At 45.9% G+C, this 60,948-nt stretch overlaps 1 protein-coding gene across 1 annotated transcript; it reads right to left on the reverse strand.

Annotated features, from left to right (window-relative positions):
* Window positions 1-45,888: 45,888 nt before the first annotated feature.
* CCDC71L (coiled-coil domain containing 71 like) lies at window positions 45,889-46,969 on the reverse strand. Its single transcript, XM_045002936.1, has one exon. The coding sequence runs from the start codon at window positions 46,715-46,717 to the stop codon at window positions 46,028-46,030; it is 690 nt and encodes a 229-aa protein (XP_044858871.1). The 5' UTR covers window positions 46,718-46,969; the 3' UTR covers window positions 45,889-46,027.
* Between the last annotated feature and the right edge of the window lie 13,979 nt (window positions 46,970-60,948).

Raw genomic sequence — 60,948 nt, forward strand, 5'->3', positions numbered from 1 at the left:
CAAATATCCAGATGAGTTGATGTACCTCCTGGAAGAGCTCTGTGTACTCGCAGGCGTATGGGTACCCCAGGTTGAGAACCAGTGCTTTAACCCATTACACTGCTGTAGAAAAGCACCTTGAGTCTATATTCAGAGTGGAAATGGACACTCCTTAATAGTGTTCAGGGCCAGCTCTAGACCCCAGCACGCCAAGCGCGCGCTTGGGGCGGCATGCCGCCAGGAGGGCGGCAGGCGGCTGCGGTGGACCTCCCGCAGGCATGCCTGCGGAGGGTCCTCTGGTCCCGCGGCTCGGGTGGACCTCCCGCAGGCGTGCCTGCGGATGCTCCGCCAAAGCCGCGGGACCAGCAGACCCTCCGCAGGCACGTCTGCGGGAGGTCCACCCGAGCCGCGGGACCGGCGACTGCCAGAGCGCCTCCCGCGGCATGCCCCCCTGCTTGGGGCGGCCCAATTCCTAGAGCCGCCCCTGATAGTGTTTGATTTTCTCAGTCGTGCTGACCACATCCCAGAGGGACAAAGTCACAAGCAGCACCAACACCAAAAATACTAGCTATTGCCACCAGTGATTGGAGGTTTCCATATGCACTTCCAAGAGTGCCAGTTTCTTCTATGTTGAGCATTTGTTTAGGCTGCAAGTATGGCTGGTGTCTCACAGATTAAGGGGAGACCATAAGTATGGGGAATGCTCAGACAGAAAGGGGGCTTTGTACCCGGAGCAAGAGCCAAGCCAGGGAGTGTCATACCCAGTCCCACGTCCAGACAATCAAATGAGCCAGCACATGGCCCTGTGATGGGCCTAGGGTAAGAACCAACTAGATTAGCATAGAAAGGCAGAGTCACCCACCCCACAGACTGGTGGCAGACTGGATTTACTCCCTGGTCAAGCCAGCAAGGGTGCATCCAACAGCTGCTGCTTCCACCAACTCAAGTCCCGCAGGACAGCGAGCAGCCCCTCATGGACCTGGCCCACTGCTTGAGGCAGCCAGGATTCCCCACCAAGCCATGGGGCTCAGCCCTGCCCATCCTAAGAATTCCTAACCCCAACCTCCCTACTGCCCCCACTCCCGCAGGGCCCACTTGGGAGGGGAGGCAACCTTTACGCTGGCCCAGGACCTGGCATGGGGCACCACGAAAGTAACTCACTCCACAGTGAAGCCAGCCGGGACCCGTCCTACTGGCTCGCGCAGCTCCTAGCCCACTTGCAGAAGCAGTAGGAGGCAGAGCCAGAGCCCAGGGAGGCTGCCCTGTTGTAACCCTATCCAGAAGGACAGAGGAGGGAGAGTGGGTTGACTGCTGGAAACCAGCAAACAGGAAATGGATCCAAGCAGGGGCGTGCACAGGAATAAAAATTTGGCCACTTTTGGAGGGACACTTTCTGTGCCCCCCATGGCTGGAGGAACTGGCTCCCCCTGGTTCTGGAGAATCTGGTTGTCCCCGCCATGGCCCCAGGGCTGGTGGAGCTGTCATCTCCTCTCCATGCCTGGGGTCAGAGGCACTCACACTCCCTGCCCCTGGAGGAATTCTGTGCCCCAACTGATTGGGGGGCCTGTGCCCCTGCTAGGATTGCCAACTTTATAATGGCACAAAACCGAACACCTCTGCCCTACCCTCTGCTCCACCGCTTCCCAGAGGCCCGTCCCTGCCCCACCCCTTCTCTGAGGCCCCACCCCCACTTGCTCCATCCCCCTCCCTCCATTGCTCATTCTCCCCCACCCTCATTCACTTTCCCCGGGCTCAGGCAGGGGGTTGGGGCGTGGGAGGGGGGCGAGGGTGCCAGCTGGCAGTGCGGGGCAGCCAGGAAAGCTCTGCCAATGGCAGCTGCAGAGCTGGCACTAGGGGCGGGGACAGCACGTGGAGACTCCCTGGCCGGCCATGGAGATAGGGCAGGCAGAGAACCTGCCTTAGCCCTGGGCCCCCAGCTACGCCGCCAACCAGACTTTTAGTGGCCCAGTCAGTGGTGCTGACCGGAGCCGCCGAGGTCCCTTTTTGATTGGGCATTCCGGTCGAAAACCGGATGCCTAGCAACCCTAGCCCCTGCTTGCCCCCCCTTGCACACACGCCTGGATCCAAGCACATGGCTCTTATAACAGCTCCAAATCTCGTGCCAGATCCCGTGAGATCTTATGGCTCCAAATCAAGTGCCAAATCCCACAAAACCTTAAGCCTACTCTGGAAGTCCCCATCCTGTGGGGGGTGGAAATCTCATAGGATCCACCCCCTCCGGTCCTTTTTGCCTTCTCCCATTGTGGAAGCCATCAAAACACACCCCTCACTAGGCTTGGGGACCTCTTTTTGAGGGCTATTTCAATAGCATAGCAAGCCAGAGAAGAGGAAGGAAAGGAAGTCAAGGCACTGGGAATAGACTGCTTGCTTAAGAAGCTTTGACATGAAGGGAGGAGAGAGATTTAGTAACAGGCAGAGAAGGAGGTAGGATTGAGTGAAGTCTTCTGAAAGACAGAAAAAGCAACAGCAGACTTGAAGGTGAAGGGAAAGAAGCCCAAGGAGAGATTATTTAATGATAGAATACCAGGAGGGGCTGAGGGAAGTAACTATAGGAAATGGGAGGTATAAAATAGCTTCTCATAGAATGACAACAATGTAGAAATGGAAGGGACCTTGAGAGGCCATCTAGTCTGGCCCCCTCTGCTGAAGCAGGACCAAGTATATCTAGACCATCCCTGACAGCTGTTCATGTAACCTGCTCTTAAAAACCTCCAATGACAAGGATTCCACAACTTCCCTTGGTAACCTGTTCCAGTACTTAACTATCCTTATAGTTAGAAAGTTTTTCCTAATATCAAACCTAAATCTCCCTTGCTGCAGATTAAGCCCATTACTTCTTATTGTACCTTCAGTGGACCTGGAGAACAATTGATCACCATCCTCTTAATAACAGCTCTCAACATATTTGAAGCTTCATCAAGTCCCCCCCCCAGTCTTTTCTCAAGACTAAGTATGCTCAGCTATGGCACTGTAGCTCTGCCAGTGTAACCTCCTAGTATAGATGCAGCCTACAGCAACAGAAAGGGTTTTTCCATCTCTGTAGGAACAACACCTCCTCAAGCAATGGTACCTATGTTGAAGGAAGCATTCATCTGTCAATCTAGCAGCAGCTACACCGGGGGTTAGGTTGATGTAGCTACAGTGCTCAGGGACGTCAATTTTTCACACTCCTGAGTGCCATAGTTATGTAGACTTAAGTTTTATGTGTAGACCAGGCCTGAATATTTTCCATCCCACACAAATGGGTCCTGGTCTACATTAAAAAGTTACATCAACCCAGCTACGTCGCTCAGGGATATGAAAAATTCACATCCATGAGCAGCATAGTTTAGCCGACCTAACTGCCAGTGTACACAGTGCTAAATTGATGGAAGAAGTCTTCTGTTGACCTAGCTACCACCTCTCAGGGAGGTGGATACCTATGATGATGGGAGAATCCCTTCTGTCAGGTTAGGTAGTGTCTACAGTGTCTACTACAGCATTTCAAGTGTAAACAAACCATAGGTCTGCATTTGGAAATAGAGTGGGAAAACCTCCTCAACAGTGGTTCCCAAACGTTTTGCCTGCATGACCCCATTTTGAGACTTGCTGTTTCCTGTGACCCCCAGACAGCAACAAAGCAATGTAATGACCAAGAAATCCATGGAATTTACACTTAAGTACACTATTTAAAGATCTCTAAAGTGACACATGGATTTGCATGTTGCGACACAGATTCTCAAGTCTGGTGGCATGATAGAAATTGCACATCTAATCTCTGATGTGACATCAACAGTAGATCAATACTAAGACTGGATGGACACAAAAGCCTTGTCATATTTGTGAGCACATTTCTTGCACTCTCGTTTTTCATTCATAACTGCATCACTAGACTCACTGCTGGAGGTTGAAGCAGATGCTCTGCATAAAAATGAGTCCATAGTGCCTCTGACCACAAATCAGGAAGAGGAATTCACTGTTAAGCAAATGAGGCCAGCAATCCTGTGTGGTTATAGAGCAGCACAGAGACAGTGACTTACAATGATTCTTTATCGAGTGCTAAAGAAGCTTTGGGCCCTGCCTTAAGGACACTTACAAGCCACAGCAGATTCCCATCTCAGAAAAGGCTAGCACAGGCATAGGTACCAACTTTCTCCGGCGCCAGTGGGTGCCCATGCCCACCCGCCCCTTTCTCCGCCCCTGGCCCTGCCCTGCCCCCACCCTTTCCCTGCCCCTGGCCACACCCCCATTCCAACCCCATCCCCAAAGTCCCTGCCCTAACTCCACCCCCTCCCTGCCCCATTGGATCCCTTCCCCAAATCCCCACCCTGGCCCCACCTCTTCCCCCAGCGCGCTGTGTTCCCCCCATCCCCCTGCCCTCCCTGCCCTACAAATCAGCTGTTTCGTGGCACAAGCACTGGGAGGGAGGGGGGAGAAGCAGGATGTGGCAGCGCACTTGCTGAGGAGGCGGAGGTGGAGGTAAACTGGAGCGGGGGGGCAGGGCGGGACAGGGAGCTGCCAGTGGGTGCTGAGCACCCACCAATTTTTTTCCATAGGTGCTCCAGCCCCATGGAGTCAGCGCCTATGAGCACAGGCTCCTACCAGCTCAAGCAGACAGGATGCTCTGTTGATAAGGCTGCTGCCTAGAGATAAGGATCTTTTAGATTCAAGTCTCTCAGCTGGTTGCTTGCACAGCCAGATGGTGCAAATGGCAAAATGACGTCCACAGAGCCACCTCAACACAGCCAACATGTCCAGACCTGCTCAACAAATGCTGCACCAGGAGGCCGCCATTTTACAAAACAGCAGCCTCCATGCCACATGAACTCACATGGACTGTACATGCAAGGTCATGCTATGTGAAGGCTGCCATTTTGGGGATGAAAATGGCAGCCTCCTGGTGTGGTGTCTGTGGAGCAGTCTGGACACATTTGGGGGCAGAGGGCATCATCTTGCAGGCCAAGTGTGGCCGGTTGGACCCGAAGCCATCTGCTGATGGAGTGACCCCAAATCACAGTTTGGGGACTGCTGCTTTGTGATTGTTCCTAATACAGGGCTTTCTTCCTCTTTGTTTGAACATGTCTGTTTCAATCATTTTGATTAAATGGTTGATCTTGTTATCCATATGGCCACCGGATGCTTATAATGTCAGTAACAATGCCTGAGTAACACAACCTTTAGTGGTAAATGCCTTTTATTGTCATGGATTTTCCTTGGGTTCTTTTTACCTCTCATTCAGAATGTTGACCTTCCTTATCAGTGAAGTGAGAACTCTTTCTAGCTAGAGATCACATTATTCAACAAGAAGTGCCTGAAGCAAACAAAAGAATTGTTGTAAATTAAGCTGTTTTATTCTTTAAAACAAATGATCTGGTTCTTGAGGTACCAATCAAATTAACAAGAGATCAAATTAATTAATGATTGAATTAAATGGTATGCACAGCAGCCTATTCAGAGCAAAAATATATTATTTTTCTAACGCAGCAGCAGCAGCAATGTCCATAGACATAAATGAAAGGCTTAAAATAATCTCATGTTGGTTTATTTATTTTTAAACATATAATTTGGTTGGGGTAAGAGATAGAACTTGGGAACGTTTTGCAGATGTTCAGGAAATCGTCATGTGCAAACTGTTCATTCATTTGCATTAAATACAACAGGAGGGAAAAAAACGAGCAAAAGAGAAGGTAAAATTAACGGGGGAAGAGGAACAAATACTCCTTTTGTGGCTAGATGTTGAATGTGTGGCTGTGTTAGCTCAGGCCTGGTCTACACCTAGCTACTACTTCTTGGGGAGCTAGATTAACTTTAGTGACAGAATCCCATCACTGAATTAGCAAGTGGCGAAGTGCTACAGAGGCACAGCTGTGCTGCTGTAGCAGTTTAAATGTAGACATAGCCTCAGAGGGGTGGATTTACAACAACAGAAGAACCTCTTCCATTACTGTAGCAAGTCTACACTACAGTGGCACAGCTACATTTCTAGTGTAGACATACCCTCGGGCAGGAGATTCAGTCCATTCTTCAGCTAAACAGAAACACGTGTTCTGGCTAAGGTCATGCAGAAAGACAGGAGTGAGCAACAAAATCAATTTCCTTCATGGAGTTTCCCCTTTCTCCCAGAGGCAGCCTACAGGAGGCACTTGTCAGGTGCACTGCTAGGCTCTAGGGACCAGACGCACAAAGGGATCCATACTGAGTAACAAAGGGTTTCTTTACCAGGGCTGCCAAAAATAAAAGATTCAAATGCTCTAGGTACAATTTCTTTAACAATCACAACAAAAGATCAAAACAACAGTTCCTAACCCAGATCTTCGGAGAGCACTCCAGTGCAGGGTGTCAGGGTAAGCACACCCTGTGGAACTGCTAAAGCTGCTACCTTTATCTTCCTGCTACTGATATGTCTGGTCCCCTGCCAGCAACAGGCTGCTTCCCAGCCTGAGTCTCAGCTTTCAGTCCGATCTCTTGGGATGCCTGCTGCCAAGACTCTCCACAGACAGAGCCCAGACAGCTGTCTCCAGCCTGCTGCTCTTGCTCACATCCTCTGGCTCCCACCCAAGCCAGGTCCTCTGTGACCCAATGGCACAAACTCTCACAGCGGTATTGTGCGGCTTACAATATTGGTTTTTTTCTGAGTTCCACCATTTCTGGAGTGAAGTGAATACATGGAATTTCAGCTTTCAGAGTGGTAACCGTGTTAGTCTGTATCAGCAAAAAGAATGAGTACTTGTGGCAACTTAGAGACTAACAAATTTATCTGAGCATAAGCGTTTGTGGGCTAAAACCCACTTCATCAGATACATGGAGTGGAAAATACAGTAGGAAGATATATATATACACAGAGAACATGAAACAATGGGTGTTGCCATACCAACTGTAACAAGAGTAATCAATTAAGGTGAGCTATCATCAGCAGGAGAAAAAAAACGTTTGTAGTGATAATCAGGATGGCCAATTTCCAACAGTTGACAAGAAGGTGTGAGTAACAGTGTGTGTGTGTGTGTGGGGGGGAATTAGCATGGGGAAATAACTTTTACTTTGTGTAATGACCCATCCACTTCCAGTCTTTGTTCAAGTCTAATTTTATGGTGTCCAGTTTGCAAATTAATTCCAATTCAGCAGTCTCTCGTTGGAGTCTGTTTCTGAAGTTTTTTTGTTGGAGTATTGCGATTTTGAGGTCTGTTACTGAGTGACCAGGGAGATTGGAGTGTTCTCCAACTGGTTTTTGAATGTTATAATTCTTGACGTCTGATTTGTGTCCATTTATTCTTTTGCATAGAGACTGTCCAGTTGGGAGGGGGATAGCTCAGTGGTTTGAGCATTGGCCTGCTAAACCCAGGGTTGTGAGTTCAATCCTTGAGGGGGCCACTTAGCGATCTGGGGCAAAAATTGGTCCTGCTAGTGAAGGCAGGGGGCTGGACTCAGTGACCTTTCAAGGTCCCTTCCAGTTCTAGGAGATTGGTATATCTCCAATTATTACTTATTACCTAGAGGGGCATTGCTGGCACATGATGGCATATATCACATTGGTAGATGTGCAGGTGAACAAGCCTCTGATAGTGTGGCTGATGTGATTAGGTCTTATGATGGTGTCACCTGAATAGATATGTGGATAGAGTTGGCAACAGGTTTTGTTGCAAGGTGTTTTTGTTGTGTGGTTCTGGTGAGTATTTGCTTCAGGTTGGAGGGCTGTCTGTAAGTGAGGACTGGTCTGTCTCCCAAGATCTGTGAGAATGAGGGATCTTCCTTCAGGATAGGTTGTAGATCCTTGATGATGCGCTGGATAGGTTTTAGTTGGGGGTTGAAGGTGACAGCTAGTGGCATTCTGTTATTTTCTTTGTTGGGCCTGTCTTGTAGTAGGTGACTTCTGGGTACTCTTCTGGCTCTGTCAATCTGTTTCTTCACTTCACCAGGTGGGTATTGTAGTTGTAAGAATTCTTAGAGATCTTGTAGGTGTTTGTCTCTGTCTGAGGGGTTGGAGCAAATGCAGTTGTATCTTAGAGCTTGGCTGTAGACAATGGATCGTGTGGTGTGTCCCGGATGGAAGCTGGAGGCATGTAGGTAAGTATAGCGGTCAGTAGGTTTCCGGTATAGGGTGCTGTTTATGTGGCCATCGCTTATTAGCATTATAATGTCCAGGAAGTGGATCTCTTGTGTGGACTGGTCCAGGCTGAGGTTGATGGTGGGATGGAAATTGTTGAAATCATGGGGGAATTCCTCAAGGGCTTCTTTTCCATGGATCCAGATGATGAAGATGTCATCAATGTAGCGCAAGTAGAATAGGGTCATTAGGGGATGAGAGCTGTGGAAGCGTTATTCACTTGATCATTGCCTGTTAGGTTCACTCCCTCTGGGGCACCTGGCATTGGCCACTGTCGGTAGACAGATACTGGGCTAGATGGACCTTTGGTCTGACCCGGTACGGCCGTTCTTATGTTCTAAGTCAGCCATAAAAATGTTGGGATACTGTGGGGCCATGCGGGTACCCATAGCAGTGCTGCTGACTTGAAGGTATATGTTGTCCCCAAATGTGAAATAGTTGTGGATGAGGACAAAGTCACAAAGTTCAGCCACCAGGTTTGCCATGACATTATCGAGGATACTGTTCCTGATGGCTTGTAGTCCATCTTTGTGTGGAATGTTGGTGTAGAGGGCTTCAACATCCATAGTGGCCAGGATGGTGTTTTCTGGAAGATCACCAATGGAATGCAGTTTCCTCAGGAAGTCAGTGGCATCTCGAAGATAGCTAGCAGTGCTGGTAGCGTAGGGCCTGAGGAGAGAGTCTATATAGCCAGACAATCCTGCTGTCAGGGTGCCAATGCCTGAGATGATGGGGCGTCCAGGATTTCCAGGTTTATGGATCTTGGGTTGCAGATAGAATGCCCCTGCTTGGAGTTCTAGGCATGTGTCTGTGCAGATTTGTTCTTGTGCTTTTTCAGGGAGTTTCTTGAGCAGATGATGTAGTTTCTTTTGGTAACCCTCAGGGGGATCAGAGGGTAAAGGCTTGTAGAATGTGGTGGTAGAGAGCTGCCTAGCAGCTTCTCATTCATATTCTGACATATTTCTGATGACGACAGCACCTCCTTTTTCAGCCTTTTTGATTATGATGTCAGGGTTGTTCCTGAGGCTGTGGATGGCATTGTGTTCTGCACAGCTGAGGTTATGGAGCAAGTGATGCTGCTTTTCCACATTTTAAAATATGAAGTATGTATGCATCTAGCATCCTGGTTGCAGAGAAACACCTGAAAACATGAAGCCTAAAGACAAAAAACAGAAGGCAAATAAAAGAATCCCAAAGTTATTCTTTCTTAAAAATCTCATGGTTTTTAAGTCATGCATGATTTTGTTATTTATTGGTGGCTGAAAGGTGAAGTGTCTGACGTGACTTCTGAACAACTGAAGTTGGCAGCACTGCTAATGTCAGGAAATTACTTCCTTTTCCTGTACTCTTGATATTATGAAGCCATCCTACAGGCTGGATGCTTTCCATCCAGCTGAGCAAGGTGGAGAGCTATCATTCTGCTTTGGTAACTTTTTTCCCAGGAGTAAATGCTATACAATGTGCAAGACAGTGAAGTACGAAAAGTTATTTACCTGTACAGCAATTGGAGCTTGAGATGTGTTGTCCATATGTATTCCATTCTTTGTACAAATCCAGATGAGACGATGAAGATATTACCACCTCTTCTGGAGATGAAGAGGAGATGCCCACTGGTGCCTGAACTTCCTCATCATGGAGTTGTTTTTCATAGTTAGAGATTTCCTCTGGATGCTGCTTGCCACAAAGAGATGCCTGAGACTGTCTTGTCTGCTGCCTCTGAGCAGCAATCTCTATGAAGTGGAGTATGAGAGACCCTATGAGTTTATATGGCTATGTAGGAACATTATAGGGAAAAGGAATAGGAGCCCAAAGGGAAGGGTACCATGGCATTTCGCTACCATCATAGCTCTTATGCTGTCTAGATCTATAGGAAACCCTGGACTCTCTCTCTAAACCAGTGGTTCTCAAACTTGTACTGGTGACCCCTTTCACATAGCAAGCCTCTGAGTGCAACCCCCCCCCCCCCGTTATAAATTAAAAACACTTTTTTATATATTTAACACCATTATAAATGCTGGAGGCAAAGCAGGGTTTGGACTGGAGGCTGACAGCTCGTGACCCCCCATGTAAGAACCTCATGACCCCCTGAGGGGTCCCAACTCCCAGTTTGAGAACCCCTGCTCTAAGTTTGAGAACCCCATAGAACTCAGAATAAGGGGCCCTCAGGAAATAGGTCAGGGATCCCTCAATACTTCTCCGCAAGTCAGGAGAATAAGAAAATTCTACCTCTCAGGCTGTGTCTACACTACACACTTTTCAGCGACAGCTGTGCTGCTACAGCTGTGCCTCTAAAAGGTGTGCAGTGTAGCTGCTGTTCTCCTGCCAACAAAAACTTCCACCCCCAACGAGCGGCAGCAGCTTTGTCAGCAGGGAAGCGCTCCTGCCAACAAAGCGCTGTTCACACCAGAGCTTTTTGTCAGTAAAACTTTTGTCATTCTGGGGGGTGGTTTCACACCAGAGCTTTTTGTCAGTAAAACTTTTGTCATTCTGGGGGGTGGTTTCACACCAGAGCTTTTTGTCAGTAAAACTTTTGTCATTCTGGGGGGTGGTTTTTTCACTCCCCTGAAAGACAAAAGTTTTGCCAGCAAAGTTCCAATGTAGACAAAGCTTCAGGGTGAAGCAGTGGGCATATGTACTCATTGAACATCAAATCCTACAGACAGCAAAGGGGCTTTAGTTCTTCCATAACCTGGAGGTCTTTCAGTACCATGTATGTGAGCACTGGTACCAAAGTGGATGGGACTAAAGTATAGCCACAGGGGTACCTAGAGTTAAAGCACTCAGAACCAATGTGTTTGGTAACAATACTGTTATTGGCAGGGGTGAAAGTGGGCCAGTATGGGCCGGTACGGTGTACCAGTAAAAAATGGCAGCCGGTACTGGCCTGTACGCAGCCGAAGTTAACGCGCTGCCGTGGCAGAGCTTTAAGCAGGGTCCTTTGCCGCAGCAGCGCTTTAACATTACTGCCCCTTTTGCCCCTCACCTCCCCTGTTGGCAGCCCTGCCGATAGGGACCCTACCAGCAGGGCCGCCAATGGGGGGGTGGCGCAGGGTGCAAAAGGGGCAGTGACGTTAAAGTGCTGCCACACCAGCACTTTAACATCGTTGCCCCTTTTGCCCACCCGGGCTGCCGCTGTGATTTAAAAGGGCTCGGGGCTCCCAGCTGCTGCCACTGCTACCACAGCAGCAGCCAGAGCCCCAGGCCCTTTAAATTGCCACCGGAGCCCCGGGCGGCATGGGCCAGGCAGCGCGGATATGCTGGCTGGGAGAGGCTGACCCCCAGCCCCGCCCCTTCTGCCTGAGGCCCCACTCCTTCGGCCAGAGGCTCTGCCCCTTCCAGGGTCCCGGAGCTGGGCCCTCATACGAGTAAGCGTTTAATGTTAATTTCACCCCTAGTTATCGGTGCTGAAGAAAAGGTAGAAGCTGGTGCCAATGCACATGGACCCACGGTCACCACAGTAGTTATAGTCTCAGTACCAGCCATGGAGACTGTACCCTCAGTGAACGGTACCACATTCCCTGGAAGTACCCACTCAGGGTGTGTCGCCTTAGACCAGGCATGAAGAGAGGATGTTGACTTCTTCTTTACAGAAGTCTTAAGAGGAGATCCTCTTCTAAAAGCACAGACAGAATGATGCTTCTATCACTCAGAACTTTTAACAGGAATTGTCTTGCCAGAATCCCTGGAAGTTAAAGGTTATTCAGTGGAGCCTTGGAGCTAACTGAAGCCAAGCTCACAGGCTGAGGTATGGGGGGGAAGAGAGTGTCAGAGAGACCCCAATCTGAGACAGCCTGCATGGAGCAGTCAAGAAGAAACATTTTAAAACTCATTCTCTGGCATTTAAAGTTTTCTTTGAAAAAGACTTACACACGATGCATTTACTGGGAATGTGGGACTCCCCTCAAACAAAAGACTCCTCACATGTCTATCAACTACAGGGATTGTTACCGCTCAAGAGGGGCAATATTTGAATCCAGGAGGCTTTGGCTGCAACACACTAAAGGCCTGGTACTGAGAAGGTCCCAACTGAGAATATATACAGGGGGGAAGTATTAAAAAAATTCCTCAAAACTAACTGAAACACCAACAAGGAAGGGCCAACTGGCAACTGACTATACTAATATATACACCAATTCTAAAATGTTTCTATTAAAGGGAGAGCATGGCATCTCAAAGCCATGGGTCAAGAGAAGAAGATGAGGCCTGGTCTACACTTAAAAATTTGATTCTGGCTTCTGCCTCTGTCCCAGTCAACAAACTACTCAGGGACCCTTGTGCTGGTCCAACACCTTGTGCAGTTTATTTACAAATGGGTTCCCACCTTCATAATATAAACAGCTCCTGTAAGAAGCAGGGGAGAGCAAGTGAGCAAATGCGTGGGTGGGTGCGCACGCACGCACACACACACATACATACACACACACACACACTCTCTATCTCTCTCTCTCTGCTTCCACCCTTTCCAGTTCCTTACTATGCCTATTTGTGGGCTCTGCCTAATGGCTTAATTAGCCTTTCTGCCCTGCACCATGCACAAATTAGGTACAGCTCTGCTTAATCAGCTCCATTCTGTCTTGCTTGATTGGAGCTGCTGTGAACAGAGTGCTGACTCAGCCTTTTTTGCCTAGCACTCTGTCACACTACATCATTCAGGGCTTTGAAAAAAATTTCACCCTGAGAGCACCATGGTTAGGTCGACCCAACTGCAGTGTAGAGTGCAGCTAAATAGATGGAAAATTTTTCTGCCAAATTATCTACCACCTCTCAGAGAGATGGATTAATTACATCAATGGAAAAACTCCTTCCATCAATGTAGGCAGCATCTACACCACAGTACTGTAGCTGTGATGATGTAGTGTAGACATGCAATAAGACTATGCGCACACTACCAAGCCTCTCCCAGCATAGCTATGTCAGCATAGTCCACCAGTGTAGACACAGAGGACACCATCTGGTGTTTTTGTGCTGGTGTAGAAACACCACCTCCCCAACTGAAGTTGGTTATGCTGACAGAGGGAGGAGGAGGGGTGTTTGCTAACATACCTATGTTGCTAAGGGGTGTGGTTTTTTTCATACCCCTGCCTTGTACAGCCAATGCCAGTATAAATTAAGTGTAGACTACACCCAAATGGCTGTTGGTCCTACACCACTCTTTCTGCCCCTGGAGAAGACTTCAGGGCACATGTGCAGATCCAACAAACATTGCTGGCCAAAAGGGTCCAATCTCAAGCACAAGGGACACACATACACCAAGCACATATGGACATGTACGCAAAGAACCAGGCCTTCAGCCTCCACATTAATCTAAGGCCATGTCTATACTACAGACTTATGTTTACTCAAGTTAGATTGGCATACAGCCACCGCAGTTAGTACTTCGCTTGTGCACATGCATACTTGGCTCCTTGTGTCAGCGGTGCACATACTCACCAGGAGTGCTTGTGTCGATGCAGAGTGCAGTGCACCATGGATAGGTATCTGTGACGTTCCCCTCTGGTGTTATCTGGACCAGTGATGTGCTAGGTCACTCCAATCCTTGACTCTGGGAGCCAAACTTACCCTGCTCTGCTATGAGAATCCCCACTCCTGGGCTGTTCACGCACAGCCTCTGTCTTGCAATGTCCAGTTATGCCCACGGGACACTGCAAGCTTATATGAATTTGTCAATTTAACAAAGAAATTGATATGTACCTTGGCTTATTATCCAAAGGGGAGTTTTTGACACGCTTCAAACCAAACGCACTGCTTCAGGTAGAATAAACAAACAGATTTATTAACTATAAAGATAGATTTTAAGTGATTATAAGTCAAAGCATAACAAGTCAGATTTGGTCAAATGAAATAAAAGCAAAACATTCTAAGCTGATCTTAGAATAAAAAACATTCTAAGCTGGTTTTAACACTTTCAGTGCCCTTACAAACTTAGACGCTTCTCACCACAGGCTGGTTGCTCTTTAGCCAGGCTCTCCCCTTTGATCAGCGCTTCAGTCACGTGGTGTGGTGTCTGTAGATGTAGGTGGAAGAGAGAGGAAGAGCATAGCAAATGTCTCTCCCTTTTATCATGTCCTTTCTTCCCTCTTGGCTTTGCTGCCCCCCCACCCATTCAGAGTCAGGTGAGCATTACCTCATTGCAGTTCCATACTGACCAAAGGAAGGGGGGTGACTCCCCTGAGAGTCTAATAGATTCTTTTGTTGCTGCCTAGGCCAGTGTCCTTTGTTCCTATGAGGCTGGGCTGGGTTTATCCAATACCTGCCCTGATGAGGTGTGAACTGCCTCTCTGCTCTTGGAGAGTTTTTGCCTGGGGTTATTTTAAGCCATGAAGACACATTTTCAGCCTCATAACTATACACATGAAATTATAACCTATGACATTACTGTAATATTACTATAACAACAATGCTCAGTGCATCATGAATCTTCTGAAGACACCCGACATGACAAACTTTGCATGGGATACCACACAATCATTTTACAAGGATGAACATGGGGGTGCTGGGTGTTCCCCCAAGGTACAGAGCATCACAGTATCCCACTGTGCAACTCAACACCATCTAACACACTGTCTTTTGGGAAGTTTTGGCAATTCATGAGAGGGCCTAAAGAAGTCACACGGGGTGACTGGGAGCATGAGGTCAACTTCCCAGTTTGCAACTGTCTTCATCCCATAATGTTATCTGTATCCCATAATTTTCACGCTTTTTTTTCCAAAGTCCCACAAAGTCCGCATGACCCTCCTCAGTGTCCACCGTCTCTGACGGAAGCATGCAGCCTGCACAGCTCTGTACTGTTGTCATGAGTGTTGCAAGCACAGGGCTCATGATCCTGCAGTATTTGCAAAGCAGCACAAAGAACTGAATGAGTGGGGAACATGATGATTTCCTGGAGGACAGATTGCTGTGGGACATAGCAAGAACCAAGTCAAGGTTGTTGGTGGTGTTCATGAAGCAGCTACAGATGGTTGAGCTGCACCGACAGCGGAGAAGCAAATGGCGATCACACTGTGGAAACTTGCAATGCCAGAGTGCTACTAGTCAATCGGGAATCAATTTGGAGTCAGGAAATCCACCGGCGGCTGCTGTTATGCAAGTGTGCAGAATTATTAAGCACCTTCTGCTATCCAGGACTGTGAATCTTGGCAATGTGCAGGACATAGTGGATGTATTTGTAGCAATGGAGTTCCCGAATTGCAGTGGGATGATAGATGGCACGCATGCAGGGCTGGCTCCAGGAGTTTTGCCGCCCTAAGCAGCCAAAAAAAACCCAAACAAACAAAAAAAACCCGTGATTGCAATTGCAATCGCGATCTGCGGCAATTCAGCGGGAGGTCCTTCGCTCCGAGCGGGAGTGAGGGACTCTCCACCGAATTGCCGCCGAATAGCTGAAAGTGCCGCCCGGCTCCGGAGTTGCCGTCCCAAGCACCTGCTTGATAAGCTAGTGCCTGGAGCCAGCCCTGCACGCATGTCCCTATTTTGACACCAGACCACTTTGCCAGAGAACAGATGTGACGTTATTGATATAAATGGGGACCATATAGAACATGGGTTGCAACCAAGGTCCTGTAGTGGCACCAAACCTTGGATAAAGGGGGTCATCTAAGGTGTCTAAGACCAGGTTCTGGGTTGCTGGTTATGATTATGCTGTCTGTATGTCTGCGTATCATTTTGTAGTTGAAGTTATAAGTATTGGCTCTGTAATGTCTGTATTCTGTATTATGCTCTGCCTCTGGGAAGTGTCCCAGACAAAGCTGATGTTAGCCCGGCATAGCTGGCTTGATGGCCCATTAAAGGGCCATCGGCTACACAATTGACCCATGGAGAGAAGGCAGACACGCCTTGTGACTCAGCAAAGTATGCAGGGACTGGCCCATGTGACTCCAGGCTCCATTTTGCTGTAAATTTCCACAGTGAAGACAAAGGGATTCTTACACCTGGAAAAGTCTATATAAGGCTAATGCCTCATCTCCATCTGGTCTTCAATCCTGCTTCTGACCTCTGGAAGGACTTTGCTACAAACTGAAGCTTTACACAAGGGACTGAACGACCCATCCCAGTGGGGGATGCATTCCAGAGACTCAATTTGAACCTGCAGTTTACTCCAGCACTGCTGCAAGCCTGAACTAAGAACTTTGCCATTACTGTATGTAATTGATTCCATTTAACCAATTCTACCTCTCATTTCCACCTTTTTCCCTTTGTAAATAAACCTTTAGATTTTAGATTCTAAAGGATTGGCAACAGCGTGATTTGTGGGTAAGATCTGATGTGTATATTGACCTGGGTCTGGGGCTTGGTCCTTTGGGATCGAGGGAACCGTTTTCTTTTATTGGGGTGTTGGTTTTCATAACCATTCATCCCCAGGACGAGTGCACTGGTGGTGATGCTGGGAGACTGGAGTGTCTAAGGAAATTGCTTGTGTGACTTGTGGTTAGCCAGTGGGGTGAGACCAAAGTCCTTTTTGTCTGGCTGGTTTGGTTGGCCTTAGAGGTGGAAAAACCCCAGCCTAGGGCTGTGACTGCCCTGTTTGAGCAATTGGTCCTGATTTGGCACTCTCAGTTGGGTCCCGCCAGAATCGCTCCGTCACAGTGGCGTAGTCGTGCTTGGATCCACAGAACCAGGTCAATTAAGCTTTGGGTCAGAACCCCACGCTATCCAAATTTTAACTTTGGGATTGAGAGTTTGGTTGGTTAAAGATCAGTGACCATGAGACAGAAAGCATCAGGAAAAGCAAGGAAACTGCAAGCCTTGAGAGACAGCCTGCAGTTTGATTATGAGCAAGAACTGGCAGAAATTCGAATGGAGAAAGAGGCTGAGGAGAGAAAGAAAGAAGTTGCTAAGAGAGAAGAAAAAGCTCGTAAGAGGCATCTGGAGCTGCTGGCTGCTGAGGAGAAAACTCGACAAATGCAACAGGAGACAGCTAGACTCCAAATCCAAGTCAAAAAAGCAATGGAAGAACAGCAGAGACTGTATCCTCTTGAAAGTCCAGTTTGTAACAATGTTGGTATGTTGTATAAATCTGAGCAGTTGTCTGGGGGTAACCAAATGTACCCCAACAATGCCACCTTTTATGTCAATGCTGTTACTGTGTGTTCAATAGGGGGTGGCCCCATAAATTGTACCAGTGCTATGGATGGGAATGGTAATGGAAAATTCATAGAGAGTGTAAAAGTCAATGGTAAAAGCTGTTTAGGGCAAATTATGGCTTCTAACATCACTCTTGTTAAAGCAGATCTGGTCAAAGAGGAAGATTATTTACCAAATCAGAGTGTGAATGTTGTGATCCTCTGTGAGTTTACTGTCCGTGTGCCTTTAGCCAGAATCCACCTTGAGTGGAATGGGGCTCAGCATGAAGTGATAGCTGGTGTCAGGAAGTTATTGCCTAAAGATCTTTTAATTGGGGAAAATGTGAAAGCTTTGTTCAGTCCAGGTAGCCAGTCACAGGAGAGGAATAATCTTAAACCTGTGTCTATTGTGAGCAATGATTTGCCTGAGGAGGGTTGCTCCAAAGGTTTGTCTGTGCAAAAAAGCAGTGTGTCTGGGAATGAAGTTTCTGAATGTCTGTCTGATGTCTCAGAAGGAAATCTGAAGTTAGATCAAGAGCAGAAAAATCTCATTGGGGAGGAAAATGTTTCTCAGGTTAAATCCCTAACTGAGGAAGGAGAGGGTAAATTTGTAATGGGTAATGGATTGGTGGCTAGTGCAGCTTGTAGAAGTAAACCTGAAATGGGTAACTGTGATTTGCTAAAAGTAGCTCAGTGTAGTGAAAAGAGCAGCAGCTTATCTGTTGGGAGAGGCAATGTGCCTGGTAGGGAAAGTTTGGAGGAGCCTAGGCAGCCTTGTGAGCTGATGGCTTTGTCTAATCAGCAGTTTGGGAAGGGAGGGATAGTGGAAAATGAGTGTCCATATCCCTTACCTGTGTCCTGTGTGGAGAAATGTGACAGTGGAGGGAATGTGCCTGTGTCTGTCAGGGGTATTGACTTGCCTATGAAGGAGCTACCCCAGTCTCCAAGCAGTTGTCTGTGAACAGCCCTGTGTGCTGGGACAAGGGAAGTGAAATCCCAAGCTGTGTGTCTGGTAAAGGAGAATGTGTCTCCGGCTCTTCTGTGTCTGTGGAGCAGACAGAAGGTGCCTGTCAGCCTGTGATGGTTGAGGGTGATTCAGTTGTCTCGGAGTTGGTTGTAAATACAGCTAAAGCCCAGGAAGGGAATAGTCCTGAGTTTGTGTCTGCTGGGGAGAATGGCACTGTGACTAGGTTGCATCCAGTTAGTGTCATAGCAAGGTCCCAAAGACCAGACAGTTCTGGTGCTTGTAGTTTGCCAGTTGCTAATGTGTGGTTGGAAAAGGGTGCAGCAACTCTGTCTGATCAGGGTGATACCCTAGCCAGGGCACAAGGAGAGCATGAAGGTGAGTTAAGTGTGTTACCTACTGACAGTTTGACAACTTGTAGCAAGAAGGAAAAGATTCCTGAACTTGTTCATGGCCAAGGGAAGGAGACTGCTTCTGACCTGTTATCTAGAAAGTCTGTAGGTGTGCCTAAAAGGGGATTGTGTAGAAATCCGCCTGTTGGGCCTGAAGTGAGTCTAAATGTAAGTGAGACCCAGAAAGCGTCTGTGGTTGCTCAGGGAAGTGTTCCTGTAGAGCAAGCCCTAGGTGGAGAGGGGAAGGGCAGAATTTCTGTGAGGGGTGAATTGCTGCTTAGAGAAGCTCCTAGGGAAAGGAATCCTCATGGTAGCCTGTGCAAGCAGTTTACTGCAACTGAAGGGTGTAAAAGTGATTTAATCAAGGAAGTTTCAGTTCCTAACAGCCAGAAATTTTCTGTTGTGAATGGATCCACTGACTTTCCTTTTGAGAGATCCAGTGTGGGCAGCTTTGAAAAGGTCTCAGGTGGAGTAGAAGCTGTTACGGAAGTTGAGCAGCCCTATAACCACCTGGCTGTGTGTAGCCAGCTTGTTGGGGAGACAATGCTGTTGGGACAGGAATGTCTCCATGCTAAATCGGTAAGTGAGCAGTCTGTGCTTCAGGATCTGAGGACGGATTCAGTTACTGGTGTTTCAAAGCAGAACAGTTTTATGGCTGAATGCTTAAGGAGGCAGGGGAGAGCAAGCCAGCTCTCACCCTCAGACTCTTTGGATTGGTGTGGTGTGGTAAGACAAAGTCCAGCCTTGGAATCCATAGCAGCTAAGAAGTTAAAAGCTAGTGTCTGTGTTGATGCGAATTACTTGGCTGGCAGGGAGAAGAAAGAATTGCTAATAGCTGTTAGCACAGAGGGCCCACCCCATCAGCCAGTGAATTCGGTTAAGCAAGAGAAATCAGGGTTTAATCCAGAAGGAAAGAGAAGACTGAATTTTGCAAAGGGAAGCCACAGGTTAACCCTAAAATGCCCAAACTCCAATGGTATTGAGCCAAGGGTGTGGCATGACAAATATGATTGTAAATGGACACTTGCAATGAATTTGTTGTTATTACTAATGCTAAATTTTGTAACTAATGTGTTGCTATTGCCAAGAACTGTAACAATGTACAATGTGCCCAATCTGTTGGAAAGTCCCTTGAACATGTTGAAAGAAATACATGAAAACACACTTTATGTTAGAGGGCCTTGCTATACTGATGTTTCACAGTTAATGCATGTAAACAGTGTTGGAACTTTTCACAGGGGAAAATACATTCCAGACCTGATGTGCTGCATGAAAGGGGAAACTGAGGCACACTACCATATTGCTTTCATGGCTAAATGCCAAGAGTCCTGTACTATGAACAACATCAATATCTACATTGGTTTAATGTTAATTGGGTTCAAAACATTGGCCAAAGCTGGTATGGATAAAGTAGCTGTTTTCTTTAGCTCTTGGCAAGATCACATGAAACATACAGGAACCATGCTGCAAAAGCTAACCAAGTTATACCTTAAGTTTGTAAAGAGATCCATTCATGTTATTGAACATGACTTTGATAAACCATTTCGGTTATACACTGGTACGGCCTCTAGCCCAACACTAGCTGTAGTGAGACAGACCCAAGGAAAGGGGGCTCTTGGGATGCAGTCAGCGATGTTTTGTCATCCCTTCCTGCATCAATTTTGCGTTGGGGGTGTGACGTTATTGATATAAATGGGGACCATATAGAACATGGGTTGCAACCAAGGTCCTGTAGTGGCACCAAACCTTGGGTAAAGGGGGTCATCTAAGGTGTCTAAGACCAGGTTCTGGGTTGCTGGTTATGATTATGCTGTCTGTATGTCTGCGTATCATTTTGTAGTTGAAGTTATAAGTATTGGCTCTGTAATGTCTGTATTCTGTATTATGCTCTGCCTCTGGGAAGTGTCCCAGACAAAGCTGATGTTAGCCCGGCATAGCTGGCTTGATGGCCCATTAAAGGGCCATCGGCTACACAATTGACCCATGGAGAGAAGGCAGACACGCCTTGTGACTCAGCAAAGTATGCAGGGACTGGCCCATGTGACTCCAGGCTCCATTTTGCTGTAAATTTCCACAGTGAAGACAAAGGGATTCTTACACCTGGAAAAGTCTATATAAGGCTAATGCCTCATCTCCATCTGGTCTTCAATCCTGCTTCTGACCTCTGGAAGGACTTTGCTACAAACTGAAGCTTTACACAAGGGACTGAACGACCCATCCCAGTGGGGGATGCATTCCAGAGACTCAATTTGAACCTGCAGTTTACTCCAGCACTGCTGCAAGCCTGAACTAAGAACTTTGCCATTACTGTATGTAATTGATTCCATTTAACCAATTCTACCTCTCATTTCCACCTTTTTCCCTTTGTAAATAAACCTTTAGATTTTAGATTCTAAAGGATTGGCAACAGCGTGATTTGTGGGTAAGATCTGATGTGTATATTGACCTGGGTCTGGGGCTTGGTCCTTTGGGATCGAGGGAACCATTTTCTTTTATTGGGGTGTTGGTTTTCATAACCATTCATCCCCAGGACGAGTGCACTGGTGGTGATGCTGGGAGACTGGAGTGTCTAAGGAAATTGCTTGTGTGACTTGTGGTTAGCCAGTGGGGTGAGACCAAAGTCCTTTTTGTCTGGCTGGTTTGGTTGGCCTTAGAGGTGGAAAAACCCCAGCCTAGGGCTGTGACTGCCCTGTTTGAGCAATTGGTCCTGATTTGGCACTCTCAGTTGGGTCCCGCCAGAATCGCTCCGTCACAACAGAAAGCGCTACTTTTTATGGTTATGCAAGTGCTGGTGGATCACCAGGGACGCACTTCACAGACATCAGCATGGGCTGGTCAGGAAAGGTGCATGACACGCACACCTTTTAAGAACATAGGACTTTTCAGAAAGCTGCAAACAGAGACTTTCTTTCCCAACTGGTGGATTACCATTGGCACTGTTGAAATGCCAATAGTGATCCTGGAGGAACCAGCCTATCCCTTGCTCCCCTGGCTCATGAAGCCGTGCACCAGCCTCCTCGACAGCACTAAGGAATGATTCAACTACCAGCTCAGCAAGTGCAGCATCACAGGCGCCATCTGCCTCCGGGCCCTGCAGGATCTCAACCCCCACTTTGCCCCAGCCCCACCCTCACTGCCACCCCACCCCTTCTCCCACGCCCCAACCCCACCTCTTCCCACCCCGCCTCTTCCCGTCTAGTTCCACCTCCTCCTCCAAGCACGCCCTGTCCCCGCTCCTCCTCCTCCCCCCACAGCGCCTCCTTCATGCTGCAGAACAGCTGATCGCGGTGGGCAGAAGGTGCTGGGAGGAAGGGGATGGAGTTGATCCACCGCCAGGTGGGAGGTGCTGGGGTGGAGGGGCTGCCGGTGGGTGCTAAGCATCCACTAATTTTTTTCTGTGGGTGCTCCAGGGCTGGAGCACTGAGTCAGTGCCTATGTGCAGCATGAGAGTTGAATGGGCCTTTGATCATTTGAAAGGACACTAGCATTGTTAACTCAGAAGATTGGACCTCAGTGAGAAAAATATCCCAATGGTTATAGCTGTCTGCTTGTGCTGCATTTAGGGTGACCATATTTCCCTGAGCCCTCCCACGAGACCCCCACTGTGCGGGGCTGGCCCAAGCCACTTGCTGGAGCCCTGACCCTCCCTCCCTGGGTGGGGCCCAAGCCACTGCGTCCCCCCGCATGTTTCTCCACACCCCACTGTTTTGACAAAAGTGGCCATTTGTCCCGCTTGCTCTTGCCAACTGATCAAATCAGAAAGAGCAAGTCAGCGTAACAGGGCACTTACATCAGTGGGAGACAAATTTAAGTACAGTCACCAAGGTTGACATTAGCTGCCTTGCGTCGACCTACGTTTATAATGTAGACCAGGCCTAACTCCAGGCAGGGGAGGTGTGGTTTGAGGGAGTGTTCACTGAAAGCCCTCTTAGAGGACATACAACAATGTTACACCACCACAATAGTCCCTGGGCTTGTCCCTGACATACTATGTTCTCATCCAGCCGCTGTCAATTTCACCAGCACAGTTGGCTAATGACTCTTTTAGACAGGTAGCCTACTGGAGTTTACAAAAGTCAGGACAACACTGGTTTTAGTTTGGGGACAAGCATTGAAAACAGGGAAATTCCAGTTTTTAGTGACACATCAGTACTGAATTTATAAGAACAGAAGCTGGTTCAAAATTGAAAACTGAAGTATGAGAAACTTCTAAGTGGTTTCCATTCCATAGGGTTCAAAACTGACTGACTTTTCAAAATATTTTCACCGTTTTTTAAAAAAACGAACTTATCAAAACATTTAGTATTCCAAAATAACGAATTTATTGGAAAACAAAAATGTGAACAGTTTTAAATGTAAATGTAAAAACAAAATAGTGCACACAAAAATAGCGGCTTTTTGCAAAATGCTTCATTTTTTTTAAAAAGTCCATTTTTAATAACTTCTTTAAAAAAAAATTAACCCTACCAAAAACTGAGAATGAGGTGTATTTACATTATCTGGGATGGGATTTGATCAGAGAGTAAAGAGTCAGTTTGGAAAAAAAAAAAGGTTACATAGGAAGGAATCAGTAATTTTCTTATTTTGCAGGAGCATTGAAGGTGAGGGGCAGGTAGTTAACATTTGTTTTTTGCTGCTAAGCTGATTCAGAGCATTAAAGTCATTAAAAGAAACATGGTGGGTGAGAGAGTATCTTTTATTAGACCAATTTCTGTTGGTGAAAGAGACAAGTTTTTGAGCTACATGGAGCTCTGGGAAGTCACTTAAGACACCTGGTTCTGTGGTATGTGGGATGAGATTGCACTAGTGGAGTCAGCTGCTGAGCGAGGAAGTAGATTTGTACATGCAGATAAAATTAATTAGCATATACTCATTACACAAAGGATCACTACTTATTGATAATACATGAGTGGCTAAAATGAAGTTGATCAGCATCAAAATGCCTATTGTGCTTAAAAGGAAAAATAGGGAAGGCATCTATTCTCTGCAGCAAAGCTCACCACACTGAAGAATTTTATCAAATTGAATACGGATATTTTATAATGAAAGGAAAGCTGGGAATTGAGACATTGAGTAAAAATGGCTGTAATGCATGGAAAAGTTTGGAAACGGGAAATTGCCCAAGGGTTTTTAACCTTCTCCTGCCAATTTTCTGGACACATGTAACAGAGAGCGTCTGTACAATCTGAGTCAAGGGACATAAAACCCAAGCTCCAAACGGGACCACAGCTGCAATTTACAGTTTCTAGAACATGAAAAAGCAGAACCCTCCTGGTCCTCAGATGGTTCCTGCTTCTTTTGTCACAGTAGCCTCACTTTGGCTCTGCCCCCAAGATGTCTGTGTTCCCACTCCCCTTCATGCTGACTACTTCTCCCTCAATTCGTACTTCCCCCCTCTCCTCTCTAGTTTTCTATTGGCCCTTCCCAGCCAGAAACGTTTAATGTTTCATACTAAGCATCTTTCTGTTGGACTATTTTATCTGTCAACTCAACTTAATTCCAACTAATTAATACTTTTTAGATTATCTGAAGGAGCAAGAGTGAATTGCAAGAAATATTCATACTGTATAAGAAAATACAGACAAGGGAACCAATTGTCCTTTATAGTAAAGACCTTTTACACCACTCAGGCAAGTTTCTGCTTTTGGAGTCCAGCCAATGCTTGGGCACAAACCCAGCTCCTTAATACACATAAGTCCCTCCATGAAAAAAAGAAAGACAAAGAAAAATAATCACAGCCAACCGAAATAGAAGCATCCCCCCAGCCATTACACAGTTGAATCCCCTCACCAATGCACCCCATACCCGTGGCATGCCAGTCTCTGTGATATGCTGTCACATGTTCCCCCTACCTAATACTGTAATCTTATTCCAGCTCTCACCATATCACAAGCTGAACACTCTCCAGCATCCTCTTACTCAGGGGTTCTCAGACGTTTGTACTGGTGACCCCTTTCACAAAGCAAGCCTCTGAGTGCGACCCCCCCTTATACATTAAAAACACTTTTTTTATATATTTAACACCATTATAAATGCTGGATGCAAAGCGGGGTTTGGGGTGGAGGCTGACAGCTCGTGACCCCCATGTAATAACCTCATGACCCCCCGAGGGGTCCTGACCCCCAGTTTGAGAACCCCTGCTCTTACTCCTTCATCCATTCCCTCTGAACCTGTTCCAAGAGGTCTCTGGGCCTCTAGACTGGGCTCTATCCCCACCCCCAAATAAGAGGGATTGGACACAAACCCAACCCATATTAAACTCATATGTGCCTCCATCATTGCCACTCCCTTTCTAGGCAGCGCAAGCCTTAGCCCTCCGTTCTTTCCAGCTTATCTGTACTAACTCTTCTGAGGAAGCCCAGGTCATGAAGCTCTTTCAGAACATCACCTCATATCTCACCTTCTAGAGAAATGAGCATAAAACCATGCTGATGAGAGAGAGAGTCTCTCCTCCCATTGCCAGATCTGAGAAAACCCTGTATCCCCCCCCACAAGCCCTCTCTTGTCCTAGGAGGACGGGCACATTCAATACCATCACATGACACTTTCTTGGGGTGTCCAGAACTGTGAGACACCTTATTACCCCTCTGCCTCAGTGAGAGTGAGATTTGCTGCTGCTAAATTGTGCGTCACCTCCATGACACTCCACTGTTAGTCAGCCCAACAACCCCTCGGGATGCTAGCAGTCCTTTCCTTGGCTCAAAGTATCTCTTGGTGCCTTCAAGCCCTTTGGAAGAGTGTTCCACTGCAATACCCAGTCCTTGTCACTGGACACTGACAGAAATTACCAAGCCTGCTCTCTCCAAAGAGACAATATACACACCAGCCTGTTGGCTCAGCTGGGGACTCACACCTCACTATAATATAACAGCACTGAGATGAATTTATAACAAAGCAAGAATAAGTTTATTAATAAAGAACAGAGATATAAGTGATACTAAGCAGAGATAGCAGGAACAGAAAATGGTTACAAATGAAACAAAACTGTAATCACACCTTCAAATCACTAAAACTTAACTCGACAGGTTACAACCCTTGTCTAAGGCAGTTTTCTTATTTTAAGCCACTTATCTGTGTCACCAGCCTCACATAGTTGGGGATCCACCATTCATGGATAGCAAAGACCGCTGACCTCTCTGTTTCCTTAATGATTGATAAGCAGATGCTCTTTTTCTTCTCCTAACATTCCCCACATTTCATTGTCTTTGACTTAAGAATCAGGACGAACCCTGGGATTCAGACTTTAGGGGGTCTTCTTGTGCTGATTTCACATCATGACATTAATTTGTTCCTCCTGTTTACCTCTGATGCAAATGAAGTGTCCATTGTGTTGGTTTCACAATACTTGATTCACAACAGATACCCAGACATGCAGGTAAATCTACATTCCTTTGTCTGAGGAAGACTTGTTTATCGATCCTGCTTGGCTGCATAGTTCTGAATATATTTTCAGTATACACATACAGCTTTTTAATTAACATACAATGCCTTTGATGACTAATGTGACATAGGTGTTCATTTTATATCTTACACAATATTCTTTATAGCAGTGGATCTCAACCTTTTTGGGCTCAGGAACCATTTGTAACTATTTGTCCTGTCATGACCCAGTAAACAGTCTGAGGATAGAAGCCCTGGGGTGGTTTCAGTTGGATCCTGTCCTTTGGGGGGGTTGGGTCCTGCCCGGCACTCATCCCACACTCGCGGCTCCTGTAGCTCCTGTGCTATAGGGCTGGTTGGGCTTGGCTCTCTGCTCCGGGCTTGCATCCTCCGGGCTTGCAGCATCACTCAGGTTTGGCCCTGCCCCCCGATTAGATTAAATGTGTGTAAGTGGAGTTGTGACCTGGTGGGACGTTATTGACGTGAACTAGGACCGTATAGATCATTATTGCAACCAAGGTCCTGTAGTGGCACCAAATCTTTTATAAAGCGGGTCAAATAAGGTGTGTAAGACAAGGTTATGGCTTGCTGGTTATGATTATGCTGTCCATATGTGTGTATCATTTTTGTAGTTGAAGCTATGAATATTGGCTTTATACTGTCTGTATTTCAAACTTATGCTATGCTTCTGGGTGACATCCCAGACAAGTTGGTGTCAGCTTTGCCTAGCCTGCTTGATGGCCCATTAAGGACCCTCAGCTATACAACTGACCCATTGAGAGAAGGCAGATACGCCTTGTGACTCAGAAAAGTATGCAGGGACTTGCCCATGTGACTCCAAACTCCATTTTGCTGTAATTTTCCACAGTAAGAACAAAGAGATGTTCTTACACCTGGAAAAGACTATAAAAGGCTGATGCCTCTCCTCATAGAATCATAGCCCTGCTTCATACCTCTGGAGGGACTTTGCTACAAACGGAAGCTCTACACAAAGGATTGATAACCCATCCCAGCTGTGGATGTACTCCAGAAACTTGATTTGAACCTGCAGTTTATTCCATCACTGCTACAAGCCTGAATCAGGAACTTTGCCATTACTGTATGTAATTGATTCCATTTAACCAATTCTAGCTCTCATCTATATCTTTTTCCTTTTATGAATAAACCTTTAGATTTTAGATTCTAAAGGATTGGCAACAGTGTGATTTGTGGGTAAGATTTGATTTGTATATTGAGCTGGGTCTGGGGCTTGGTCCTTTGGGATTGAGAGAAACTTTTTTTCTTTTACTGGGGTATGGGTTTTCATAACCATTCATCCCCATAACAAGTGGCACTGGTGGTGATACTGGGAAACTGGAGTGTCTAAGGGAACTGCTTGTGTGACTTGTGGTTAGCCAGTGGGGTGAGACCAAAGTCCTCCTTGTCTGGCTGGTTTGTTTTGCCTTAGAGGTGGAAAAACCCCAGCCTTGGGCTGTAACTGCCTTGTTTTAAGCAATGTGTCCTGAATTGGCACTCTCAGTTGGGTCCCACTAAGGGCAGCATCATTACACCTGGCTCACAGGGTTGCAGTGCCACTCACTCAAATTTGGTCTACCTAGATTCCCATCATCATAGCAGCTAGGCCAAACCTGAGTGGTGCTGGGACCCCAGAGGCTGCAGTGCTTGGAGCAGGGAGCCACAGGAGCTGCCACGTGACTCTGTGGAACATTCTGGCGACCCAGTTTTGGGTCCTGACCCACAGGTTGAGAAACCTGGCTTTATAGATAAATATCATCACAGCAGTACGTTAGGTGAAGTGAGTTTTTCAGGCCTGATGAGAGTTATATAGCAGTGGGCCTTTTCCCAATGGGCATGGAGGGGCTCTTAGGATGACACTACACCAGCTCTGCCTGCATCTATTGATCCCATGGACAGTCCATCAGCATCTCCACGTAGCTGAGATGCCCCTCTCCCCTGCCAACTCTATCAAACTGGGCAAATACATCAGTTTATTATCCTCTAACCCTCTCCTCAACTTGACCAGTAAAATGTGTTCCCCTGCCCCAGCCAACTACAGTGCTTCTCTCCTTTGGCTAGAATTACTGTTTTCCAACTGAACCACACCTCAATCAGTTCATAGGGAACTATATTGCTCCTGAACATAACTGTTACTTCTTTATGCCCTGGGCAGTTAGAGAGATGGCCATCACATACTGCCACTCCCCTTTACTACTAGCTACTAGCTGTCACTAGGGGCCACTGGACCCAGCAAAGCCCAGCTCACACATAGAACACTGCTGGGGGAAGGAGCTATAGAAGTGGTGTGCAACATGCGGCCCATCCCGGTAATCCGCTGGTGGGAAGCGAGACAGTTTGTCTACAGTGACCGTCCGCAGATCTCAGTGGCCACGGTTCGCCATTCCTGGCCAATGGGAGCTGCGGGAAGCAGCAGCCAGCACGTCCCTGTGGCCCGCGTCTCCTCCCGCAGCTCCCATTGGCTGGGAACAGTAGACCGCAGCCACTGAGAGCTGCAGCTGGCTGTGCCTGCGGCCAGTCAACGTAAACAAACTGTCTCGTAGCCTGCCAGCGGATTACCCTGACGGGCCACACATTGCCCATCACTGAGCTAGACAGTTCCTGGCACTTGCAGTTCCCAGCATGCCCTGAGGGAAGGAGAGGGCGGTGTGCAGGAAACTTTGTGTAAGCCTGTGGTCGAGCATCAGGCTGTTTCTCCCTCTGGATCCCTGGGCTCTGAGGGTGAAGGGGGGCAGGTGTCTGGGCTGGGGACCATGGCTGGGCTCTGGGGGGCAGGGGGAAGTAGGTATGGGTATTTGGGCAAGTGGGGGGTCCTGTGGCTGCATTCTGGAGGGGAATGGGTGTCGGTATCTGGGCAAGGGGGCCCCACAGCTGTGCTCTGGGGGAAAAGGGGATGCGGGTATCTGGCTTGGGGGGGAGGGCCCGTGGCTGGGCCAGGGTAGGAGGGAGAGAAACAGGAACTGGGTTGTCATAGGGGTTTCTTTAACTCTCTACTCCTAGGGGAATTTTTGTGTGTGTTTGTATTGTTACAGACATACTTGCTGACAGGTATTTTGAAATAAATTAGCAAAATAATTGAAACTGGCATGATTATGTAGTGTTATTTTGACAAATAAAATCTGTAGAATTTTAAAATATTCTTTGCAGAATTTTTAATTGTTTGGCACAGAATACCCCCAGGAGTAAAAAAGTCCCTTGACCCTGGCAGTTGAATCTCTATTACGAGGGCCGAAGGCGCAACCTCATGCCTTTCAACAGGAGAGTCTCAGTGAAGACCTGTCTCTTTGGCATTATTAGGGAAACAAACCATGTACCTTCTCATCTATCTCCAGTTATTTGTCTCTGTACTCCCACTTCCCACCCCATTTCTATCCCCTCTCCCTTCCAAAGTCAGCACCCTCCCCTCACTGCTGCCTTCCATCCCTTCCACTTCAAGAGTAAGCAACTGGATCAATTGGTGGTATAAAATGGTATTATGCTAAAACGAGTACCAAGTAAGGTCTTTTATGGAAGCTTCTGTTGTTCTGAACTTGATCATTATGAGATAGGTATATTTGTCTGTACTTATGAATCTATATATTTATGTATATAGAATAATATGTTCATGACATGTATTACAATTTCAAATACACTTCACAGCATGGAGACACTCCTCTCATGCTGGTTGTTTACACAAAGCTAAGTTCAAGTATCCAGCCATTGCCAGCTAGGAAAAAACAATGATGGGCTATTAGAGTAAATGGGGAAACATAAAAACAACTTGAAACTGAAAAGAAAATCTCACCTTGATCATCTAGCCTGACCTCTTGTGTAACACAGGCCACAGACAGAACTTCCCCAAAATAATTCCTAGAGCCTCTCTTTTAGAAAAATGTCCAATCTTGATTTTAAAATGGTCAGTAATGGAGAATCCACCACGACCCTTGGTAAATTTTTCCAGTGGTTAATTACTCTCACCATTAAAACTTTACACTTAATTTGCTTCATCTGAGGAAAACCTTAGGGGGAGGGCATTACATGTGTTAAGAATCCAGCATCATTGCTGACATTATGACTAATTTAAATGGGTATAAATCAAACATACCACATAGGTCCTCTATGCTATAATACACAGAGCGGAAGGCTGGGAACTAATACCAGACATCAAAAACAGTTTTCTTAATTCACTTAGAATCCTCCAAAGTAGGTAACCAACTTATGTTAATGCAAAGTTTAACCATCAAGCTCTCATGAGAAGGGCAAGAGAGACAGCAGGTGTCATCCTTTTTTCCACTGCCTTCCAAGACTGAAGCAGCTAAATGGGGAGTTTGCCCCAATTTCTGCACCAGCTGATTCAAAATAGGGTAGAAGGACACAGAAACTGTATTACACAATGTTTCCTGGCCCAGCTACTTCTCTGTTGTGGACTGTTGTCAATTCCTGGAGTGGCTTCAGCCATCTTAAACAATTTCTATAAGAACTGGAGAAGTGCAAGTTCCTCTTCTGAAGAATTCTGGTGATCCTCTGTAGTGGATAGGTGGGAGTCCTTTAGATACCAAAACACCTAACAAAGTAGTTGTGGGCTGGCCCTGCCAACAAATTTTGGCACCTGAGGTGGGGAGCTAAAATGATGCCCCCATGCCCCCTCGGTTTGGCCAAAACTTTGAAAGGTCTCAATTCTGCCTTCTTCCTGTTCTACTCCTCTCATGGTACTGCTCTGCTACCTACCTCAATAAAGGAGAACAACTTAAAATACCTTGTTCCAAAATTTTAAATAACACTTAATTTTCAAATACCTGAACAGCAAATGTAACTTTTCTTGTCTGCATAGTAAACACTGGCATTTTTATCTGTTTGAATAATCAAAGTGGTGCTTTCCGTGCCTTCTTGGTTGCAAAGATTTGAACTGCTTCCTGAAGGTATACTGTCTGGGCCAGCTTGTGCTCTACTGAGATGGTTGCAAGGCCGACCAGCCTCTCCTGTGTTTGTCATTGTGAAGCATAGATGTGTTTTTATTAACTTCTGCTTGGAGAAGCTGCATTCTCCACTGACAACTGTTACAGGAAGTGTTAGAAGTATGCACAGAGCAACAAAAGCATTTGGAAAGAGGGTGGTCATCTTAGACATCCAGAACAGCAAATGGAGTTGATCCTGCTGAAATGTATCTTGAAAGGGCTTTCAGTTCATCACCTAAATCACTCGCATCAATATCATGCATGTCATGTGTCAACACTGTCTCTAGTGCCCTGCATTGCTAGTGTAGGTCTTCAGGTACAGTGAAGAGTTTTGGAACATCATACAACATCCCAAATATACTGCTGTGTTCCTTGAGCTGCATGAAACCTTCTTCAACTGACTGTATTGCACAATCTAGCCCCTGGTTAAAGAATTCAACTTTGAATTGTTGTTTGGGGTCTCTTATGGGATTATCCCATGCATCTGAAGAAGTGAGGGTTTTTTACCCACAAAAGCTTATGCCCAAATAAATCTGTTAGTCTTTAAGGTGCCACTGGACTCCTTGTTGTTTTTGTGGATACAGACTAACATGACTACCCCCTGATACTTATCCCGTGCCTCGTAATCAAAATGTCTTCTTCTTCGGTGACTTCTGTATTCTTGAATGGGTGGGAAAATAGCTTCAGTGTGAAATTCCTCTGACAACTTCTGTGCACTCTTCAGAACGTTTTGAAATCCCTCATCTGACTGATATGACTTTGCTTTGTCCAGTTGTTCCATTGCTCCAGATATATCAAGGTCAACACCTTGGAGTCTCTTGCTTACAACATTTATTTCAAACAGTATGTCATGCCACAACACTAAGCCACACAGAAATGTGAAGTTATGTATGTTTCTGGTGATTCCATTTCCCTCTGCCACTGTTCTCCCACGAACAGTTCCTGTCATAGCATTATCCCGAATAATGGCAACTATGGCATCATCTATCTTCCCAATTTGGTGTTTGATAGGGCTTTATCGCCTCCACTTGACTTTCCCATCGTGTGGCACTCAGTGGTTACAATGTCAGAGAGGATGTTCCCAGACGTTGCTTCAAAATTTGCCATCAATGAGTTGATGCAGAGAAAAATACATAGATGCTTTGAATTACATTAAAAGATTCAGCAGCCTCACTAGAAGCTGCTGATGTTGCATCACTGACCATCAAGTTCAATGAATGAGAACTGCCTGGGACAAAAAAAGCTCAAGGGTTTAACTCTCGGATCCGTGTCTGCACTCCTCAGTTCTTTCCTCTCATGTTGGCACCATTATTGTAGCCCTGACCTCTCATGTCAGCTATCACAATTCCTGTATCTTACAGCTTTTTAAGAAGCACATTTGTCATACCAGCTCCTGTAGTATCATCAATGTCAATACATTCTAGAAAATGCTCTCTGACCGTCACCATTGCAGGGACATTTTCACTAGGTTTTGTTGTTACAAAACGCACCATTAAAGTCATTTGTTCTGAATGGCTGATGTCAGGTGTGCAGTCCAGAATAACAGAGTAATATCTTGCTCACTTCAGATCTGTCACAATCTTCTGTTTGACTTTTGGTGCCAGTAACTGTATGATATCATTTTGAATTATTTTTGCAAGGTAGTGGTGTGTGTACATTTTTTGGGTGGTGACTCTTCTTAGATGCTCCTGGAGTATAGTATCAAACTCAGCCATCAGCTCCACAATTTTAAGCAAGTTTCCATTGTTTGGCACATACAGCTGATCTGAAGTGCCATGCAGTGCTAGGTTTTGGATAGCAAGCATTCCTACAATGGCAATGAGCCTTTTCAGAACATTTTGCCAGTAAACAGACTCTGATGCAATTTTCTCTTGAAGCTGATCATCTATGGTGGCCTTTAACCTTAGTCTCATCCAGGGGCGGCTCCAGGCACCAGTGCAGCAAGTGCGTGCCTGGGGCGGCCTGCCGATCGCCGTGAGGGCAGCAGTCAGGCTGCCTTCAACGGCTTGCCTGTGGGAGGTCCAGCGGTTTCGGCGGCAATTCAGTGGCGGGTACGCCGAAGCCATGGGACCAGCAGATCACCCACAAAAACGCCACTGAATCCACATGCTTGGGGCGGCAAAAAACAGAGCCGCCCCTGGTCTCATCTCAAGCTCTCTCCACCTATGGAATGCTCTCTGGTGATTTGCTGCCTTCTCATGGCATGCCAGATTTCTAGCCAGATTTTTCCAATCCCGACAATGACCACTCTAGTCACAATTGTGAACTCCACTGCCCATGGGCCACAGAGATCCCACCCTTTAAATCCCTGTGTATTTTTGAAATGCCCTTTCCTGATTGGGCAGTTGCACACAACAAAGGAGAGCTCACCAACTGGGGCAATCAACCATGCAGGCTACACACTAAACAAGCTTCTACCTGGAGCAGACAGGAAGTATTGAATTTCCTGAGCCTGTGGGGAGAAGGGGCTGTGCAGGCCCAGCTATAGACCAGTCAGAGAAACACAGACATCTACAAAAAGAATGCACAGGGAATGTAGGCAAAGGGGCATGACAGGGATCAGCAGCAGTGTCGCATGAAAGCAAAGAAACTGCAGCAGACTTACCACGAGGGCAGGGAAGCCAACAGACAATCTGGTGCTGAGCCACAGACCTGCTACTTTTACAATGAGCTGCATGCCATATTTGGTGGAGGCTCCATCAGTGCCCCACACACCATCCTGGATACCTCCAAGGAGCACAACAGAGAGACCCCTGCCGTGAACAGTGAGAAGGAGGAGGAAGCTATTAAAAAAAGAGGAGAGTGTCCAGGTAAGCTACGAGCCAGGATCTTTTCGAGACTCCACTGCAGTCTAGCCAGTCCACCAGCTAAGCATGCATGAGCCTGATCCAGGGAAAAGAACCTTGGGGAAGTGTGGGTATCCATTCTCCCCTACAATATTTAAAAGTGAAGATGGAGCCTGGCCCAACTCCAAGTTAGCAGGACGCAGGTACCTACTTTTCATTGGTTTACTTGTATGAGAAGAGGTAGAGGTACAACCAACAGAGACAGAGTTACCTGCTTTTCATTCCCCTGTAGGGAGGGGGGGATTCATTCCCCTGTGGGTGGGGGGATAAGCAGTTTGTTTATATACACAGGGATGTCCCTTGTATCCTCCTGAGAGATCTCAATGAAACTTTCATGGAAGTACCCTGCAATCCTCTCCCAAATGTTTCCAGGGATAGCAGCCTTATTTCTTCCTCCATGACTTCTTTCTTTCCCACGACTTCAGCAGGCACCGTTGCGGTAAAGAGGCAAGCGGCATATGGGCCTGGATGGCTTCATGATGCCAGCAGCAGATATACTCTCTTTGGGCTTGTCTACACTGGCAATTAACAGTGCTGCAACTTTCTCACTCGGGGTGTGAAAAAACACCCCCCCGAGCGCAGCAAGTTGCAGCATTGTAAAGCGCCATTGTAAAAAGTGCCCCAGCACTGGAAGCCCCCGCAGGCCATACACACCAAGGCTGCAGCTGGAGACCAGTGCTGCACAGAGGTGCTCCAAAGCTGTCAATAAGCATGTCTTGTTTAAAAGTCTTGTGGGAAATAAGGGAAGGGAGTTCTGAAACTTAACTTTCCCTTTCCATTGTGACTGTCCATTTCATCTGTAGTTGCTGGCATTGTGACCTTGAGGAGCGCTCCCTCCACACTCATGGAATTCCTGGCCCTGAGGAGGAGGAGAAAGAAGCGGACTAGGGAGGACATGTTCACACCAAGATGCTGCAAGTCAGCGGTGCATTGAACCATGAACGGAGGGTCTGGAGGGTGAATATAGCAGATAGACTTAAAAAGAGAAAGCAGAGAAGAGAAATGCCTAGGAGTCTCAGCAGGAAAAGGAGAGGAAGATGCACCAGGACATAAAGGGGCCATCTCAGGCAGCAAACACAAATGATTAATTCTTGCTGACCTACAATTACAACAATCACAGGCTTCCCTCCCTCTGCAGTCAATGGAGAGAGCTCCATTTCAGCAGCACCCTACATCCCCCAAAATTCCGCATGGCATCATGGACCACATCCTTACCCCTACCGCTCCACACTGTGGGACAGTAAGGAAAACCATAGCTTCACATACACTGACCTGTGAAAGCCATGGCTGGTGTTTGTTTGGCAGCAATGGATTTAAATGGACAGTACTGTTCTACTTTTAAAGTTCTGTTAATTGATTTTATAAGTTTGCACTGTACTGTTTTTTAATTGCATATTAATGTTTTGCACTTTTTGGTATACTTTTTTTTTAAATAATCTTTATTACTTCATAACTTATACTGCAGAAAGCCCACCACTACTCAAAGCACACTGTGTAATAGAACAGGACTGGAGAATTCATAGGTAAGCACTGCATAATTCAGAGGTTCATTAAAAGACAGTGTGATATTCGCAAATGTACACCAAGCTTTACACAATTCCTAACAACCCCCAAAACTTCAGGGCCAGGCAGAGCGCCATCCAGTATAACACATTACAGTCACTGACTGTTAAAGTGCTCTTCCAAGGCCTCCCTAGCTGCATACGTCTGCACTGAGCTCTTCTAATGGCCTTTGTGTCTGGACGTTCATACTTAGCAAACAGCCGCTCCACTTCCGCCCTCCGCCTGACAGCAACTTTTCCCCTTTTACCTCACAGATATTGTGCAGGACACAACAGGCACTTATAATCATTGGAATATTTTTCTCTCTCAGATCTAATCTAGTGAATAAATACCACTAGCAACCCTTTAACCTGCCAAAAGTACATTAATCAGTCATTCTGCACCTGCTAAGCCAGTAGTTTAATCTTTCCTTGGAGCTGTCAAGATGGCGAGTGTATGACTTCATGAGCCAGGGGAGCAAGGCAGGGTCCCCAAAGATCACTACTGGCATTTCAACATCATCAGTGGTAATCTGCTGCTTGGGAAAAAATGTCCCTGTTTGCAGCTTCCTGAACAATCCTGTGTTCTTAAAGATGTGAGCATCATGCACTTTCCCTGACCAACTCACATTGATATAAGTGAAGCATCCCTCATGATCCACCACTGCTTATATAACCATAGAAAAATAGCTCATTTTGTTGATGTACTCTGTGATAAGGTGAGCTGAAGCTAAACTAGGGATGTGCACACTGTCTATCGCCCCACTGTAGTTTAGGAGCCCCATATCTGCAAATCCATCCACAATATCCTGCATATTACTGAGCAGCATAGTCCTGCATAGCAGTATTTGATTAATAGTCCTACACATTTTCATGAAACAGTGCCCATTGTGCATTTTCCAACTCCAAAATGATTTCCCACTGACCAGTAAAAATCTGGCATTGCAAGTTTCCACAGTGTGGTTGCCACTTGCTTCTCAACTGTCAGTGCAGCTGTAATTCTGGTGTCTACATACTGGAGAGCTGGGGTGAGCTTGGCACACAAATCCAGGAACGTGGCCTTCTGCAGCCAAGAGTTCTAGGCACTGCTCACCATTCCAAAACCTGCATGATGATGCAATCCCACCAATCAGTGCTCATTTCTTGGGGCCAGAAGCAGCACTCCACCAACTGCAACAGCTCTGTGAAGGCCATCAACAACCTTGAATTCTTTTTCACTATGACCCCTAGCAATCTGTCGTCAAAGAAATAATCATGTCCCCCATTATTTCAGTACTTCCTGTGGCTCTGCAAATACAGGAGGATCATTTGTGCTATGTATGCAACATTCACAACAATAAGTGCAGAGTTGTGCGAGCTCCATGCCTCTGTCAGAGATGGACAGCAAAAAGTGGTGCCCAGGTTTGTGGGATTTTTCAAAAAAGTGTGAAGATTATGGGCTAGAGATGGCATTATAGGATGGAGAAAGTTGCAGGATGGGAACCTGACACCTTGCTCCCAGACCCCCTGCAAAACTCATGCGAACCACACATCACATTGTGAAAATTCTCCAAAAGGCATTGCGCCAGAAGGTGCCATACAGCACACTGAGATATCTACCCATGGTGCATTGCACTTTGTGTTAACACAAGAACTCCTGGTGAGTACGCAAAGCAACAAGTATGCACACACACAAGTGATAAACTAACTGCAGCAGCTATGTCAGTGTAACGTGCATTGACCAAAGTTTTAAGTCTAGACATGGTCTATGATTCTACAGCAAGAATGGCATTAGTACATTAAGAAGTTTAAGTAAAATTATGTCAAATACCAAAACTGTATGTATGTGCCCAAAAATAGGCACTGGAGCTGCATAGCCAGCAGCCAATGTCAGAAAAAATGCACCCTAGACAACAGTTTCAAACCCAACTAGAAGGCAGGATTATACGCACAAAAGGATACCCAGTCAACAAGGTGGTGATGGGATCCAATGAAAAGCCAGATCGCTGGCAGATAGTCTTTTATGGGGATTTCCTTTGCCAACCACAGTCATGCAAGAATTGACAACTGTTTTGTAAGGCAACATTTCTACTGTGTGTGCAAGGAGACACAGGAATGTGGTACATAATGGCCCTAAGGAGCTTGGCTTGTGCTCTAGCCCACTACTTCTGTTCTGAAGCATCAAAAAACCTTAAGAATTGGAAGAATTCCATTATCAATTTAATTCTTAAGAGCTAAGTCTCAAGAGTGAATATTCTGCACAGATGGAGATTCTTAGGGGAGAAAATGTTACTTTTCTGTCAAGGTTACCTAAACAATTTTCTATTGTACAGTGAATTTAGAGTTTGTTAAGTACACTCATTTCTGAGAGCTCACCATCCCTCCAGAAATATATGCTCAGTACTCACTAGTTATCTCTTGTATTACAAAAACAGGAGACAATCTCAATTATAAATGATTGTAACAATCCTGAAATGAAAGAAGTGGGTGATTATTTTTGGAATTACTGAATTGGAAAAAAAACTTTAACAATGCAGTATCCCCATTGTGGAATTCAAGTGTATGAATGTGTGGGCTGTGTAAAGAGGATAGCGGAAGAAATCTCCCCTACTTCCCACTCAAGCACTAGCTTCTAAAAATCCTTGTAGGAGAAACACTAAAGTGTTTTGACTTTTCATTCAGGAAAGTCATTTGTATAGTAATTTAAGTCCTTCATTCACCCTACAAACCTGAGATTAGGACAATGCACATTTTTAATACTTACTATCAATATGCAATGGGTGTACATATAACTATGACCTCTATCTTCTCACATCATGCTGTAGCAGCAACATTTGGTGTGGACTTTGGTGTGGACTTCAAAGTGGACTGCTGGAGCATGTAGAAGATGGATTCAGAGAAGGCTGAAGATGCAGTAAAAGTCTTCCTGGGGAGGAGAGAAAGCCAACTGTACCCAATAAACTAAAATACAGCAACTTAAAAAGTTGTTGTACAAGCCAGGCACCTGACATTTGCTATAGATCACTGAGTAGCACCCTCCCAGATCAACCCACTGCAAAAACAGCAGGAGAAGACAGTCTGCATTTCTGGAGCTGCAGAGTTAGAAGCAAGATGATGTTTATTATTTTCAAATAAAGGGTTGGAGGGTTTTTTTTCCCTGTGTTTGTTTCTTCTTTTAACCTTAAGAATATCAAGTCTCATCCTCCATAATTTTGCTTGAATGTTTTGGAATACAAGAAACTGGAGTGGGAACTTTCTCAAACTCCAGGGGACTGTGTAGAGAAATATTTGAATCTTTAACAAAGACAGCCTTTTCCTCAAGAATATCTGTCAGATGTTAAACAAGTATATGTAAACCATTCCCCTCAAACTCCTGTGATGTCATTAAATGCTTCTGGTTCTGCAATTGTTCAGAAAGTTCCCCAGCAAAAAAATGGGTAGATATAATTTGAAATTCTTGATATCAAAACTTCTGAAAACACTTTCACGTCTCCTTACAGTATAAGAAAACAGCAGCAAAAAAGCCCAAAACCAAACAAATCACAAACATTTTTTATAAGCCTATAAGATTCAGACAGATTTAAGAATCTATGTTGTTTATGCATTATGGAGCAATAGCTCTGCCAGAGTTAAGGATGAGACGAGCTCTAAAATCCTCATACTCCCTTTGTCCTATAAATTGGTGTGCCTCAGCAAGGCCTGTGGTAAAGTTCATGGTGCAAATCTGGACTGATTGGTTGAGAGGATCCTAAGATATGATCTCCTAGAAAGGACCAGTCAGTAAAATTTCCCAGTTCTTCTGTTTTTTTATGCACACTTAAGGCTCAAACTATAGCACCGATCAACCCCAAAATGACACTACCCAATTGGATTTGATCTAGCACCTGCTGCCCTATCAGGGAAGAAATATTTTAAAAGTTATTAGGAGTTAAAGTTAGCTGTACAAACTGGTTTGAGCCTGGGTGCAAGCTGCAGTGACTTGCACATGTACTGTGGGACTACTGTTCTGTGGTGTGCAAGTTTGTGGAGACAGAGACACTGGCCAGCTCATGGCAACATGCTGATGCTATTGAACCAAAGCAAAACACAAACACTATGAGTTTAAATCCTACCTGCGGCAAATATCTGAGATTATTCTATGCCAGCATTTTTCTTGAGGCCCTTTTGGAAGTTTGGGCCTAAGAACCAAGCTTTTTGTTTAAAAGCCAGCAACTCATGCTCTAAAGGCCAAATGCACACAGATTGTTTTGAAAATTTCTATGCTCCATCAGGGTAGAGAGAGAGTGGAGCAAGTTTGGGATCATTTAATCAAGGGTTTCTTCAGGTACAACCATCACAGTAAATAATTGATTTTACTATTCAAATTACTCTAAATTCCACATGCATATGGAGACTTGTCATGAAAACCTCTGTGCAACAACAGATGCAAATCCAGGGTCATTTGGTCAGTGATCTCCCAAGATGTAACCTCCACGATACAAGCTGCTTATAATTTTCAAAATGCTCTACAAATCGATGTGCATTGGAAGCTTGTCTCGAAAACTGGTATTCTGCAAAAGTGACTGCAGTAGAATTTGTGGGGCAAATTTTGGGTTACTTGGACCAAGGCATTGAGGAAATATTCCCCACACCCCCACAAAAGCTGCTTTTAATATTTTCAGATTCTAAAACTTTTTTGGTGTAGACCTGGAGGCAGGAGGAGGGAGAATTAAGGCTCTGATCTCAGGAAACTTGTATCACTGAAGTGCCCTCAAGATCAGCTATTCAACACTACAAGGACCTGTTTAGAAATATTCCAAAACTTATTGCATTACAAAAGCTTTATACTCCTGGGAGAATTCTGGGCCACTTGCACAGAATTCATGTCCCCTGCAGATTTCTTTGCTTCCCCACAGAAAACTCTCTGACAGGGAAGCAAAGGGAAGCTGCAAGAGCAGTTACGCACCACTCCCTAGCTGCGCAGGTATATTGTTTCAGGCACCCAGAGCAGCCGGCAGAGAGATAAATCATCACAGGGCTGGGGACACTCCAGCCAGTAGCTCCTACCTTGAACAGGGATCTCTGGAGGCAGGGGAAGACGGAATTTCCTCTTCCCCTGCAAGGAGTGGCTGGAGCTGTGTCAGACCCATCCCTAGAAAGCTCCCCCAGCTGCAGGAAGCTCAGCATCCACCCTCCCCCCCACCCGCTTCTTGCCCTCATTGCTCCTCAGCTGCAGGGGGAGGGGTTACTGTAGGGGGGAGGGGTTCCCCATCTACCCAACCCCATGCATCTGGACCTCCCATACCCAGACACTCTACACACCAAGAACCCCCCTAGCTCTCCATACCCAAACCCCACCCCACTGAACTTCTGCATCTGGAGCCCCCAGAACCCCTGCATCCAGACCACCACCCCCAGCTCCCTGCATTCAAACCCCCACCCTGATGAGCCCCAACCCCCACACCACCCTGAGCCCCCACACCACTGACCCCAAACTAGCTGCACTGACCCCAACCTCACCAAGCCCTACTCCTCCAAGACCCAGACCCCTCCGCTGAGCCCCAACCACTTTCATCTGGAAGCCCTTACTGAGTCCTATTGCCCCTGCACCTGGAACCCCCACAACAAGCCTCTGTGCATCCAGCTCCCCCTACACCTAGGCTGCCTGCACCCAAGTTGTCCCACACATAATCTTCTCACCCCATACTTAGCCCCTCCACACTTAGATCCTGCCTGGTTGAGCCTGCTTGCTCCCACCTGGTGCACATGGAGCAGAGGGGAAGGACCCCAGGGAGTTTCTGGGGTAGGCCTAGGCCTGTGCTATGTCAGGATCAGGTGCAGCCTCACCACTAAGTCTGTGTCCTGGGAGTGGGGAAGCTGCAGGGTGACCTCCCAGCTTTGTACAACCAGAGGCCTGTACTCCCCACTGCCATGCTGGAGCCTCTGCCTTTATTTTTTGACAAATCAAGCCGGCAGAATATTGTAGAATTTTAAAATATTACGCACAGAATTTTTAATTTTTTGGCACAGAATGCCCTCAGGAGTAGCTTTAGAACCTCTGCTGACCACAGCATCCTCTACAAGCTATTGCCTCCTCAGTAACTCCTTTGTGAACTACACATGCTGAGTCATGGAATCACATGACAGTTCAAAAGAACCAAGCACTGCCTCTTAAAACCAAGAACATGCATGCAAACCTCTATGCAGGAGATTTGAGGACTGCGCACACTGGTGTTCTCAACCTTCTGTTTGGTTGGTGTCTTGGGCTACAATAGGACTTCTTCTGGAAGTGGGAATATCATGTGAAATTCAGTACCCCACAAGTGTACCCCAATGCTGTATGCACAACCCCTCTCCCGGGACAGTTTTGGGGGCAGGACTGTGTCCAGGACATGAGACCTAATATGATGGTGGTAGGCAGGGCTCATAGAGGAGGAACTAGCTACTACACTGAAAATGACACCAGAGGTTGGCATAAGAGTCCTAGCCAGGATAAGCACTTCTGTGCCAGGAGAGGCTCAATGAACTCCTGGCAGGAAGCAGTAGGCACAGTGGACTGGGTCTGGGCTAGGCACAAGAGTGCATGGTGCAGGCACACAGTGCTGAAACCAGGGTAGGGAGCTGGAAAAGGGTATTATTCAAGCATGCCAGATCTACAAAGAGGTGAGGGCTTGTCTACACTTAAAACGCTACAGGGGCACACTTGTGCCCCTGGAGCACTTCAGTGTAGACACTAGCTATGCCAACAAGAGGCATCCTCCCAGTGGCACTGGTAATCCTCCTCCCCGAGCAGCAGTAGTTAGGTCCTTGGAAGAATTCTTCCATCAACTAATGTCTGTACAGGGACTTAGGTCAGTTTAACCACACGGCTCATGGGTGTGGTTCTCACACCCCTGACTGATGTAGTTAAACCAACCTAATTTCTAGTTTAGACCAGTCCTGGATTTGGAGGAGATGGACTTGGGTGTAATCTTCACTGAGCTGAATGGGGCAGTTCAGGCCCCTCAGAACTAGTGTTTCAGCCTATATTCATCAGTATGGTGTGTTCTCATTCAACTGAAGGATGAAAGAGCCCCTTCACACCTCTGTAACCTCCCACACCACAGAGCCCCTTCCTACTATTAACCCCTGGAGTAGAAATTCTAGCCCCACCCTGCCACCATCTCAAATTGGCAGATGCACTCTTCACAGGCCATTAGCATTCATTCATCCATCTCTAACCCTCATGGAGGGCACATGCAGTAGATGAATGGTGGCAAAGCATACCCAGGACCCCTCTCAATCATGGCCCCATCCCTTCCTCAGAAAACAAAGGAAAGTCACTGACAAACTTTAACACAGAGTTAAGGTTATCTACTCCTGCCTTGTATCTTTCCAGAACACAGAAGATAGATAAACATAAATCTCTGGAAGTCGGGAAATACAAAGTTAAAGCTAGCATCTCTAATAGCCCCACACAACCTTAACTCTGCCAGTAGGCAGGGGGGACCAAACCAAACCTGATCTAGCCCTAACAATTTAACATTCTCTTCATTTATCCCCAATAATTTCTATATCATCCCTCGAAAACAACAAGGAGTCCGGTGGCACCTTAAAGACTAACAGATTTGGGCATAAGCTTTTGTAGGTAAAAAAACACCTCACTTCTTCAGAGGCATGGGAGTGAAAGTTACAGACCATCCCTCTTCATATACTTTCACAGACCCCTATGTTAGCTATAGCAGTACTGAGCCAGGGCTAGTTAGAGCAACTTGACAAATTCAAACTGCTCTTTTAAGAGAGATGCAGCTACAGCTAGAAGAAGCTGGGTTCCCTATTTTCTGGACTGTTATGAAGGAGGTACAAGTAAATGATCAGAGCCGTCCCTATTAGCTCTAAAAGTCAGGAATGTATGAAAGAGCTGTAAAAACAAAAACGGGCTGCTAGAACAGCCACCACTGCCATCTCCAGAGGCTGATATTCCACTATGGATATGAAGAAGATAGAAATGAGTCCTTTGCCCTACTCTAATGAGGCATAGCCTCAATGAAACAAGAGTTTTGGGAGAAGAAGAAACAAGACAAGAGTTTTGAGATTGTCAGTTTAAGCACTCATGTTCCCATACCCTTGCTTCCTACCTGCAGCACTCAGTAATCTCCACCCCTTTCCTCCTCTCTAAAAAAAATCCCAAGCCCTACCACAGTATCCCTGTACTCAACTATATTTATACATTGTGTTCTCTCTCATGCATGGTGTAGTATTATAAATGCTTCAGTAAGAATGGTGATTTGCAAACCACTAGCTACCTCATCAGAATGAGGAACTGAATTAACAAGGCTGGGATTTGAACGAGAGGCTGATTTGACACACACACTCCACACAAAAAACCCCCATAAACTACAGTGATCAGTGATGCATATTTCTAAGAAATAGTTTTTAAAACGCCAAACACAAAGTCACAGTTCAAACTCCACCTATGTCTATTGTGTTAAAACATTCCAGAGTCCAAATATGGGATGAAATTACATTGAACACACAATAGTAATGGATAAAATTCTGATCCTATTGAAGTAATTGGAATGTTTATCATTGATTTCAATAGGGCCAGTATTTCACCCATTTTCTTATTTATTGGAATATCAATCCATGGTCCAACTTTGGGAAGTCAATGTCATAAAGAAGTCAAGGCCAAATTTGGCCCTTCATACTCTGTACATTTGGGTATTTATTCTTAGTACTAATTCATCATACAATAAGGTTTTTCAAGTCAACATATAAATTACACCAAGGTATGTCTAAGAAAAATGTAGGCTTCAGATAGGAGTTGTATAAATATACCTTGATCTTTCATGATTTCCTAGTGTTTTGGAATCTGAAATGGTAGTACAGTACAGCAATCAGCCTTTCATCACATTTTATGTAAATAATTTTAAAAGCACAGCACCTACAAGATTGAAGAAGTTTTTGGTTTTAGAAAGATATGGATATTGCAATGTAGATTTAAATGAACTACAATGGTATAAATAACCCAAAATATTAAGATTCAAAGAAAGGGAGAGAACTACTTTTTAATTAAAAATTAGCACTGTATAACAAAATTTGACAAATGTAACTATAATCAAATCTCATTTGCTTCTTAGCACTTCTGCTAAGAAGGAGCAAGCCTTCTGAAGAAAGGAAATTAGAACAGGAATTTGAAGAACCAATAAATTGAACAGGGAAATCAAGAAGCAGGTCCTACTTCTCAGGGCCTATAGGGATATAAATGACCAGTTAAAGCAAGTTACTTGTCCCTCTTCTGGAATTTCCAAGATCTTTTTCCCTCCCCCTACCTTTATCAACTTTACCTTCCCTACTGGGAATATTCCAGTTTTTAGTATTGTGAAAGCACCAAAAAAAGATTTATAGAAGGATGAGTAAAATGTTAAACAGTTTTAAATATCTACCAAAGGCTTTGTACTTTGCCTTAAAAATGGGCATTTGTACAAGACAAGACAGCCAAAACACAAAGCCTCAGTCAAAATGAGCCTTTAGCCATAAACTGTAACACTCTCTAATTGAGTCCTTGCATACCATATTTTAGCTGCAACTGATTTTTAAAACAATACTTGAAGGAGTGACATGTTAATATGAACATCCATTACTGGACTCTAGACATTGAGGTGACAACCTGTGCTATTTTAACTAAGAAGGCACTAGCTACCACAATAGAGTATTGCTACCTCTGTTTAAAAAGGCACTTAGATAATCTAGAATTCTGATATTTGGCCACTTGAACTAATCACTTGCTAGCATTAATGAGGAGACTGTATATTGCCTGCCTTCTAGTAATCATCATAATAGTTATTTCTCTTTTACATTAGATTTTTAAAAAATATTCCTCATTTTAAGTAACTTTGGGTTTGTTTACTAGAGCAGTAAATATGTCAAACTATTTGCTTGTTCCACTGAATTACACAAAAGGTATATGTAACTATCCAACAACTATCCATCCCTTTGCAGTTAGTTTCAATGTACTGAAACAGCATTAGTTGCTCTTTCACTTTTATTAAGTTCACTTACATTGACCAAATAAGTGTCACTAGAGTATATAAAATAAGAGTGATTCAATCGGCTTCCGGTGCTCCATAAAAACAAGTACTTAATTCAGCTATAAAACTTTAGAAATGACTTTAGATACAAAAAGTATAGTACACGGTACATCCTTTTATAGATCACTAAGGAAATTTTTGCACCATTGAGACAGCCTAAGTTCTGAATCTTCATAATTTTTTTTGCATCCTTGGTCAAAGCTTCAGTCGGTTGAAATTGGCAACACGTGGGATTCAAGATACCCTGAGCACATACTAGTGCAACATCACAAAAAACCATACATAATCCAATGGGTTAGGGAAAAAATGAAGCAAGAGTCAGATGGTGCTTTATTATACAAGCATGACAGCGAGTTCCTTTGGAAAATAACTTCTTGGGTGGACTTCCAGACCAGTGAGGTAGTCCCAGGGAAGAGAATGGAAGGAAGTAGACCTTAGTCCCTACTTGAGATGCCTGCCAAATAGCTTCTCAGTTTTGGGCATAAATACGATAGAGAACCATGGCCCCTACTAGGGAACATAGCGAAACAGCCTCTCAGTCCAGGTGAGGGTGGTAGTCGCAGCTGGTGACAGGGGCCAGGCAGGTTCTCAATCCGGGTTTGGGTGGGCAGGAACCTGGCTCTGTGGAGGAAATGGTCCCATCAGTCTGAGCCATAAAGTGCAGTAGAAGGACACGATCCAGACAAATGCAATGTAAACAGGTGACTGACACTTGTCTCTGTTCGCTTCTTCCAGGGGAAGAGCCTTCCCCCCCCACCGATATCCCCGTTCCCAGGCGGGGCAGCAGCTCACGATTTGGCTACGGGGAAGCGGCGGATCCTCACCACGGGCGCCAGGTCCACTCGGAGGATCCGCTGCGCCTGGCGCCGCGCCGCCTCCAGGCTCCGCGGCTTCCAGACGCTGCCCCGCACCTTGATGGTGGGGAAGGTGGTGAGACTGGGGGTGGCCGCTTTCCAGATCTCCTCCAAGGACCGGCCCCCGAAGGGAGCACACGAAGGCACCTCGGCCGAGCCGACCTGCTCCTCCTCCCGCGGCCGCTGCGCCTCCCTGCCGGGGGGACCGGCGAGCGCTGGGGCGCGTTTCCTCCCCTTCTTTGCGCGGCCGGGCGCTCCGCGCTTGGCGCCGGCGGCCAGGGGGCGCCTCCTGGCCGCTCTGCGGCGGGTCCGGTGTCCCGGCGCCGGGAGCCCGTCGGGCACCACGGCCCGGCAGGAGGCGTAGCCGTACACGTCCTTGCTGCGCAGGATGACCGGGGAGAACTGGTGCTTGAGGCTGCAGAGGAAGTTCCACAGCTCCGAGTCCGAGCTCATGAACTCGGTGGAGCGGGGCATGAAGAGCTTGAAGGCGTCGCCCAGCGCCTTGGTGCCGGCGAAGGACACCTGCGACCGGGAGTAGACAACTTTCTCCGCCTCGCCCTCCTCGCCCCACGCCGCCGCGCCGAGCCCGGCAGCGGCTCCCCGGCCGGCTCCCTCCTGTTTCATCCTCCCGGCTCCTCGCTCCAGCGCCGCCTGCCTCCGACTGCAGGCGCAACGGTCTCAGCGTGAGGACTGGCCTCAGCGCCGGCCCCACCACGCCGCTCGCTCGCCTGTCTCCTGCCGCCACGGCAGCCAGCCCCAGCCGAAGGCGCTCCTTTGCCTGTCTCTCCTCCTCCCAGGGCGGAGAGCAGCGATCAATATCCTACCGCCCGGCTGGAGAGGCCCCGCCCCATTCGCTCCCCTCAGACACAAGGGGCAGCTTGGCTGTTATTGAGCGTGCGCAGGAGGGCTGCGCGTGCTCGGTAATAGCCACTGAAGACGCTCGCTGCCCTCACCCTGCCCTTACTTGGGGAGGAGGAGAGTGTGCCGGCTGTGAAAGCGGAGGGGGGAGGGGTGGGCAAAATCTGTGCAGGGGGCAAACTGAGCGCACTGAAGGCAGGGGAAGGAGAGGGTGGGAGCTGGGATATGGAAGGGGTGGGGAGGGGGGGTAAATGTTACCACATCAGAGGTGAGCAGCTGTTTGGAAAGGGGTGGGGTGGGGGAATAGAGGGGCTCCCTGCTGCTCCTGCAGAAAGGAAATTTCCACACCTCCTTACAGGGCTGTGGTCCTACAGGCACAGTCAGGGAGGCCACTCATCCAGTTGTGTACTGGAGGGGCCGGCTTTTTTTCTGGTTTGTCCCCTATCCTGTACTGGGACAAAACCACATCCAGTTCTGTCTGGAATTGGACAGGGGACACCATTTTGAAGAGTACACTGCTCTGCTCCCGCCACCACAACTTCACATGCTGCATGCCAGCTCAGGCTGGTCAGGACAGGGCAGCGCCCTTTTGAAAATGTTGTCCCTCAGCGGCATGACTTTGCACACACCACATATGATCTCATGCTAGTGGGGGCGGGGCAGCTGGCTCTTGAAAATGGTGTCCCCAGAGTGGTATGCCCTCGTACACATCATGCATGTGAGATCATGCCAGTAAGGGTGGGGCAACTTGCTTTTGAAAATGCTGTCCCCTGTGTAGTGTGACCTTGCACTCACCATACATGTGAGATCACGCCAATGGGGGCAAAAGCAGCTCACTCTTGAAAATGGTATCTCCTTTGCAGCATAACTTTGTCATGATGGCAGGGGCAGGGGCAGGCAGACAGGGGCGGAGTCACACAAGCAGGGGCAGGCCCATGCTGTTTCGGGAAGTGCCAGAATGTCCAGTATTCTAGGAACATGTTAGTGGGAACCTTACACACACTGTGCCCCTCTGCCTAGCCAAAGCTGCTCTTCCCTATCTGAAATGATGGCTTGAACTGCTAAAGGAGACAGGATTCAGTTAAATATTTTACTCACTTAACTCTTAAACAAGAAAATGTAATTTTCATACATTTTTAGTGTTTAAAAGAATCCCTTATCTGTTTATATGTCTGTATAAAGCCTCATACTGTAATTCACACATTTGTCTTATGTGCTATTCTGATTTCCTAAATTGGACTCCCTTGCTTATAAACCCCTATAAATATAGTTTAACTCCTTTTAATTATTTATTTTTTAAAATTTTATTTTTTTTATTCTTAGTACTTCATCATTTACCTTGTTAACATTGTGCAGCAGGATGGCATTGTGCTCTTGCTATTTTTAATGGCAAATAATCATTGGAAATAACAGTTGCTTGTAACTTCAGCAATCACATCTCACTTAATAGGCAGCAGGTTTAAAACAAACAAAAACGAATGATTTCGTCACACAATGCACAACCTGTGGAACTCCTTGCCAGATGATGTTGTGAAGGCCAAGACTATGACAGGGTTCAAAAAAGAACTAGATTAATTCATGGAGGATAGGTCCATCAATGGCTATTAACCAGGATGGGCTGGGATGGTGTCCCTAGCCTCTGTTTGCCAGAAGCTGGGAATGGGCAACAGGGGATGGATCATTTGATACCTGTTCTATTCATTCCCTCTGGGACACCTGGCATTGGCCAGTCAGGAGACATGATACTGGGCTAGATTGACCTTTGGTCTGACCCAGTATGGCCATTCCTATGTTCGCACTATAACACTTCCGTGACAGGGACATCCCACTACCATCTTCTGCTCTATCTACACACTCAGACTCAGAGACCTTCCGTTGTTAAACACCACAGTGCAGTTTTCTTTACACTTGCTCTTCCCACCACCTTACTGCTGCATAGACAGTATTTATTTACAGTTTCATTTTCTCTTCAGTTCTGTGCAGAGGAGAGGAGAGGAGAGGGAAGAGATCTCTCTACCCAAAGATCCTTCCTGGTTCTGGCTCTGATAGTTTGCCCCTCAATCCTGCACCTCCTTCCTGTGTCTTCTTATACCTCCTGTGTTACTGGACCAATTTGCTCATTAGTCCCCCCTCCCCCAGCCCATTCTAATCCATTAATTTGGCCCCAACACTTTAGGGGAATTAAAGGTGTTTAAGTGACCAGAGTGCTGGCTCAGTTGTTGGTTCCTAGCACCCACTTCCCAGGACTTCAATAGGTGTTGCTTCCCAGCATTCTGTCAAAATGGCCCAAGTTTTTATTGTGATTTGTAATTTGCAGTTTGCACCATGCAGTCTTCTGGATTTCCACTTGGAAGTTGAGGTGGAGGGAGCAAAGGGGCAGCTGGGGGGCTTTTCCTGGTTCACAACAATTCCTCCGAGTCTCATTTTGTGTTATAGAGGCTGAGGGGGAGGTCTCACCAAATAATCATCTAGCACCAACAAAAAAAATTACCTGGTTATCACAGTAGCCCTTCCATCCCACCCCACTCCTTAGCCAAAGCCCTAAAAAGTAACTACACCCCCCCATTTGCAACTCCCATCTCCCAAGATATTTCCTTCACTGAAAGCCTCACAATGCCACCTGGCTTCAGCTCACTCCAAAATAATAACACATTCAGAATTTCCAATGTGTATGTCAAATGTTCATGCTTCCCTCACTTTTCAGGTTGCATTTAGAGTCCCTTTACAGGGTTTTCAAGATGCAGCAAAATAAATTTTCTTGTGTATATTTAAAAAGAAGGATTTGTGTAGCAACTTCCAGGGGGAAATGATCCCCAGAGAAAGAACAGAAGACTCAAAAGGGGAACCAAGATGAAAAGAACAAAGAAGAAGTGGACAAAATTCATACTAGATTAAAATTATGCTCGTGTGTTTATATAATAATAACTACTGAAATCCCTAGATCCTTTGGGCTTTTTGATTACCAAGAAAAAGTTATTGTAATGCAGTAAATCAATTATTCAGTTCACTGATGTGTTGAAGATATTGATGTATTCACACTATTTACATAATTAATTTTGTATCTTAGGATAGCAGATTGGTTATGAAGTCCAAAAATAAAGATCATCTCCTCCAGTTTGTTGATTTTTTTTGTGAGCCACCATCTGAACCTGGTTCACAGCACCATTCCTCACTGTATGGTACTCATAATACTTTCCAGCATTGCAATGCCATTTCTCAGATATCAACAAATCCCATGTCTTCCTCAGCCTGTGACTTTCAAATGATATAGAGACTGGTCCTAATAAAATAGACTAGATATAAATTGAAGAGTCACTTGAATAAAAGAAAGGAGTCCCCCTCTGTGTCCAATGTCTCCCAGAATCCTTAATCTGTGTGGGGATCACTTATATTTTGGAATTATTTTTTAAAAGTATGAGGCTTAAATGACTCACTGAAACACACAAGGAAAAATTCTTCGAAAGGAGACATTTTGACTTTGTATGCCAGTTTAGCTATAGTCTCCTTGTGTAGGTGAACTTTTTACTGGTAAAAGAGTAAAATTTTGGCAGCATATTTTACACTAGTTCCCCAAACAAAATAAGCTATTCCAGAAAGCACATTTTTGCAGCTATAACTGTGTCTACACTGGGGCTTTTGCTGACATAAATGTAAAAATAATAATAATAATAATAAGTCACACCCCTGACTGATGTTACTATACTGTTAAAACTGACCTTGGAAAACTACCTTGAAAGCTAATCCCAAAATGAACAAGTCTCCCTACAGATAAGTAAAGTTTGGAATATCTTTGACAGTTCTACCTCTTTATTTGCTTCTCTGAAGATATCAGATGAGATCCTTGCCTACACTCTGTTCCTTTTACATTGCATGAAAGGGCTGAAACACTGTAAAGGGGCCCCCAAAACCTCATAATCTGCCATGAGTCCCCTCAGCTCATTGCAGAGACTGCTGTAAATCAGCCTCCTAAGGACCCCTTTGCAAGCCCTGGCATATGGCCAAGGCTGTGGACACAAGGGGTATATTGGGGGTGGGACCATAGCACTGCCAAGATTTCAGGGAATGCTGCAGCCCATAGAGCAGCCTGCCTGAAATTTGACAGGCCCCATGGTTGTTTAAGTTAGAACAGAGATTTCTCTAGTCACCACAACAGCCCAGTATCAGGAGGGTGCTGTCACAGATCAGGGCAATTGAACCTTATTTTCCCTTAGTGGTTCAGCAAAGGTACCAATCCTCAGGCTTCTGGTCTCCTAGCCATTGCCTTTCTTGGGCGGAGACCCATTACACTGCTCTACAGCCAAAATGCTTCTGAAATAAATGTAGTCAAACTTTACTAATTCTGGGTCACTGAGAACAAAAATGATGCTTAAAATTGTTGATTGGCTCTAGTTTTCAAGTTATGCTATTGGGTCAGTATATACGACCCTTGACTTGGGAATAGTGGAGGATAAGTGAGTTATAAAGGGAAGGGATCTCAATTTAAACCAGAAATGACTAAAATACATCTTTGACTGGATCTATGAATAAATCTATGACTGGGTTTGGACAGTACTTGCTTTTTAGGCAAAACAATGAATGATGCAATCTGAAGCTGGTATTGCATCATACATTATACGAATTGCATCATGTTATTCCTAGAAGTCATGGATGATACAATCATAACGAAGTTTACATCACTCTGCTGAACAAATTGCCCTATATCAGCTCTAGAAATCATACAGTATCGTGCTCTCTTATTTGTGAGTGTTTGATTTTGCAAAGGGACACATTTCTGTTTAGCCAAAGTGAGCAGAGATGCCTCGTACCTGTGTGAACAGTGCAGATAACTTCTGCTATGTTTGTGGTGAAGTGACTTTTGCAACACAAAAGTGCAGTATAACCACTATGGTTAAGAAAGCCTATCACCTTTATTTTGGCTGCAAAATTGGAGATCAGGACAAGAGGTGGGCCCCACACATATGCTGCAACACTTGTGCAACAAATCTTCGCCAGTGGTTGAACAGGAAAAGGAAATCTATGCCTTTTGCAGTGCCAATGATTTGGAGAGAGCCAACAGATCATACCAGCAATTGTTACTTCTGCATGGTGCCTCCAGTTGGGAAAGGTGTGTCAAAGAAGAAAAAGTGGACTGTGCATTATCCAAACATTCCATCAGCTATACACCCAGTACTCCACGGAGAAGGACTGCCGGTTCCTGATGCACCAGAATCATTCTCACTTGAGTCAGACGAGGAAGAGGATGAAACTTCTGGTCCTGAACCATCAATGTCACAGGACCCACATTTTCTCCCATCCTCCTCCTCTGAACCACACCTCATAACACAAAGTAAACTGAATGACCTTGTCAGGGATTTGGAACTACCCAAGAGTAAGGCAGAGCTGTTGGGCTCCAGACTACAGCAGTGGAATCTCCTGGCAGGTGATGTTAGGGTTTCCATGTTCCGTGACCGTCAAAAGGATCTTGTCCCATTCTTCTTCAGGGAAGGTGATCTTGTAGCCTGCAACAACATCGATGGTGTGATGGCAGCCCTCAACATCGTTCACGATCCAGATGAGTGGAGACTGTTCATTGATTCATCGAAGACGAGTCTTAAAGCTGTTTTACTGCATAATGGCAATGTTTTGCCATCAATTCCAGTTGGTCATCCAGTCCATATGAAGGAAACCTATGACAACATGAAACAACTTTTGAGGTGCATAAACTATGACCAACATCAGTGGCAGCTTTGTGGCGATTTGAAGGTTGTTGCTCTTTTGCTTGGTCTGCAGACTGGATATACAAAGTACTGCTGTTTTCTCTGCGACTGGGATAGTCGTGCAAGAGACTCCCACTACATCAAGAAAGATTGGCCACTCCGACAGTCATTAGAGCCTGGGAGGAAAAGTGTTCAGCATCCACCACTTGTTGAATCAAGGAAGATTTTGTTACCACCCTTACACATCAAGCTGGGTCTGATGAAGAACTTTGTCAAGGCCATTGACAAAACACAAGCAGCTTTCAAGTACCTCTGTGGAAAATTTCTAAGGTTAAGTGAAGCTAAGATAAAGGAAGGTGTCTTTGTTGGTCCTCAGATTCATGAACTTCTTCGAGATGATGCATTTGACCATGCACTGCGTGTCAAGGAAAAGACGGCATGGAAACCCTTCCAGTTAGTGGCAATACATTTTCTCGGAAACAACAAGGCAGACAACTACAGGTTGTTGGTGGAAAACCTCCTCAAGGCATACAAAAGCCTTGGTTGCAACATGTCACTAAAGATACATTTTTTGCACTCTCGTCTAGATTTTTTTCCACCATAAACACATGAAAAGACCTAGGTTTACAATTTATGATTAAAACTTTACTATCTACACAATATACATAGACATAAAATGTAAAAACTTATATATCTTAGAAACAGTAGCCAATCAGTTGTTTTAATTGTCATATTTGAATTCAGCACATCAAAATACATAATAAATAGCACATTTTATCTCTGAAGCAGACGACTTCTCAAAAATTGTAGACCAGTGTTATCTCTCTCCCTCCTGACCAGAGTATTTCCCTATTGTCACTGTGTTATTCCCAGTAAACAACGGTCATCCTAAACAGGCCGACTCGTTTCCTCTTCAGAGACTGATAATAGTGTAATTGCCCACATGCATGCTAATAAGCTTCCCTCTCCCCACCCCCTTTGCCATCTCCACCAGGCTCTTCCAACCCTTCCCTAAGGATTGGGGCCTTCCATGGACAGGAGGTCTTGTCCCTTTGCTGGAGCTGAACCAAAGGCCTAAGTCAGTTCACCACCAGGTTATTTATCTAGTCTCCTTTCTTTGTCTGCTGGTCTCTAGAGAATCCAATTAGAACCTTTGAAGAAAGCATGAATATGTAATCAGACAGACAATGAGTCCCTTCCCCACAGGGAAGCTTCAAAGAACTGATAACAGGAGGAATTACATTATCATGCTCCTTCCTCCTAAAGCAGTTACATACAATCTTACAATAACACATAAACTATGGCATTTTAATACATTAGACTTTGTGCCCACTGTTTGAGTGTATTCCTACTCACCGCCTCCTTCCAGCATTCATTAAGGAGATAAAATTTTTAATCACTTTTTTCTAGGGCTGTCACACAATTAAAAAAATTAATCATGATTAATTGCGCTGTTAAACAATAATAGAACGCCATTTATTTAAATATTTTTTGATGTTTTCTACATTTTCAAATATATTGATTTGAATTACAACACAGAATACAAAGTGTACAGTGCTCACTTTATATTTATTCTTATTACAAATATTTGCAACGTTAGAAACAAAATAAATAGTATTTTTCAATTCACCTATACAAGTACTGTAGAGTAATCTCTTTACTATGAAAGTTGAATTTACAAATGTAGAATTATGTACAAAAAATAACTGCATTCAAAAATAAAACAATGTAAAACTTTAGCACCTACAAGTCTCTCAGTCCTACTTCTTGTTCAGCCAATTGCTAAGACAAACAAATTTGTTTACATTTGCAGGAGATAATGCTGATGGCTTCTTGTTTACAATGTCACCTGAAAGTGAGAACAGGTATTCTCGTGCATTGTTGTAGCCGGCGTCACAAGATATTTACGTGCCAGATGTGCTAAAGATTCATATGTCCCTTCATACTTCAACCACCATTCCAGAGAACATGCATCCATGCTGATGATGGGTTCTGCTTGATAAAAATCCGAAGCAGAACGGACCGACGACGCATGTTCATTTTCATCATCTAAGTCAGATGCCACCAACAGAAGACAAAGTGGGTATTCACCCACAAAAGCTTATGCTCCAATATGTCTATTAGTCTAAAAGGTGCCACAGAACTCTTTGTTGCTTTTTACACATCCAGACTAACATGGTTACCCCTCTGATACTTGACAACAGAAGGTTGAGTTTTTTTGGTGGTTCGGGTTCTGTAGTTTCTGCATCTGAGTGTTGCTCTTTTAGGACTTCTGAAAGCATGCTCCATACCTCGTCCCTCTCAGATTTTGGACAGCACTTCAGATTCTTAAACCTTGGGCCAAGCACTGTAGCTATTTTTAGAAATCTCACATTTTTGGTACCTTCTTTGCATTTTGTCAAAACTGCTGTGAAAGTGTTCTTAAAACAAACATGTGCTGGGTCATCATCCAAGACTGCTATAACATGAAATATATGTTAGAAAGCAGGTAAAACAGAACAGGAGACATACAATTCTCCCCCAAGGAGTTCAGTCACAAATTTAATTAATGCATTTTTTTTTTTAAACGAGCATCATCAGCGTGGAAGCATGTCCTCCGGAATGGTGGCCGAAGCATGAAGGGGCATGCGATTGTTTAGTATATCTGGCACATAAATACCTTGCAACGCCAGCTACAAAAGTGCCATGCGAACACCTGTTCTCAATTTCAGGTGACGTAAATAAGAAGCAGGCAGCAGTATCTTCTGTAAATTTAAACAACTTGTTTGTCTTAGCGATTGGCTGAACAAGAAGTAGGACTGAGTGGACTTATAGGCTCTAAAGTTTTACATTGTTTTGTTTTTGAGTGCAGTTATGTAACAACAACAAAAATCGACATTTGTAAATTACACTTTCATGATAAAGAGATTGCACTACAGTACTTGTATGAGATGAATTTAAAAATACTATTATGTTTTCTTTATCAAATACTTGTAAACAAAAATAATAATATACAGTGAGCACTGTACACTTTGTATTCTGTCTTCTAATTGAAATCAATATATTTGAAAATGTAGAAAAAGATCCAAAAATATTTAATGAATTTCAATTGGTATTCTATTGTTTAACAGTGCAATTAACCACAATTAATGGTTTTAATCACAATTAATTTTTTGAGTTAATCACATGAGTTAGCTGCGATTAATCGACAGCCCTACTTTTTTCTGATAGTCCCATTCTCTCGTAAATAATCTTTGGGCATTGACTACACTAAAACTTTGGGGATTTTTTGCTTCCCGCTCATCAAGAGATCTGAAACGGAATGTGCTGGAGGGCAAATTGACCTAACAACCAGTTTGATCTGCCTGTTCCTCAAAAAGCTAAAAAAAAATCTTTAAGCTAGAGGAGTTCTAACCTGTCTAACCCACAGGTAAAAATATAGTCAAATAATATTTTACTAGAAGCAGATGTGGCAAGGCACCTCCTTCGTCTCACCTGACTTAGCGCTTCCCTCTCTGGTGATGGCAGGCCTGGGGTAATCAGCCCCACTCAGGGGAGGGTTTGCCTTCCCCCTTTCTGTATTCCCTTGGTCATACTTTCAGGGTAGGCCTGAGGGTCAGCCTACAGGGTGATCCTCCACCAAACAAAAAGGAAACAGTCTCATAAACAAAAAAACCCAGTGGGGTACCTTTTGCTGACTCCTTGCTGGTAAAGGATGTCGCCTTGTTGGTTGCACTGGGGTGTCAGTCCTTTCCCTAGCAGGTGCTCAGGTTTGGCTGTCTCCCCCATCGGAAGGAACACAGGCTTTCCTTCTGGAGAAACTTATTTCTCTACTGCTACTAGCCTGGCAGTAGCTTGTGTCTCTCTTCCCCTTCCCTCTGCTCCCTTGGGTGGTGGGGAGGGGTGTTAAAGGCTTCAGTTGGGATCAGGTGTCCCTAAATGATCTGTGGTAACCCCTTCTCAGCTTGTTGGGAAAAGGGCCTTTAACATTCTAAGGCTAACATATCGGCCTTCCCAGACCCCCTTGCTGGTGTGGAGCTGCTGCTAGGCCCAGAGCACTTGTCTCAATTTTTGTCTGGGCCAGACCCCACCTGTTACCTCGCTGACTGGTGGTCTCCCTGGTTGCTGCTGCTCCTTGAGGGTCCTGCTGGCTTGCTCCCCAGAGGGGGAGTGAGGGACCCTGCCTTTGCTACCACCTGTGGGGTCCCTCCTGGCTGCCTGTCTGACTGTTGGTTGCTGCTGTTTCTGCTGCCTGGCAGCCTGCTGCTGCCATGAGGAGGAGGAAGAGGAGGACTTTTGCTGCTGGTGGAGCGTGCAGGTACTCTGCACAACATTGTAGAGGCATAGTGCTGACAGGGGCGGCTCTAGACATTTCGCCGCCCCAAGCATGCCGCGGGGTGCGCTCTGCCGGTCGCTGGGAGGGTGGCAGGCGGCTCCGGTGGACCTCCTGCAGGCGTGCCTGAGGAGGGTCCACTGGTCCCGCGGTCCACCGGAGCTGCGGGACCACAGGACCCTCCGCAGGCACGCCTGCGGGAGGTCCACCGGAGCCTCCTGTGGAGCCGCGGGACCAGCGGGCCCTCCACGGGCACGCCTGCGGGAGGTCCACCGGAGCCGCCTGCCACCCTCCCAGCGACCAGCAGAGCGCACCCCGCGGCATGCCGCCCCAAGCACGCGCTTGGCGTGCTGGGGCCTGGAGTCGCCCCTGGGTGCTGACTCCGTGGGTGCTCCGGGGCTGAAGCACCCACAGGGAAAAATTGGTGGGTGCTCTGCACCCACCAGCATCCTTCCCTCAACCCCCAGAGCGTACACCCAGGTGGCCGCAGCCCCTCCACCCGCCACCTTGTCATCCTTCCTGGCCACCGCCTCCGGTTCCATCCCTGATGGCCGGGTACCCTTTCCCACCCTGACCAGGAAGCATGGGGTGTCTGTTGCCTCCCGGTGCCCACCTCACCCCACGTAGAGACCAAATGTGAGCGTTGGTGAGGGTGGTGGGACTCACAGCCATGGTGGTGGCCTCCAAGATGTATGGGAAGGTGGTTTTTTTCCTGGCATCGGAGGCTGCCACCCAGGAGGCAGTGGGGAAGGGCCTGGTGGTGGGGGGCATGTACATCCCCCTCAAGCTCTGGAGGACTTGGATCCCTGTCCCGTGACCCTCCCTGGCTGCCCACCCATACACCTCGAGCTGGCTGCATGACCTGCAGCAGGTTTGCTTTAGAACTGCGCCACTGGCACATCTGTACACACTCGTGCTCCATACTCTCCATTTCCTCACCCTTGTGTCCTGCCCCGACACTAAATGGCAGGACCTAATGTCATCTGTCAAGGGTGAGGAACCCCAGTGGGCCAGCCTATACTCCACCTTGGCTCCACGACCCGCCGGAGATATCTGTTGGCAGCTCCTTCATGGAGCCGTGAGCACGGACATGTACCTGGCGCAGTTCACCTCCATTCCCGATATCTGTCCCTTTTGCGGCGTGAGGGAGACCCTGGTGCACGCCTCTCTTGAGTGCACCAGGCTGCAGCCCCTATTCCAGCAACTCCTGGTCCTCCTTTTACATTTTTGGCTGCACTTCTCCCCACACCTTTTTATATATGCACACCCTGTCTGTGGCCCCACAAAGTTGCAGGACCTCTTCGTCAACTTCCTCTTCGCGATGGTCAAAGAGGCATCTATAACACCAGGAAGAGGAGGTTGGCTGAGGGGGTTCTTTGCGTCCATGGCTACTACTTCAGTTCCTCTCTCCGCTCACGTATCCGGGCAGAGTTCCTCTGGGCAGCATCCGCTGGCTCTCTTGACACCTTTGAAAAGCAGTGGGCACTGTCCGGGGTTCTCTGCTCGGTGTCCCCTTCAGGTTCCCTACTTTTGACCCTTTGACCCACACACCCGTCCTTGTTATTTTTTCAGTTGCCCCCACCCCCCGTAATTATTTGAGTCCCAGGCTCAGTGGATCCTCCTGATAGGCTGGGGGAGGGTCCTTTTACCGTGGGTGAGCTTGCACCCGCCCACCTCCCAAAACCCAATATGAAGACCCTCTTGCGGCCTGACTTTGTCACAAAGAGTTATAGGTAAGAAATTACCTTTTACTGCCAATGGAAAGAAGTCAATTCTATCCATATCATGCTTATATAAACATAACCTGAAATAGGAATGCACCTGGCAAACGACCTAGAAAATTACTGGGGTGGAATACTGTGGAATTTTCAGCAAAAGCAGTAGAGTGAGTTTGTGTAAGTATAGGTTAAAACATATTATTATGCTCCTTTTATGTTAATCCACATTTATTAAGTACTTCTACTTCTTTGCTTCCAGAGTAGACAAAAGCACATAATGCAGACTTAATTTTTGCATATTTAGTGGAAGTATACAAAATACCAATCTCCTCTCCAAAAAAAAAAAAGCCATCTCAAGGAAATACATGTTACTCCAGGTATCTTTCAGTAGTTTACAATAGCTCAGTACGATAACAGTAATAATAAAAGTAATAACCGTTAGCAAGTACATAGCTCTTCCTTTTCATCTTCCAACTGCTTACAAACTTTAATTAAATTATCATTCACAGCACCCTTGAGTTAGGTAAGTAATTACTACTGTTTTACAGAGGAGTAAAGTGAAGCACTGGATTTAAATGGCTTACCTAAAAAGGATGGGTTCAGTGATATAATTCTGTAAGCCTTTTTAATTTCTTTTATGATTCTAAAACTACAGTGATGGTCTGTATTGGAACTGCGATTAGAAATCATGAATTCCTGGCTCTCAATCATTTGAATACGTTACTAAAACATTCTTTTCGCTATAGGATTCTTGGTAAGGGGAAAAAAAATCTCTTGACAAAGTGTTGGATGTACATTTTACTCTTAAAAATATCTCATGCTGGCTATGAACCAATTTTCTCTTTACTAAGTCTGGTTTTATTTTTCCTTGTTCCTCCTCTTTCTCCCTTCACTCCATCTAAACCTTCTGCTTAACCACTTATCTTGGCTTTGTCTACACTAGACTGTCTCCTCAAATTTTCCACCATTTCTAGCACTGGGATGGTTCCATTGGTGGGAGCTCTAGTACAGACAAGATGCCAGTACTTTAACCACTGTTTCATCTAGACCAGGTCTGTACAGTGATAGATGACATGGTGGTTAAGATACCAACAGCTAGTCTATAGTACTGTTCCCCCATTGTCTTCATCACTGGAATTGTCCCACTGGTAGTTATGGTGGGAAACCTCATAGAAAAAGTTTAGTGTAGGTATAGACTTAGGGCTTTGGAAGTGGATTAAACTAAACCAGAAAAAGGCACTCGTATTCTGGAATAAGTGTGTCTACACATGGAGTTATCCAGGAGTAGCTATTCTGCTTTAAATTCACACCCTACCTTATTCTGCAGTAACTTTCATGTGTGGACAAGCCCTTCATATTCTCACATACTAAGCTTTGTGTCTTCTCTCGGTCATACAGCATTTTAGGCTGTATTTCTCCTAGTTCAATTTCTTCATTGAAATTCCTCTTTAAAATACATTTCTACTACAAATCCTTCTAAATAATAATCCTCCATTTAATTTGAAAACAAAATCTATTTGGGCCCAGACCTTCCAGTATATGATCACCCAGTGTGTCTTATCTCTGAATGGTGTGGTCTGTACAATATACATTGTAAAATTACTGGGCTTCAGGGTCTGAGCCCCAGCCGGAACATGCACATTACCTCTTTTTAGCACGCTAGTACGAGCCACACGAACACAAGTCTGCTAGCCCGCACTGGGAGACTCACTCCAGAAGCAGTAATCAGGGGTTCTCAAACTTAATTGCACTACAATCCGCTTCTGACAACAAAAATTACTACACGACCCCAGGAAGGGGAATTGAAGCCTGAGCCTGCCCGAGTCCTGCTGCTCCAGGTCGGGGGACAAAAGCCAAAGCCCAAGGGTTTCACCCCTAGGTAACGGGCCTGTAACCTGAGCCTCGCCACCCAGGGCTGAAGCCCTCAGGCTTTGGTTTCAGCCCGGTGCGGTAGGGCTTGGACTTTGGCCCTGTGCCTCAGCAAGTCTAAGCCAGCCATGGTGACCCCACTAACATGGGGTCGTGGCCCACTGTGGGGTCATGACCCGCAGTTTGAGAACTGCTGGTATAGATATACCCTAAGTATCTTTGAGGGATCTGGGCCTAAGTCAGTAGAAAGCTATCAAAGACAACGGCAAACAACCACAACCACTTGGAGGTAAAAAAAGGACGATTACAACACACATGGGATTGCCCTGGCTATGAATAAAGACAAAAGATTGTTTCAGCATATATGGTCTTGAAGAAATGCTGCACCAAAAAATTTAAACT

This window comes from Mauremys mutica, chromosome 1 (assembly GCF_020497125.1).
Source record: "Mauremys mutica isolate MM-2020 ecotype Southern chromosome 1, ASM2049712v1, whole genome shotgun sequence".
Lineage (NCBI taxonomy): Eukaryota > Metazoa > Chordata > Testudines > Geoemydidae > Mauremys > Mauremys mutica.

Excerpts from the sequence above, each read along its gene's own strand:
- CCDC71L (XM_045002936.1), bottom strand. The coding sequence starts at position 46,717 with ATGAAACAGGAGGGAGCCGGCCGGGGAGCCGCTGCCGGGCTCGGCGCG.